Source organism: Emys orbicularis, chromosome 8, assembly GCF_028017835.1.
Source record: "Emys orbicularis isolate rEmyOrb1 chromosome 8, rEmyOrb1.hap1, whole genome shotgun sequence".
Taxonomy (NCBI): Eukaryota; Metazoa; Chordata; order Testudines; family Emydidae; genus Emys; species Emys orbicularis.
Genome location: NC_088690.1, coordinates 113,486,548 through 113,548,150, shown reverse-complemented (window position 1 = coordinate 113,548,150; position 61,603 = coordinate 113,486,548). Strand labels below are relative to the sequence as shown.

The following is a 61,603-nucleotide window of genomic DNA, read 5'->3' as shown; positions in this document are numbered from 1 at the left end:
CTTCCATGCAACAGATGCAAAACCTGCAGACATCTCTCTACAGCTAGGATGAGCAACACCCCTCCCCCCCAACTCAAGATCCAGGGGTCCTACATATGCCTATCACAACATGTGGTGTACCTCAGCCAGTGCCCTACATGACCCAATAGCAACTATGAGGGTGCAACTAGACAATCACTGTGCTGTCTGTGTACCTCACACAGGAAAATCATAAATGACAAACACCCCATCACCTGGGGGTGAACACATTTCACAAAGTGATTACTCCACGTCTGACCTCTCAGTCCTCATCCTCTAAGGAAACCTGCACAATACCTTCAAAAGACAAGCCTGGGAGCTTAAATTGAGAATTTTGCTAGACACTAAAACTCATGGACTGAACAGAGACACTGGATTTATGGCTTATTACAACAGTCTGTGCAGGGCCGGCTCCAGGGTTTTTGGCACCCCAAGTGGTGGGAAAAAAAAAAAAGCCGCGATCGCAATCGGCGGCAATTCGGCGGCAGCTCCACCGCGCCGCTTTCTTCTTCGGCGGCACTTCGGTGGCAGGTCCTTCCCTCCAAGAGGGACCGAGGGACCTGGCGCCGAAAAGCCCAACGTGCCGCCCCTTCCCCTTGGCCGCCCCAAGCTGGTGCCTGGAGCCGGCCCTGAATCTGTGACCCGCTAACAATTCCCCACCTGCTTTCCCCCAGGTGACTAGAGACTGTTAACAGGCCACTTCACCTTGAACGGTCCCTTGAAATGTGTGTTAGCTACTTATGCTAAACTGTCTGTCCCACCTTGTATTCAGGGGGCCCCGAGGGCCTTCCCCGCACCCGGGAAGAGCTCTGTGTGGCTCCGGGTCCCTCTGCCCAACAGACCCGACACCAGCCATTGCCTGCCCCCCTCTGTGCCCCAGAGTGCCTCTGTGCCCTCCCTGCAGCCAGAGTCCGGCCCTGGGCTATTGACAGCCAGGAGGGGGAAGGGAACCGAGGGGCAGCAGGGGAGTCACACACCCCCCACCGGACCCTGCTGTTCCCCCCGCGCTCGGTGCCAGGCCAGTCCCTGCGGGACACGGCTCGGAGATCGCCCCGCCCCCGGGCCCCGCCCCTCACCGGCTCTCTCCCCCGCCCCCCTGGGCAGGCCTCGCCCAGGCTCAGGAGGTCCGTGGGCGGGGCTAATGGCCCGATTTGGCCCCGCCTCCTGGAAGGCTCCGGCCCCAGGATCCTCCCGCCGCTCTGTGACGTTAGCATGGGGCGTGCCGGTGCCACGTGGGCGGGCCAGGGCGCCCCCATGGAGGCGGAGCACGGAGCCCAGAGCCCCCGCCCGGGGTAAAGAGCCCCCCCCAGGGACTAGCCCCTCCCCCCGGGCCGCCCTACCCCCTCCAGGTCAATCTGCCCCCCACCTCCCCTCCTCCAAGCAACTAGCCTCTCCCCCTCAGTGACTAGCCCCCCGCCACCCCTCCAGGGCAGCTTGGCCCACCCCCTCTGCCTAGCCCCACTCTGCCCCCCCATCCCGCACCAGGGTCTTGCCCTCCGCCACCTCCTGACACCAGTCTCCAGTTTGTCTGCATTGGGGGCATGGGCAGGGGCTGTGGGGACAGTCCCCCCACGTCCCTGCTGGTTCATGGGGATTCTCAGCCCGTAGTGGGTGAAGGGCCACCAGGGACTGACATGGGCTCGTGTCTTGCAGGGTGGCCGAGTCGGAGGAGTGGCATCCGACTCACCTCCGCGTGACCGTCCTGAGTGCCCGGTCACTGCGGGCCAAAGGGGGTGCTGGCTCCAGCAGCCCCTACGTGGTCATCCAGCTGCAAAAGCAGAAATACATGACGTCAGTGGTGCCCCACAGCCTGACCCCCGAGTGGAGGGAGGAGTGCACACTCCAGCTGCCCAGCAGGCTGGATGATGCAGAGGAGCACAGTCTCGTCCTCACTGCCATGCACCACCGTCTCCATCGCCCCGACCAATTCCTGGGCCGGCTCTGCCTTCCCCTGGCACAGCTGTGCTGCAACAAGGCAAGGAGAAGGAGTGAGTGAGTGTTGCAGCCACCACCACCCCCCATCCATGGGGCTGAGACCTGGGGCCAGGGAATGGAGGTGTCCCAGGGAACCATTTACCTCCTGCCCTTCTCTGGTTGACCTATGAGCCAGACACATTACCAGGGCTCAGTCACCTCTTCCTCCTGCCCTTTCTCCTGGGGTCTGCGTGGGGTGTAGCAGGGCTTCTCACGGCCCCTTGTGCCCCAGAGCACAGAGCAGCTCTACGGGGAGCTTTACCTGGTGGGGTTGGGCTCTCTGGTGCCAACATACAGCGGAATGGGGGGGTTGGACTCCCCTCTCTGGCAGGGTCCAAGGACTGATCCAGAGGAAGCCGAAGCTCCCCATAAATGCACCTGGCCAGGTGTGCGGTGGGTGTGGGCCTTTCCGACTAGCTGGTAAAAGACCCCTAGAAAGCGCTCTCTCAGCTCAGGTGCGGAAAGCCTGTGACCAGGGGAAGGGAGAAGGGCTGGTGGGAAAGGAGAGGGCAGAAGAAAGTGGCTCAGAGAGCTAGAGACCAGAACTGGGGGTGGGTGAGAGCAGAGCCACTGCACCACACAGGATGGGCTTTCCCGGCCCTATTGCTGAAAAGGGAGGATCCCATGCTGGCTCAGAAGTAAACAGCCCACCAGGCAAGGGACTTGGAAGGCACAAATTCCTCTGCATGTGGCTGGGGAGCCTGTGTGGACAGGGCCGGGGGGCTTTTCCCCAGGGCAGTGAGGTGTAGCCACAAGATATAACTTCTAAGAGCAGGACTCAGCACAACATTTAGCTCCCTTTACCCCCAGCCCCAGTCCTTAGTGGGCTGAGCCCTGTGAGTTAGGGACAAATAGAGCAGTGAAGGCTCGAGCAGCTTCCTCATGGTTCATGGCGTTGTCTGGCGCAGATGGTTCAGGCTGCAATCCAGGAGTGGCAGACCTGACAAGGTGCGAGGGCAGCTGCAGCTCAACCTCCAGTTCATGCAGATCCTGTCTCCTGGCAACGAGAAGGCATTCAGCATCCAAGGACCACGGTCCCTCTTCACTAACCTCCGCAGCAGCATGAAGGGCCGAAGAAACAAGGTTTATCCTGAGTCCCAATCACCTTCCTTGTGTACGGTATGTGGCGTCTCTCTGGCCAGCCAGGCGTTTCACTCCCCTTGGCTTGGGCCTCTGAGCGTGGCTGTTGTTAGCAGCATGTTGCTTACCCTGGAGGTAGCAGGTGGGCTCCTTGGGGTGTTAAATTGCCCAGCTCAGTGTCGGGGGGCAGGATCTCAGCCTGGGGGACAGGAGCAATAGGCATTGTATCCTGGAAAGTGTCCCTGAGACTTTGACCTGTGGAGTCCGGCAAGTGGCTGTGGAGAAGAACAGAACTCCCTGCCTCCCTCTCAACTAAGGGCACATCTTGCAATCCTGGATGCCACAGGGCTCCCAAGGGTGACCCTGGCTGCCCCATGAGCTTCTCAGAGAAAGCAATTTAGCAGCACGATTTGCAGTGGGCACTGAAATGATGGAGCCAGGAGGTGAGAGGGGCCCAGCCTGCCAGGACTGCACACAGCTGTTGGACAAGAGCATGGTGGCCATGAAAGCTTAGGCCAGGGGCACAGCAGTGCTAAGAGCATTCCTCAAGGAACAGGCCTAGGGAGGCAAAGCTCACGGCATCTGACTGCTGTGCTGACCCTGTTTGTTCCCTCTGGGCAGACCAACGATGAGGTCTCCTCCTCCTCCTCCCGCATGCCCATTGAACCGGATCCATCAGCACTGATGGCCAGGGGCACCGCCGCGGGCTCCGCACATGCAACTGGAGGTGAGTAGCTCCACGGGGGCAGGGAGGGGACAAGGGCTCAGTCTGGTCCCAGTGGATGTGGGGTCTCACCCTCCCTTCGGTTCAATAAGCCCCGAGACAGGGATTTGGCTATGCCCCGAGCCAGGCAATGAGAGACCCAGTGGCTGTCTGATCCGGCGATGGGGAGACCCCCGGATGTAGCAGCTGTGGGAGCAGCCCTCAGGATGGGCCTTTAGCACTGCCAGGCAGGGCCTTTTCACTAGAACCAGCCTTGATCCCTCAGCTCCTTGGGGGATCCCAGGATGGGCTGATGAGAGGCCTGCAGACCTTTGTCCTCCCACCACATGTAGCACAGCCAGCACCAGGAGCTCCCCCTCTGCCAAACAACAGCCCCCACAGCAAGACAGAGGGGTTCAGCCCCTGGGAACAAGGGGGGCAGTGGATACCGGCCCGCTGGGAACGCCCCAAGACATTAGTTAATTCTCCACAGGTCCCAAAACCAACAGCAGAGGGTCAGAATTTGGGTCATTGCCCGATTTTTTCACAGGCGAGCGCCTCTCTGGCCTGCCCCCAGCCCCCTCGCACTCAGAGATTAAATTTGGCCTTGGGAACTGCATGGCTGATGGGAACCTCTAGGCCAGACTCCTGCCCCCATGCTGCCTGTGCCCCCCCCTTCTGCCCCGAGTGCTTTGGGAGAGCCTGACGGCTGGAGGAGTGAGCTGGACGACGGTGGGGTCAGGCAGCCTGGGACTTGGCTCCACAGATGACTTGCTCCTGGGATCGTCAGACCTCAGGGGAAAGCTGTAGTAAGTCCCCTCTGCGTTATACTGCCTAGAGGCTCATGCTGAGCACCCATCCAGGGCATGTTCACACCTGTACAGGGATCCGTCCATGCAATGGGTTCCTACCCTTTCTGTCGCACCTCCATGGCTGCTTTCATGGACTGCTGGGCAGCTTTTCCTTCGCTCATTTCCAACCCTTTGTTCCTTGTCTCAGCTCCAGGCACCCACATAACTAATCCCTCTTCTCCCCAGGGGTTCACCCCCTTGTAAGGAGTGTAGATTTATCCTGCATCCCTCCCCCCTTGCTGTGCCAAGATGGGCATCCAGCTCTGTGAATTGGTCTCTCCAGCACCCCCAACTCCCAGTTACTGCTCTTCTTGGCGCTGCCTCTAGTCATGGGTGTCTTTAGTAACGCGGTACCCAGATACCTCGGTGATGGGCACAGTACAATGACACAGAGGGAAAGGAGCGCAGCATTCCAGGTATGGTCACAGCCCTATTGCAGGCTTTCCCTTCCCTCCATCCAGTGCTTCTGCACATGCAGCTCCAAAACCCAATGACCAGCTCGAGTTCCTTCCCCTCTCTCCTCCCAGACACGCCCAATGTAACCCCTGGGTTCTCTCCTCTCCAGCAGCTCCTGCTGTGATGGCTCCCTCCCCGTGCACTGAGCTGTGGCTAAGGACCTACCTCTCCAAAGAGGTAGCCTACGAGGCCCCCTCTGTCGCAGCCAAGTACCCAGCTTCCTCCCCCAGCCAGCCTGACCAGTGGGTTGCCCTGCAGCAGCACCCCAAGAAGAAATCCCCGCTGCTGAAGGAGGGGAACGCAGAGTCATTGGAGGACTCACCTGAGACACCTCAGGCCAGTAGCCCACCCCTACGCAGGACAGAGGAGGGTGGCAGCTCCCCACAGAGGTCACAAACCCTGCACACCTTCAGGATGAGCCTTTCCCACCCTACCCGCACGAAGCCGCTGGGCACCACCTCTGGGCACAGCTGCACCTGGAGGCGCCAGCTACAGTTGCTCAGAGGCTGCCATATCTGCTTGAGATGCTTTGGCTTGAGACTCAAGCCCTGACCCAGGAGCTGTGGCTTCCCTACGTTCCCACTCCTGGGAGCTTTACAAATTCATACCATTTGGAGCAGGAGGTGCTGGCATGACTGGTGATTCCATGGTGCATGAGATTCCCCTGCCCAAAGCTCTACCAATCAGTCCCCCTAGCCCCCAGCACCGATGGCAGGGGCCTAGGCAGGAGGCAGCTGCAGTAGAGAAACTTGGAGGCTTTCTGCCCAGCCAGAGCTAGAGGCGATCCTCTGAGCCCTTAACACCCAGAGCTTTCCCCTCTGTCCAACCCAGACAGGCTTGTCCCATCACCCGCCCCATGATTGGTATTCATTCCTCAGGGTGGAGCTAAGCACTTCGCCCCATGATCTCTCCTCCCCCACCTGCCCCGTCCCAGGGAGGGACCCCCCCCCCCAGCAACTACCCCCGGTGCCAGTTCAGATGTGCAGAAAAAACCTTTTGAGTTTGCCATGAAGCGACAGGGCCGTCCTGTTCCCTGGGGCTGCTCTGCTCTCACCTTCATGCTCCTGCAGGGGATTGCAGGAGGGCAGCAGGTCCCTGCTTTAGGGGGTATTACCAGGGCCCAGTCCAGCTTGTGGGGGCCTGGCCCATGAGCTAAGCCTTGTAGTCCCAGCCCCCCAGCATGTGCAGCCCCCATTCTGAGCAGAACATGGCCTTTCTCTAAGAGCTGATATCAGGCCCTGAGCCGAGTGGACTTTTCCACCAAAGCAGCGCCTGGCAGGAGGGTGGGCAGGCCCCACAGCAGGTCTGGGACCTCCAGCTGCAAGGTTGCTGTTGCATTCAGCATCCTGTGATGCACCCAGCAGGACACTGTCATGCCTGGCCTGATGGCTGCAGGGGGCAGTGAAACCCTCCTGCGGGCTGGAAGAGCTGGATTGCTTCCTCACCCCGTCTCACAACAATGAGAACAGGTTGGGGGTGAGAGGTTTAGACCCAGTAGAAGAAGCCACCTTCTGCAGCACTGAGGCTGCAGGAGCAGAGCCCAGCAGTCCTGGCTCTACCAAGGGCCTGCTCCAGCGCATAAGCTGAGCAGTTATGGGGCAGCAGGTCCTTGGGCTAGCATGACCCAGCCTACAGAGCAGCTGCTGTTGGCCGCAGCTGGAGGGGCTGGCCAGCCTCTCGGTCCAGGAAGGAAGCTCAGTTCAGAGATGCCAAGGTCAGGTGGGCCCTTAGTGATTGTCTAGTCTGAGCTCCTGTACAGCACAGGCAGAGACCTGCCCCCAAACCATTCCTGGAGCAGAGCGGTTAGAAAAACAGCCCGTCGGGATTTAGAAATGGTCAGCGGTGGAGAGTCCCCTGGGGCAGTTGTTCCTGTGGTTAATTACACACAAACAGACACCCCTCTGGTCCTTCTCTAACCAGAAACATTCACAGGCCTGTGCTGTTTCCTGGGGTAGGCAGTCTCAGAACCCTGCCCCCTGCAGTACAGGAAGCTCCATCTCTGGCTGCTGGGGAGGAGCCCGGGGCTGGATTCTTGCACGGACACCATCCATGGCTCCACTGGCTTTAATGCCACCACTGCAGCGAATGAGCAGCCATTACATTCCAGGGAAACATGGTGCAGGATTTCCTAACTAGAGCTGGGAGAGGGCAGGGCCAGGAGAGAAGGGGGCACTAGAGGCCAAGGCACCAGATACTCACTCAAGCCCCATGGAGAAGGCTGGGGTATGGTGTGTACTGTGGGAAGTGGCACTGGCACTGCTGGTGCTCTGGGGGGATGCAGCCGGTGAGCAGTGACATGCTCACGAGCTGGGGTTCAACAGAAACATGACCTTACTCCACAGAAAGCAGGGGTGGGCAGCGGGACCTAGAAGCCACATGAAGGGGAATGGGAAGTTCTGGGCAGTATTGTAGCCAATACGTCCCATTCTCTGCTGAAATCCCAGCCCGTGTTAATGGGGTTCTGGGCCCCAGGGCCCCACTGCATCAACCAAACCTCTCTTGTGAGCCTCCCGAGTGACTGGCCTCCTGCAGACACTCACAGCCTGGCTTCCATCCCTGCTTCCTCTTGGAATCACAGAGCAGTAGGAGAGCAAGGGAGCGAGGAGCAGGAATGGTGCCTGACCGAGGCTGGCAGATGGGCACTGGCATGGAAAGCAGGGCGAGGCTCAGTGCATTGATATCACATGGTCCTGATGGGTCTTTATTGTCCCCTTCGAGCACGGAGGTGGCTCTGCCATGGCCAGCGCAAGGAGGGAGCGGCCTTCCTGCGGTGATGCCAGCATCTGTGCTGGGGGCCACAGCGTCTCGGTCTCAGTTCTGCCCTTCCAGCTGCACCGACTGAGGAGCTGGGCTGGCTCCTCGGCCCTCTTCCAGCCTGTCGCCTCCATGCTCCAGCCCTCGCGCTCAGCTGCCGCAGCGAACCTGCCCTGCTCCGAATGGCCCCGCTGCAGTCCCTGGGCATCTCGCTCAGCTGAATGTGCACCAGGGGGTCTTGCTGGCATCACAGTCCAGCAGGATATTGAGGACAGTGCAGGGAGCTCCAGCCACACTCAGCGCCGTCCGGGACTCAATCCGATACCTCACGTTGTTCAGGCCCCCCTCCCGATCCACCTTGAACTGCTCCTGAGGAAAACAACACGGCATTTAGTTCCCACGCAGCAGAAAGGACAGTGCGTAGAGCTAGCCGAGATGGGACCAGAGCAGGGGAGAGGGCGGAGCCAGCACGGACAGGGCTAGAGCAACAGGCTGGGCTGGCTCAGACCCATGCAGCCGCCTGCAGGTCACAGAGAGACACCATTTCCCTGGGAGCCCCTTCTCTTCTCCCCTCCCCTCCTGTGCAGAGGGCAGCAGGGCCCCTGCCCCGCCCCAAGGGAGCAGCTCACACCTGCTTCTGGGTAGCAATGCGCTTCTGGTCTCGCTTCCTCCAGGCTGGGTCGTGCAGGTGCTGGAAGGTCTTGTATCCAGTCTTTATTCCCGAGGGGCGGAAAAGCTGGGGGGAGAGCGGAGCGTGCATTAGTCACTGGAGTCCCTGCCCTACGCCAGGTGCCCTGGCCCAAAGCTTCCTGCACCCCATCACCCCCTCCCCTGGGCTCAGCAGGACCTTTAGGAGGCTAGGCAGAGGGGCCAGCAGGGAGCTAGGCTGTCCTCTCCCAGGCCTTGGCAAAGATCCTGGTGGCCAGGCCTGGGGAACGGTGTTTTCTCTGGCCAGGAGCCTGGAAAGTATCCCTACCTGGAGGCCAGCTCCTTTGATCCGGCGATAGAACTCATCATCCTCTCGCCCCCAGCCCCAGAAGCGGTTGGACATCCCATTGCACTGAAATGAGAGGGTGTCACAGGAGTAGAAGTTTGTGATGTCCCCCTCCCTCAGCATCTGCCTGATGCATGCACCCAGAGTAACCTCGGCAGCCAGGCAGATGGAGAGCAGCCCCATGGGGGAGAGCCATGGCTAGACCCTGGGACACAAGGCCAGAGCACAGGGAACTACAGCCAGACCCCAACCAGCTCAGCCCATGAGCCCCCATTCCTGATGCACCCTGTAGCTCCCTCCCCATCGTGTCGCCCCTTTCACATTTCCAGGGTGGAGAAAAGTGACCACGAACAAGGAATCCTCCCCCAAACAGACGAGGACCTCACCCCACTCTGTGCTGGGACTTACCATCTCGTAGTGCTGCTTGGTGAGCAGGAGGATGCCGCCCACGTAGGTTTTGTAGTGGTACAGCGGGTGCAGCTCTGGGGATGCCACATGGAAGGGCCCTGCCTCTGGGAAGCCGTAGTCCAGCTCCTCGTTGCGGGGCAGGAGGTCAACGTCGTGCATGGCAATGTAATCGGTGTCATTGCCGCTCTCCAGGAAGCCAACGTTGATCAGAGATGCTCTGTTAAACCTGCTCAAGACACCAGGAAAATCTTGTCCCAGCACCAGGAGCATCAGGCTTCCCGTAGACGCATCAGCAGCAGAAGGCTCAGTCCTCCTCCAGACAGGCTTAGTCACCTTTCCATCATTGCCCAGCCCACCCTATGCACCAGCAGTCTCTCCTGGCTTCACAGCTGGGATCTCAGGCCCCAGGTGCTGCAACTCAACACTGAAACCACACCCATGCAGGGGGAACAGTGGCACCCGGCCACTGTGGCTAGTAAGGGGCTAACATTGACAGTGCCTGTCCTAAGGGAAGCCCTTTGGGAAAGTGGGCTGGAGGCTGGACAGATGTTCGGCAAGGAGATGACCTGTAAGAGACAAAGCATTGGTGGGCTGGCATGTTGGGAGGGCCACCTGGAGGCCAGGCAAGGCCAACATGGTGTGGCCAGCAGGGAGGGGCTAAACACTGGTACCACCATCCAGGTAAAGTGGGCTCTTGGAAGAGGTGACCCAGATGGGTGGGCATACGGGGGAGCATTAAGGCTGTTCTGAGGACACTAGCAAATATTGTGTCTTGCAGCTTTCCCCTGGCTCTCAGAGCTCTAGCCTCACAGCGTTCATAGTCGGGAAGAAAGTCTAGTGGCCTACAGTTAAATTTTCCTCTCCTGCTCAGGTCCGGCCCTGGGAAAGGAGGATGGAGAAGGAAAATAGCCCTTTACCTTTCTACAGACTCTTCCACAGAGACTCTCACAGTCCCTCACCGTCTACAAAACTGAGCCCAACACGACACCTCCAGGCTCAGAGTATCTGAAATTCCAGCTGCTCACAGCCCAGCTCTCCCCAGTCCCCACACGCTCAGCCCAGCAAAGAGAAAAGAAATGGACCTCACTAAGCCCTGGAGGTCAAACTCCCCCATCCCAGGAGAGGAGGAGAGTGTGATTCCCATTTTATAGCTGAGAAAACTGGGGCATTGGGTGCAAAGTGAGTTACTCAGGGTCACAGAGCAAGTCTAGAACCCTCCGTAGCACACAGAATGCCCTGGGGGAAGGGGCTGCTCCAAGCCTGGTACCTTGGGCCCCCAAAGTGCCCTGGCGGCACAGGGATGGCACGTGGGGCAAAGCTTAGCTCTGTGGGTGGCAAAGGACCATACCTGTAATGATCCACCTGGTTGAGCACGAAGATGTGGTGGCGGATCCTCTTCCTGCTGAGGAAGCGATGCATGTGGGGCACGAAAGCCAACAGCTCCTCGAAGCGTTCCCGGAAGGGGATCAGCAGCGCCAGGCGGTGGGGGCCCCACGACGGGTCCTCAGCCCATGAGGCCCGGGACTCCAGGGGGCAGGGCTTCAGGGGATTGGGAGCCGCTGCCCCGCGGCCCTGACGGGCCACATCGCCTGAGCAGCTGAGCTGCAGCCACAGCAGTGAGGCAAAGCCCAGAAGCAGCGCCGCGAAGAAGAGCTGGAAGACGGAGCATTTCCGCGGCAGGAGAGCCAGCAGCCGGCGGGACCTGGGGCCGGGGTGTGGGGGAAGAAAGAAAGAGAGAGTCAGGCCCCGGGCCCAGTGTGCGCTGCCTCCTACCGCTCCCTGTCCCCCAGAGCCGGCCTCATCCTGCTCCTCCGCCCAAAGACCCCGTCCGCTCCCCCAACCCCTCCCTGCCCCCCGTCCCCGATCCCCCCCCCCACAGACCCCATCCTGCCCCCCAGAGCCTGTCCCATCCTGCTCCCCCAACACCCCCCACAGACCCCGTCCTGCCCCGTCCCACTCCCCCAACACCCCCCACAGACCCGTCCCTGCCCCCCAGCGCCTGCCCCCCAGCGCCTGCCCCGTCCCGCTCCCCCAACACACCCCACAGACCCCGTCCTGCCCCCCCCACAGACCCCATCCTGCCCCCCAGAGCCTGTCCCATCCTGCTCCCCTAACACCCCCCACAGACCCCGTCCCACTCCCCCAACACCCGTCCCTGCCCCCCAGCGCCTGCCCCGTCCCGCTCCCCCAACACACCCCACAGACCCGGTCCTGCCCCCCGGCGCCTGCCCCCCAGAGCCTGCCCCGTCCCGCTCCCCCAACACCCCCCCCAGACCCCGTCCCGCTCCCCCAACACACCCCACAGACCCGGCGCCTGCTCCCCCCCCCCAGACCCCATCCTGCCCCCCCCAGAGCCTGTCCCATCCCGCCCCCCCAACACCCCCACAGACCCCTCCCGGCCCCGATATCCCCGGACATACACCGCCGGCTTCCTCCGGGACGGGAACATGCTCCCAGGCGGCGCCGGGGGCGGCTCCTGGCTCCGTCCCCCCGGGCCCGGGGCTGCCCGGACACGCTGGCTCAGACACCAGGTCCGGCGCCGAGCGGGGTCCCCCGGAAACACGGCCCAGTCCCGCCGTTCCGCCTACACGGGGGTTCCGGGGCGAACGGCTCCCGCGAGCACCAGCCGCTCCCCCCATCCTCGGCCCAGGCAGCCGGGGGAGGTGCGGCGGCCTAAAGCCACGTAAGCGGTCCCGGGCCGAGCATTCCCCAAACAGCATCGGTCGGGCCCGGGCAGCCCCGAGCTCTCAGCCGGGAGGGGCACATGGAGTTACAAGGATGCTAGAGGGCTGCCCGCAGTACCCCCGAGTCACCGCTACTTCCCCCTCCAGGGGACGGGTCACCAGCTGCCACCGCATGCACGGGTAGCTTGCCAGCCCCCCAGGCGAAAGACTTCCCTCTCCCACGAAGGGTTTTCATCCGAGTTGCAGTCCCTTTTCCCCTGAGCAGGCTCAGAAAGCAAGAATCCGGGGACACACACACAAGCCCGTCCTCAGAGCACTCTTTATTAGGAATCCACATTACAGAACAAAGTATCCAAAAGTTAGTAACCAAGTGACCCAACACCCCCTTTGCCTCCCCGCTGTACAGGGAAAGGACATCAACCAATCTCCTTCACGGCTGCACATGCACCACGCTGGGGCCAGGGATGCCCTGCAGCCCCGTGGACGGAGAAAGCTGGCTGCAGCACTGTGGAACTGGAAGCTGAGTGTGACCCCTCACCGTGCCCCTATGAGCAGCAGAGAATGGTGTTAAGTGGCATACTATTATACCACCTAGAAAAGGAATGACTGCTGAAGTGGGAGGATGGGACAGCTTTGCCTTGTGCCCAGATCCCTGTTAACACACTAGGAAAACAAATGCTACACTAAAATATGCAGCCATCCCTGCACAGAAACTTGGGGGGTTCTAATCCCACAGTACTCCTATGCCACAGTGATCAGCACCTTGGAAATACCCATGGCAGATACACAAGCCTGTTGCCTCAGCCTCAAGGCAGCTAGTTCCAACCCCTCTGCAGTCTCTTCACATTATGCATTTTACACCAATTAATACACACACTCAATGCTGGGACAGACCAGGAGCCTCAGGGGGGTGTGGTAGTGCAGAGGCCCCTGCGCCATCACAATCAGTTCTGTCCTCTCTGGGGTGATCCAAGGGCAGCACAGAGCAGCCAGTTCAGGACACAGTCATGCAGATTTCAGCACCTGGCTGAAGGTTCTGTGCACAAGGGAGCTGTGTGCGCAAGCTTCCTCCTCCATTTATACCAGCTTCTTGGCATGAAGAAAATACTTGTGGTTCTAGTTGAAGGGATGAGGATTCCAGCCTTCTTGGAAAGGGGAGCACAGCTCATTGTAGGGGGGTGAGCCTTGGGAGAGGAGGAAATCCACAGGCACAGAGACTCCACCCACACTGCCAGAGAGTTCCAATGCAACTCAGAGGAAGGAAGGCCAGTGTACCTCAGAGGAATCCATGCAGGATGACACTCTACCCCTTATTCCCAGGGAAGATAGTCCAGTGGTTAGGGTGCTAGTCTGAAATTTGGATTCAAGTTCCTGCTCTGCCACAGACTTTGTGCAGAACCTAAGCCAAGTCACTTAGTCTCTGGGGCTCAGTTCCCATCTGTAACATGACAAGAATAGCCCTGCCTGCCTTCCAGGGGTGCTGAGGATAAATGTATCAAAGACTGCGAGGCACTCAGATAGTACACTGTTGGGGCCATGTAAGCATCACAGATTGAATGAGTGACTGAAATGCCATAACAAACCAATACATGGAAATCCCACCAGACTGGGAGGGAGGGAGGGAAGTGGTGGAGGCAGCTGGAGGGTTGCGGGAAGGTAGGCATGACCAGTCCAGGCTGCTGAAACTCATGGAGTTGCCTCTGTTAAGAGAGGGCTGTTTGCTCATGCTGTGTGCCCTCTTTATACCAGTTTCTTGGCTTCGAAGAAACGCTTGAGGTGCCTCATCTGCCATACGCCAATGGCAACAAGAATGAGGGTCTGGACAATGGACCACCAGAGAACCCGCTGGTTGGTGCTCTCACTGGTCTGGCGGAACCGCTCCTCTCGCCACTGCAGCAAGGAAACAACAGGTCAGAGAAGCAAATACAGACTGATCCTCCCAGGCCCCAGAGACCAGTGGCTTCCCATGGCCCTCAGAACTCTCTAGTAGTCACTGTCCAGCTGGGTAGGTTCCCCCCACCCCCCTCCCCAGAACCTCCTTCTCAAACCACGAACACAGCCCTGCTGCATCTCCAGTGTAGAGTGCAGGGCTGGCCAGGCTGCTTCAGGTTCCTCACCCGCTGGTAGTTCTGCTCCTTCTGGATTTGCTCCACCTGCTCAATGAGCTGCCGCACCCGGAGCTGCAGCTCACTCAACTTGTCCTTGGCAGCAATCTCAGCATAGTCATTGGCATGTTCCCCCACCTGGATATCCAGATGTACCCTCTGCAGCAAGACAAGAGAACACAATCAGGTGTTCTGCCCCAGCACAATGCTACATGGCCTGGGCCATCCCTCCCCTCTCTGTCCCGCATCGGCCCACCTTACCAGCATACCCCCTGCAAAGAGGGAGAATTTGGTGGAGTTAGAATGCAGGCAGATCTGATGCTCTCCAGGAGTGTGCGAGGTGAAGGTGAATCTGCCCTCAGAGCCATACTGCCTCGACAAGATGACCTGGAAGAGAAGGACAGGGCAGTAATGGCAAGCTCCAGAGCACAGCCAATCCAGAATTTGAATACAGTACATCCGTGGATCTGACAGCAGAGTGCATCAAGGTTTCTGGCAGAACACTTGGTACTATAGCTAAAGGGTCTGTCTGCCCAAAGCAAATTGTTTAGTGGTGAGATCTAGGTAGCAAGGCAGATTTACAGGGGCTAGAGACCCTCTTCAAGTCCCCTGTGCTATCTGCCCAGGTGACAGTTAAAGCATCACATCGGGCCAAGAACATAGGGCCAGATCAGCATTTCAGTTAGTTGCTCTCCTGAGATTCCATTCTGCTGAACCTTAGAATCTGTTCATAAGCAATTTCAAAACAAGCAGTGCTCCAACCAAATGCACTGGGGAGGAGGGGATGGAAACTGCCAGAGAAGGAAGGTTGGGCCTAGATGGAGCTCTAAGTTCAGGACCAGACCATCAATAAGTCTAGAGTCTTAGATCATGGAGTTTAACTAGACTGGGCAGGGATGGTATCCCTAGCCTCTGTTTGCCAGAAGCTGGGAATGGGTGACAGGGGATGGATCACTTCATGATTCCGTTCTGTTCATTCCCTCTGAAGCACCTGGTATTGACCACTGTCGGAAGACAGGATACTGGGCTAGATGGACCGTTGGTCTGACCCAGTATGGCCGTTCTTATGACTGGAAGTGAGTGGGCACCATGTACCACAGGGATCAGCAGTCACTGCACTGATTAAAGTAGCTGATACTGCAGAGAAGCAGCTTAAAAAAAAAAAAAAAAAAGACATTTTTCTAATTTCATAGTTCAAACTGGAATTTATAGAACTAGATTCAACACCATGTTGCTAAGTACCTCTCAGAACCAGGCAGCAATAGAAAAATCAGGCAGATCCACCTAAACCCAGAGCTTGCCCCCATGCCACAAAGACAGCCTGTTCCACAGCAGAACCACCAGTATCTATGGTGATTTAATACCAGGGAAATCTGGTGTCTCACGAGTCAACATGGTGTGTGTGTGGCACCTGCCTAGGGAGGTTATGGAATCTCCATCATTGGAGATTTTTAAGAGCAGGTTAGACAAACACCTGTCAGGGATGGTCTAGATAATACTTAGTCCTGCCAGGAGTGCAGGGAACTGGACTAGATGACCTCTTGACGTCCCTTCCAGTCCTATGATTCTATGAAACAGAGCAACCAAAGTTAGAGCCCAGATAAGACAACTCAGTGGAACTGCAAGCAGATGCTGAAGGGGTGCCCCTCACCATGGGCATTGGCTCTGGGCTGCTCAGTCCCATTACCCGGCTACTGTAGCTTCCGGGCCCCAATGGGATGGGTATGAGGGCAGATTCAGGTTGGGGAACCAGAGCACCTATGCTGACCCGGGGCTGAAATGTGCCAGTATCTTCTCCTCCCAACCCAGGTACCTTATCATCAGGGTCCTTCACCTCCACGAACATGCCAAGCCCAGGTGTGGCAGGCATGTAATCCTCCCGCTGCTTATCGTATAGCTGGGTACGGTAATTCCCTGCAGGGGAGGGCAACACTTTGAGAACCACCCTGGTCATCAAACACAGAACAGCCCCCAGCACCATGCCCGTCTACTGCCCGTCTACCCCCCCCCCCGAGCCACAGACTTTCCTCCTATTCCCCACTACAGGGTCCCCAGTAGTCCCGTCCCCCCCCCAGCACCTACCTCCATAGTCTCCCCGCCCTCCCCCCCCCGGCACCTATCCCCCGCCCCGCCCCTCCCCGCTCGCCCCGGCGGTGCGCCCCCCGCACCTATCACCATGGTCTCGTCCGGGATCTCCTCAATGAAGCAGCGGCGCTCGGTCTCGCCCAGGTGGAAGTAGAGGCCGAAGCCGCGGGAAACGGCGTCAACGAGCAGCAGCAGGACCAGGACCAGCAGTCCGCCGCGAGCCGCCATCTTGCCCGCCGAACGCCACGTAAGGCTGCGCGCAGCCGCAGGCGACAGGACTACAACTCCCAGCAGCCCCTGCGCACTCAGCGCCGCGCGCAGCTCACGGGACGGGACTACAACTCCCGGCAGCCCCTGCGCACTCCGCGCCGCGTGCCACCAAACGCCATATGAGGCCGCGCGCAGCTCACGGGACGGGACTACAACTCCCAGCAGCCCCGCTCGCAGAGGCAGACGGGCGGTGCGAGCCCTTTAACACTCCCCGCGCGGCCCCCTGCCAGGCCCGGCTGGCAACGGATCTTCACCCCCCGCCCGGGTCTGTCTGGGGGCGGCACCGGCCAGCACGGCACAAGCCACGGGGAGAGAGAACACCCTCCCCCCGCCAATCCCTCGGCCCTGCCCCACCCTTGGAGCCAGCGCTAGCGCCACCAGGAGAGCCGGCTGCAGTGCCTGCTCACCACTTCCTGCTTGTTTGACACAAGCTACCCAGGAGGAGCTAAGGCAGAAACAAGATACCAAAATACTCCTGTTATTTCTCCAAAAACAGCTTTTTAGAAACCAAAGTTTTGTACAATCCCCCATAGAAAAGATCACATTTGGGGCCGGGCCCGGGCCCAGGCCAGCTCCTCCACTAGTAAAAACGCTTGTTCCTCTCCTGCCGTCTCTGGAAGACCACAGCCCCCACCACAGCACACACAATGATGCCCAGCAGGGCGCAGAGCAGCAGCAGGAACACCTTCCAGCCAGTCAGGGGCCCACTTCGGAAATTCCCTGTCGGGTCATCCACATTGTCTGTGGGCAGGAAAGAAGGAGGCTTAGAGCAGAGATTTACACACACACCATCTCCTATTCCACCTTGAGCTTAGGATCTCCATGGTTAACAAATGGGCTAATGCTGACCTGCCAAATCCCCCTCCCAAGAGAGTGGCTTTTGGACAAGTCAATGTCACATGTCTATCATTATTGTGTTAAGAGCAGGCAGGGAGATTCCATTGCTCAGGCTGGGGTAGCAAAATCCCCAGGCTGCATGTGAGAAATGCCCTCCCACCAGAGATGCTGTGCAGTGTTGGATCTCACGCAGCATGTGGCTGAGTGCCCAGCATAGGTTTATCTAGGTCCTTGCCAGGCCACCACCCTTCTGGGAGCTGAGCACTCAGCAGGCCTGAAGGGATGACACAGGAACCCTCTATCATGGGTCCCCAGAGCCCAGAAGATTCACCTTTTGGTGACTTAAGGAGGCTGACGCTGGGCTCAATCTTTGTCCAGTCGATGTTCTCTTCCTCTGGTGGATGCTCTACCATCAGCTGAAATAGCTTAATTGAGATGATGTCATGATTGTCTAGGAAACAAGAACCAATTATTAGATGATAGCACAGCCCTTTCCAAGCTGCATGCCCTCAAAGGCACATGAAAAGATTCCTCTTGTGCTCTTCCATGCCCTGGTCTCCCTCAGGCCCACCCTCCCTGACTCAGAAACCTGGCTTCCATGTGGGAGGCTTTCCCCAGCTGCCTAGCCAAAGAGCCTGCTCTCTTTCCCAGGCTGCCTGTCTCCTCTCCTGCATGGTTAAGAATTCCAAGTGCTCAGCCCACTGCAAGGCAGCGCTGGAACGCCACTCCACCCACAGCACCATGCCCCAGCCCCCAGAGCTGGCTTGGGTTGAGAACATATTCCAGTTCCAAAGGCGCTCTCACCAGACAGGTCCCCTGTGCCAGCAGAAGCCCCAAAGAAGTAGCCAGTGGGCAGTCGGACTCCTGCAATGTCAATGCAGTTCTTCCACTCATTCTTGTCCTCCACATCGGTCATCACCTGCCAGGAAAAGGCAATGTCACTTCAGGGCATCAGAGCCTTCTCAAAAGTGGGGGTGCCAGGGCCCCCACCCCCAGCCAAGCTGGAAGCAGGAGTGGGGCCACGAGCCCACCCTACCCCCCACCCAAGGCCAAAAGCAGCCCCCTGCCCAGGCTCCACGTCTGACCCAGGGCAGGCAGAGATGGAGGGTCTGTATTGGCTCCCCACCCCAGCTCTGGCCGGGGCCTTGGAGCTGCAGACCAGCCACAATAAGAGCTGCGCAGGCAGTTGTGGGGAGCCACAGCACAGACCCGCCACTTACCTGTGGTGTGAGGAGTCCGCCGACAGCAGCCCCCGGCCCGTGTCCCCGTCCCCCAGGGCAGGCGGAGGGTCCATGCTGTAGCTCCCACCTTGGCTGGGCTCTGGCTCCGAGGCCTGCCCCGCCCTGCACAGCCAGGTCAGGGAGAGCCACACGAGCAGCTGTGGTGAGCCGGCACAGAGTCGTGGACAATGTACCTCCACCGGGCCGGGAGCCCAGGACACAGGCCAGGGGCTACTGTCAGCCCCCCCCTTCCCATGCAGGCAGGTGGAGAGTCCACGTGCACGGCTCCCACAACTGCCCAGGCTCCCCTCCCCAGGGGGACTCCACGCCAGCCTGGCGGCAGGGGGAGCCTCAGGGGGAAGAGGAGGGGGTCTGCCCCAGCAAAAGTCCACTTTGAAAAAGTGGAAGGGCCCTGGCCCCCTCTGTTCTGGCGCCGAGTTCTGCCCAGCCCACCATCACTCTCTCTAGAGCCACAGTGGCAAGAGGGCAGGTTGGCTGATCCAGGTGTTGGGAGGACAGCTCTTTCTCAGCACATCACCCCTTGGCCTTGGCAGTGCTGCCATTCCCACCACTGTCCTGCCCAGCACAAACCCAACTGCACAGCTCAGAGAGCCTGCAACAGGCATGAAGCTCAGTGCCATCTCCCAAATCCATCTCACCGTCAGCCGGCCCCTGGAGTAACGAACTGCCAGGAAAGTATCATGGTTCTGATTTCGAAGATCAGCTGTGCAGCCCGCTAGCTCTGTCCAGCGCCCATCCTTACTGTGATCATAGGCCAGGGAGCCGTTGTTCACCATGGCAGAAATGTACGGGAACACACGCTGGAGGGGCAGAGAAGGAGAACATTACTCCGAGCCTTCTACAGGCTGGGAAAGATCTGCATTCTGCATGAGGGACAGATATGTCCCACAAGCCTGAGCCTCCACCTGACAGGACCCATGTGCAGACCTACCATCCCCTGTGGCACTGAAGCTATGGAGTGCCAATGAAGAAGAGCAGCAAATAAGTCAAAGGTTCTTTTCTAGGTTGGCCTCAGGATATGTTTTGTGGAGGGAAGCCGACGTAGACAGACCCTGCTATCCAGTCCTTAGGCCACACTCGGGAAACGCATCTCAGCTGGAGCACACAAAACGATCAGATGAGCACGGAATTAGGAAGGCTCCAAGCAAGGGCCAGTCACGCAGATCTCTCTGCCTGCCCATCCCAAGCACAGACAAGGACCAGCTCCATCAGGTTTGTAGTGAGAAATAAACCTCCCTGCTAGCATTTTCTTCCTCCCCGACATGCTTCTGACCCCTTCGATACAGGATGGGCCGCCTCAGATCTCGATTGTTTTTATTATTTGTATTCCAGTAGCACCTAGGAGACCAGGATCACGTTGTGCTAGGCACTGTACAAGCAGAGTTCCAAAGAGCTTACAATTGAAGTATGAAACAAGAGACACCAGACGGACATAGACAGATGTGAAAGTACAAGCAAACAATAAGACAATACTGGTTGGCATGAAAGGCAGCGGTCTCTGCACACCAGTGGCTTAACCATTGTCAATCTTTTTTTGCAGGTATCACAGCAAAGGAGAGCCTTCGGGAGAATGCTGAAGGAGCTTTGCAGATGCTCAGGGAGAGCTCCTCCCAAGTATGACGGGCAGCATGGGAGAAAGCACAAAGGCGTTCATTTGAAAATGTAGACAAACGAGCAGTGGAAGCTGGCATCATGAAACCAATCAGATGCAAGCATCCAAAGATCAATAGCGAGTAAGAGATGACAGGTAGTGGGGAGAGACCACGAAGGGCCTTGAAAGTGAAGACAAGCAGCTTCTGTTTGATAAGACAGAGAAGACGGAGCCAGTGGATCTTGTTAGATGAAAGTTAGCATAGCAGCCAGAAGATTTAACGAGACTTGCACACACATGGGAGAAAGGAGGAGAATCAACAACAAAGATACACCCCCTGGGGAGCACATTTTGGATGGATTTCTGCCAAACTGAGCTGTGGGCTTAAGAGTTAGTACAGGAATGATTAGACCGATAGACTGAAGTTTTTCTTTTCCTACTCTTCTCCATTTCCATCGTGTGTTTGCAACCAAGGGCAGGATGAATCTGGCAGGATTAACCTATGATCTAGCAACGGACCTTTACTAACTCATCGTCATATGGGCTGAAAGCTCCCCGAGAGACCTGGATGAAGTGAGGGGACTCTCAGGGCAGGTTTTCTTTGAGCTGCAATTTTCAGTTTTTCCTTTGTGGCACGAGGGTCATGTTTCTTCCTTGCATCTCTCCCCTAGGTCAGCAGGAATCAGAGACCCTGAAAATAGGTTCTTTCTAGCTAGGAAAACAGGCCTGTGCTAGTGACTCAACATGTCCTAACCCTCCCCTTTTTCCTACTACATCCATCTCTTCCTCTCCCTTCCACTACCCCCCCAGTACAGTCAGGCCAGCCCCAGCCCCTTGCCCACACAACAAGTGATATGCCAAGACCACATAGCACAAAAAGACAGCTCCTTGGTGCTAGTCACAATGAGCCCTGTCCATGCTGCCAGGAGCCTGAACCCACTTACCTCTGTTGCTTCATCATTGGGGTATGTGTCCAGGAAAATGGCCAAGCCATGGAAGTTATCCTTGCTGCCAAAGACAGGGCCTAGAAAAGCAAAGCAGCACGGGGTTAATAGTGCTCTGACAAAGGGGCTACACAGAACTTCAAATCACACCTACCCCCCCACGATACGCAAGGCAGATTCACTTTTCCAACTCAACAGGAGATGGAGGAGAAAGGGCACTAAGGACCCTCCAACTCTGCATTGCAGTGACCAGTCTCTGGTGAACGTCTCATCCCATTGTTAGCCAAAGTGTGTGTTATACATATTACTGTCACCACCTCATTATGTATGACAGGGGTCGGCAACCTTTCAGAAGTGACGTGCCGAGTCTTAATTTATTCACTCTAATTTAAGGTTTCGCGTGCCAGTAATACATTTTAATGTTTTTAGAAGGTCTTTCTATAAGTCTATAATACATAACTAAACTATTGTTGTATGTAAAATAAATAAGGTTTTTAAAATTTTTAAGACGCTTCATTTAAAATTAAATTAAAATGCAGAGCCTCCCCAGACCGGTGGCCAGGACCCGGGCAGTGTGAGTGCCACTGAAAATCAGCTCACGTGCCGCCTTTGGCACGTGTGCCATAGGTTGCCTACCCCTGGTGTATGAAGTGCATGGTATGAATATTGTATGTATAAGTGTTGGCTATTTATGCTAACTGACTTGTGTTGTTTTTCCCCAGGGCTTTGGAGTGGAGCCTGGAGCTGGAGCACAGAGCTGCAGGTTTTTGCCTGGAACTGGAGCGGAACCTGAGCACAGCTCCAAGGCCCTGTAATTTTCCCCACAATGCTGTTCATCCTTGTTCACTGGTATATCGCACAATACCTTTGAACAGAACAACTCAACTTTTGGCCTAAGTGGATAGGAACACTGTCAAAGACAAAATCCATTAATATTCTGCCCTGGTACAAGCTGGGCAGCTAACTTCATGGATCAATAGCTGGAATGTTAATATCCAAAACAAAGATAAAATAAAAAGGTACAGAACAACAAGTTCAGGAACTAGTACAAATTGGTGGGTTGGATCTTAGGTGTCGTATAAAATGCTTTGTAACTTGTCAGCAGCTGTTCTTTATGTAGAAATGGTTTTGGTGGTGTATCCCTGAAGCACACATTCTGTGTAAGGTGAACATGCTGCAAGACAAGAACTGCTTCCCAAAAGGAGGGAAATGTTTACTTTTTGTACTGTAATGCTTTGTCTGTAGACAATAAATTTGGTTAAGTTTGTTATTTGGGCTCTTGAACATTTTTAAGAACAATCAATCAGCAAGTATAGTCAAACATTTGGCTACGCTTTTAATGAACAGACTAAGGCTGCTATCAAATCAGCCAGGGGGTTTTTATGAAATGCTTCCCCACAGAAAAAAATAAAAAAATAAAAAAAATCACACACCTTTCAAGCCGCTTCTACCCAAGCAACATGAATAAGTAGTCTTTAATTCATTGTTACAAGTAACTTCTACAGAGGAAAGCGCTAATGGAGAGCGTAGGTGCTAGAGCAGGGGTCGGCAACCTTTCAGAAGCGGTGTGCCGAGTCTTCATTTATTCACTCTAATTTAAGGTTTCGCGTGCCAGTAATACATTTGAACATTTTTAGAAGATCTCTTTCTATAAGACTATAATATATAACTAAACTATTGTTGTATGTAAAGTAAATAAGGTTTTTAAAAATGTTTAAGAAACTTCATTTAAAATTAAATTAAAATGCAGAGCCCCTGGAGCAGTGGCCAGGACCCAGGCAGTGTGAGTGCCACTGAAAATCAGCTTGCGTGCCACCTTCAGCACGCGTGCCGCCTTTGGCACGCGTGCCATAGGTTGCCTACCCCTGTGCTAGAGACTAGTGAGACACTGATACCAAGAAGAAGCTGTGAGAGTCATGTGTTACACGACAGGGACAAACCAGCTTCTGTCAGGGCAAGTCATGAAGCGAAGCACACTCAAGGCTCAGAACCCTAGCCTGCCATAGACAGCAAATGGAGGCGAATCTCGACACACACTTTGGAGTTAGTTTCCCAGACCTGAAGAAGGGCTGTGTGTAGCCTGAAAGCTTGTCTCTCTCACCAACAGAAGTTGATCCAATACAAGATATTGCCTCACCCACCTTGTCTCTCTGACTTTGGATAGAGATACTCAGCAGAGTGGACTGGCAACCCCCACTCCTGCTCCCTAGAAGCAGACTTAAAAGGGGGCACCCCAGTGCTATGGGGCACACTAGTTACATTTCCCCCTCCTGAGCTGCTGCTGGCAGTTACTGAAAGGATGAAGTGTAGAAGCCATGATGACAGGAACTTTGCCCCCACCTTGCCCCCACAGTGGGAGGGAGATCTCTCCTTCTCTGAGTGCATGCACCATCCCCTACTATGTACCTGGCATGAGGCGCTCCCGGACGTACCACAGGGCAAAGCCATCCCCGTGCAGGTTCTTCTTGCCTGCTCCATGGATCTTGAAGTGGACATGGAGCTCCCAGTCCTTGAGGAAACAGGGCTGAGAGAGAGGGAGTCACACTCAGTACCATGGACAGCATTCCATGGACACCTCCCCCACCCATGGGGACTCCCACAGACAGAACTTCTTAGCCACTGCACCCTCTCTCTTTCCTCTCATGGGACAACAGCTATAGTCCCCACAGAAGCTGCAGTATTCACCCTCATTCAGGGCTTCAGAACCAGGGCTTGGAACTCCGGCTCCCGAGCAAACCAAATGGGATCTCCTCCATCACAAGGCTGCACTCACCACACGGTTCCAGATGGAGCCCTCTTTGCTGCGCTCATCAGGAGTCAGGCGGACATACTGGCTGGTGAGCATCGTGCTCCCCTGGAAGTCCCAGAGGGGCATTGAACTGGAACCAACCCCTAGAGCAGAGAGGACGGGCACAGCTGAGATCACAGGCTAAGCGGACGGGAAGGGCTGCAAGGGTTCTGGGAGCTGCAGAGAATGACCATGCTGGGGGCAGGCTAAGCCGGACAATGCCAGAGAAAGGCCCGTGGGGACCCACTGGGAACGTGGGCCAGCGAGTCTCTGCCCTACTCGCGGAGGGGGAGAAGCGGCCAGAGCGGGGCTGGGCCCGTCTCTGAGGGGTGTCCCCAGCCCCGCTCGCCCCGGGCCCCGCTCCCCGCAGCCCCTCACCCTGGTAGGGTTTGGTCAGCGAGTGCTCCCGCTTCAGGTGCTCGTTGTTCCCGTCGGTGAGCTCGGCGGCCCCGCGCCGCAGCCCGGGCGCCAGCAGCAGCAGCGCCCCGCACAAGAGGCCACGCACGGGGCAGCCCCGACCCCACCACCCGCGGCGCGCGCAGCCGCCTCCTCCCGGACCCGCCGCCATCCCGCTCCCACTGCTTCCGGCCGGAACCTGAACGCACCAGCCACCCCGGAAACCCCTACCTAGGGCCGCGCCAGCCCTCCAATTAGAGCCCGGCCTGACGGGGCTTCCGGAGGAGATCCCGCCCCCCCACAGAGCAGCTAGTGCGAGCGCTACACGTCATTCCTCGTATCCATGGCAGCCGAGAGGCGGGGCTAATGGAGCTCATACCGCTCCCAGCATGCACTGGGGATGGTGGGGCGTGCATAGCTTCTCCTCGCATACACTAGCCCGGAGGACTACGACTCCCAGCATGCACTTGGGCTAGGCCTGTCGGACCGCAGCATAGACTCATAGACTATCAGGGTTGGAAGGGACCTCAGGAGGTTCTAGTCCCCTCCCCCCACCGCTCAAAGCAGGACCAACCCCAACTAAATCCCCAGATCTCTAAATGGCCCCCTCAAGGATTGAACTCATAACCCTGGGTTTAGCAGGACAATGCTCAAACCACTGAGCTATCCCTCCCTCCTTGTCACTCCGCAACCAGCCATTGACATTGCGCCGCCCCCACGGACCCTCAGGCGTGCGTCATCCCGCCCCCAGGAACCCCAAGCCGCATGGCCACAACCCCCGCGCCTCCCTCCGCGCACCAATAACTCAGCCAAAGCAGCAGCCGGAGCCCAGCCAGCTTTATTGGAGATGCCAGACACAGCCTGGGTCCTGAGCAGGCTGGATCACTGGGGCCTGCCCTGTTACTGCTTTTCTGCCAAATGTCCCTGCTCAGCCCCTGGGATGGGGCCAGGGTTGGAGACAGGGACGTGAAAAAGGGCAGGAGGAACCCGCCCGCCCCCCATTAGGCTTGGGGGATTGTCACAGCTGTGGGCAGATTTGGGTGCGTCAGCATGCCTGTGTCTCTGGTGGTTATGAGATTCTCACAGCAGCCACTGCTGGGCTGGCATCGTACAACACTGTCGGGGCATTCCTGCATGGGCACTCTGTGCATGCCAGCTACAGGCTTCGCTGTAGTGAAGCAACAACCTCCAGAGCTGAACATACACATCTCTGCAACTTGAACTAAAGAGTCTGGGGCTGGGGAATGTATCAGACTAACATCCTCTAGCTACAGTGGGGAACATGTAACACACTCACCAGTGGATTCCATGTACAATGCACATGGGTGTAGGCTGCAGGGTCAGCATGCTCATGTACAGCGGGTGTAGTGTCAATGTGCAGGCCCAGTGGGTACAGCATGTGACAGTTCAGTTTCAGGCTGCCATTTGGGGCTCGATTTTCAAAAGCACAGCTCCTTGGGCTGCTCTGAAATTGCCAGTTTTGCAATAACTACTCTCAGGCAGCGTTAATGTGCGGCTCAGACGCTTAGGGGACTGGCTTGCAGTGGTGCTGCAGGGATACGGATAAAGAATGTAGCCTGTGGGTTAAGATACTGCAGTAGTGTGCCATCTATGTGCTGACTCTGACTTCTTGTCTGTGCCCATGGGATGATTCCGGCCGCCCCCCAGAAATGCATGGAGGATGGCATCTTGTTCTACAAAATGACATCCTCTGCCCTGTGTGACTTTGCATGCACCGTATGTGCAAGGTTCCGCTGTGCATGCATGTGTAAAATTGCAGCCTTCCTAACAATTGCACAGCACACCACTGAGAGCCTGGCTGGACTTTAGGTCTAGATCAGCGGTTCTCAAACTTCATTGCACCGCAACCCCCTTCTGACAACAAAAATTACTACATGACCCCAAGAGGGGGGACTGAAGCTTCAGCCCACCCAAGCTCCACTGCCCTAGGTGGGGGGGCCAAAGCCAAAGGACATCAACCCTGGGCAGGGGGGCCTGTAACATGAGCCCTGCCACCCAGGGATGAAGCTGAAGCCTGAGACCCATGGGCTTCAGCTTTGGCCCGAGGCGGTGGGGCTCGGGCTTTGGCTTTGGCCCCAGCAAGCCTAATGCCAGCCCTGGCGACCCCATGAACAGGGTCGCGACCCGCTTTGGGGTCCTGACCCACAATTTGAGAACTGCTGGTCTAGAGCAGTGGTTTTCAAACTTTTTTTCTGGAGACCCAGTTGAAGAAAATTGTTGATGCCTGCGACCCAACGGAGCTGGGGATGAGGGATTTAGGGTGTGGGAGGGGCTCAGGGCTGGGGCCAAGGGTTGGGGTGCAGGCTCTGGGATGGGGCTGGGGATGAGGAGTTTGGGGTGCAGGAGGGGCTCTGGGTTTGGGCGGGATCAGGGCTGGGGTAGGGGGTTGGGGTGCAGGAGCGGGTCAGGGCTCTGAGCTGGGGATGCAGGCTCTGGGGTGGGGCTGGGGATGAGGGGTTTGGGGTGGAGGAGGGGGTTCTGGGTTGGGGGGGGCTCAGGGCTGGGCAGGGGATTGGGGCGCAGGGTTGGGGCACAGGCTTACCTCCGGCGGCTTCCATTCAGTGGCACAGCGGGGGTGCAGAGGCAGGCTTCCCACCTGTCCTGGCTCCGCATACTGTGCTGTGCCTGAAGCGGCCAGCAGCAGGTCTGGCGCGGAGGCGCGCAAGCAGTTCCGTGTGGCTCTCGCCTGCAGGCACTGCTCACCCCAGCTCCCATTGGCCGGCAACTGGCCAATGGGAGTACAGAACCACTGCTCAGGGCAGGGGCAGTGCGCGGCGCTCCATGGCCCCCCGCCTAGAAGCCGGGCCTGCTGCTGGCCGCTTCCGGGGCGCAGTGTGGTTTCGGAACAGGTAGGCACTAGCCTGCCTCGGCTGGGCAGCACCGCCGACAGGACTTTTAACGAAGCAGTCGGCAGTGCTGACCAGAGCAACCCAGTACTGGGTCGCGACCCGAATTTTGAAAAACGCTGGTCTAGAGGCTTGCTCCTGGCTCCACTGGAGCCCTTGCTGCTGCCCTCCCGCCACAATTCAGGAACTGCAGATACACCAGTGACCAAATGAAACCCAGGAGGGTGAGGAATTCCAGAGAAGCTGATGAGCAATGAGAACTTGGCCGGCAAAGGCCCTTTGAGCTCAGCAGCCTGTGGCTGGGGGTCCAGGGAGGGCCAACTGCTGGGAATCTCGGGGAGCTGGTGAGCGTGGCTGTGCGAACTGCAGCTCGATTCAGTCACTTCTTCCGGCTTGTGATCTGGCTGCAAATCCAGTTCATCCCATCCTATTAAAAACAAGAGACCAGTGTGAGCACTGGCCCCTCCCAGTGTCCCCTGGCTTGATTCCTTGCGGGGGTCTCTTTGCCAGATCACTGGCCCCTGGGCTTCTTCGCTGACCTCCCCAACCTCTGCCCCTCCGGGCTTCACCCCCATACCTGGACTCCTTCTCCAGACAGGGCTGAGCAGGCCTGGATTTGCCATTGGCGGTCCCGGTACGTAGGTAGGTTCAGTCCCTCTGCGATCTCTGCAGCTGGTGCTGCACTTGCCAGATCCTGCTTGTTGGCAAACACCAGCAAAGGGACACCGGTGAGACTCTCGTCCTCGATCAGCTCCGCCAGCTCCTGCCGAGAGACAGAGCAAGCAGTAGGCCTTGAGCGCAGACAGCTGCAGGGCTCCGCTGCCAGGGCCTCGTTCCAGGAGCTTGCACCCGCCTTGTCATGCGAGTGGGATCTGGATGATGGGTTGTGGGGACATCCCTCACCAAGTGTCACTGAGCTGGCACTTCTCTGCAAGGGTCCCCGGGACACTGCCAACCCAGCAGGGGGTCAGAGGCCAAACCCCAAAAGGCAGGGAGTTTCACCCTCCCTGAGGCTGTCTGGAATTGGCACAGCCCTTCCTGGCATCAGTCCCCTTCCAAAGGGAAAGCCCAGCATGTGTAACCAGTGGGTAGCCTTGACCCCAGCCTCTGACTATGGCCTGGGATGTGGGTTAATCTCCTGGCTCCGCCCTAGACTCTGTGACCTCAGGTGTGTTCTGCTCTGGGCCTCAGGTCCCATCAGTGTCATGGGGCTCACGAGCTGGGGAGGAAACATTCCTCACCATGAACCCCTTTGCTGCCTGCCGTGCTGTAGCGGGGTGAACACCCGCTCCAGCCCAGAAGGGGTTGGAAAAGCCCTGCAGAGGGCTGGGGCTGTGTAAAGGGGCAAAACCCCGGCTGATTGGGGAAGTGGCTGCAGCTGGGGCCACGCCCCACACTGAGCCACTCAGCCTTATAAGAAGGCCAGGATAGCCAGAGTAGGGAGTCTCACTCTGATAGGAGAGAGAGATAGGCCTGGCTGCAGGGAGCTCACCTGGGGACCTAGAGTGAGGCAGGGCTGGGGAAAGGCCCTGGGGGCTGGGAAGCCCTAGGCCAGCAACTCCCCAGGCTGCAGGGCCTGGTCCTAGGCTCATATAGGTATTGGGGTTGCAGAGGGGCAACCTGAGGGTGGGTAAAGGCAGCCAGTCCAAACCCCTTGTTGCCTGTGATGATTGGCTGATAGACTGCGGTCTGCCCCAGGGCGTGGGGGCTAGATGGGGACTGGCAGTAGCCATGACTGAGGTGATGTGGGGGTTCCCTTGGGTGGGGAGACCAAGAGAGAGAGTGGGGTACTGCCAGGGGGGCAGCACCCAAGCCAAGGGCACCGGGGTCCAGGAGGGACATGGGGGCCAATGACAGACGGGACACCTGGCCTGCAGAGGGCGCTCTGATGACTGGTGAGCTAATTCCCGAGATGACCAGCAGGAGGTGCCACAGGGGTGAGTCTGCACCTGATTACACGTGCCTTCCTTCAGCTCAGGATACAACCGGCTGCCAGGGAACTACATTTCTCACCAATCCCTGGACGGGGGAGGTTCAGCAGGGGCTGGGGGGTCCAGCCCAGCTTACTCACAGAATTGGGTAGCTAACAACCCTGGTTCTCTCTGAATCCCATAGATATGCCCCCCCCTCCCCCCCGAAAAGTCTTAAATGGCCAGTAGACACTGTTATACTGGGGAAAGTAGCTGCTCCAGCAGCACAGCCAAGACTTGGTCCCAAAGACCCCCAGAACCATGCACGTCTGTGACCTGTCCCAGCACATGTAATGTCAAGAGAGCAATCTGCCCACAAGTCAGTGTATTTTCAGGGAGGCCGCATCGTACCTGCCCGGTCTCCTCAAAGCGTTTCTTGTCAGCGCTGTCAATGACATAAATCTGCCACAGGAACAAAAGGGAAAGTCACCCATTCACTTCTTGCTCCCCATGGCACCCTGCCAGTCCCACCTTTATAGGCACCCTGCCCCCCAGGCACCCCTGGGTGGGTACCCACCAGTTCTCCCTTTGCAGGTGGGACAAAGGCTCCTGCTGTGGAACCCCAGTATTAGACCCCAGCCGGTCCAGCTTCCAACACTGCCTCGTCCCTGCCCACCTGGGGGCTGGCCCCATGCTCACCAGCATGTCTGTGTTGCCCAGGTACTTCTTCCAGTAGGGGCGGATGGCACGCTGCCCACCGATGTCCCAGACATTCAGCTTGAAGCCGTGTGAGTGCACACTTTTTATGTTGAACCCCTGCACAGGGAAGCAAACCGGGCTGTAAGTCCAGGCAGGGGAGGAGAGCCCACCTCACCCACTATGCGCTGGATCTGGGGTTCTGCACCTACCTGCGTGGGGGTGATGGTGCTGACCTCCTCCGATGCCAGGCACTTCAGCAGCGTGGTTTTTCCGGCATTGTCCAGCCCCAGCAGGACAATCCGCAGTTCCTGCTCCACGGAGCCCTTGAGCTTTTGGATGACAGCGAGCAACCCCTGCAAGGACAAGGGGATCCTGAGTGGCCGGGGCTGCATCCTGGAGCCCCCCAGGCATGCCTGGGGTGCTGCAGAATCCCTGGCTGGGTGGGTTTGAGCTGGTTCAGAAGACGTGCTGGGGGTGCAGTCAGGGAGTTGACTGATACAACAGACAACCAAGAGCCATTGTTTCTGGGATCTATCACATGTGATGCCACAGAACCTGCCTGGAGAGTGAAACTGAACATTTATGACAATACGGTTGGACTTGAAAATTGACTGAAGAGCTGACATCCGTCATCTCAGAAGTAATTTACGATCACCTTCAATCCCTCCCAGAGCTGAAGTCACCCAACCCACTCTGACTAGCCCTGGAGGTACTCTGAGCTGCATGGGCCAGTTCACCACAGAAATAGCTTTCAAAGACACAAGCTGAGCACTCAGCGTGTATGTGATGAAAGGACCACAGACCAACAGCCTCCTCAGCCACAGCATGACAGCCATGATGGGCCTAGTGAGGAAGGTGGAAGAACTCGATGGAATATTTCATGATATTGGACTTCTGAAAGGAGATCCAGTACAGATAGTCCTAAAACACAATGCTGCACCATAGAGCATACATACCCCTCGCCGGATTCCTACCCACTTACTTCATAGAGTGGAAACTGAGTTAAACAGAATTAAATGGATTGGCATAACCAAGAAAAATCTCCGAGCTGACAGCACGGTGTGCCCCAATGGTACCGGCTATAAAGAAAAATAGGAAAATATTAATCTGTGTGGATCTTAAGACTCAGTGAAGCCATTGTAAGAGAAAAAAATATGTCCTCCCAGCACTGGCTGACTTCCTCCCCAAAGTGAAAGGAAGTACAGGATTTTCCAAGCTGGATGCCTCAAGGAGACTCTGGCAAATTCCGGTAGCCAAAGATAGTGTTAAACTGACTACATTTATCACACCCTTTGGTAGACTTTACTTTCAAAGATTACCTTGGGGATTACCAGTGTGCCTGAAATTTTCCAAAGAAAGATGGCAGAACTGTTAACGAACACAAATGGAGGTGTGTGTGTGTATGTATGTGTGTGTATGTGTGTATGTATGTAGGTCTTTGAGGGAAGAACACACCAAAACTCTCAATGAGGTCCCAAGGCTAATCATTTAGTCTGGACTAAAGCTAAACAAGGAGAAGTTTTTCTGCCTACCCCAAACTGAGACAATAAACAAAGATGGAATCAGTTCTAGACCTGAGAAAGAAAAGTAATTTGAGAATTGAATGTACCAGAACTGAGACGCCTACTGGTGATGGTGAATTACCTTGGTTGGTACCCACATGACCTTTGTGCAGTGACAAAACCACTGAATAAACTATTGAAGTCCAACACACCTTGACTGTGGGGCCAAATCAAGAAATTGTCTTCAAAAAGGTAAAAGAAATGACCTCAATAGAACTTGAGAGGTAGAGCTATGTGAATAAACCCACAATGGGGGTTAGTGGAGACCCAAGCAGCTCTGGCCTAGGTGGTGAATTGTTGCAACATTATGGCTCTGAGTAGAAGCCAGCTGCATTTTGCTCTTGCACATTCACAGAAGTAGAAAAACAATCTGCACAGATTGAAAAGGAGCCTGGCAAGCTTAGGGGCACGGTGAGAACTTTACAGAGATCTGTGTGGATTGGATTCACTTACACTGATAACAGACCATAAACCACTTGTAACTCTCTGTGATGGGGCGACTGCCCCACACTGGCTCATAAGGGGTTAATAGAGCCCTAGGGAGTCTACGCAGGAGGCAGCCAATTAGAGAGGGGCTGCGAGGAGCAGCCAATCAGGGCCTGGCAGGCCATATAAGAACAGCTGCAGGGCAGAGCAGCTTCCGTAGCTGCCTGGAGCTTGAGGAGGGAAGGTCAGGCCAGGCTCCAAGCAGAGGAAGGAGTGCCAGCACCCTGGACAAAGCAGTGCTACTAGCAGTGACGGGGGGGGGGAGCTAAAGATGGCTCGGGGTTGGGCAACCCTGAGGGAAGGGCAAAGCGGGTGCTGGGGGCCGTGGGGAAATGGCCCACGGAAAGGTACTGAGAGGTTGGAGGGGACGCAGCACGTAGCTGCCATCTAGAGGGTCCCTGGTCTGAGACTCGGAGTAGTGGGTGGGCCCGGGTCCCCCCAACTGCAGATTGCCACTGAGGAAGTGGCCAGACAATTGGCTGCAGTAGCCACTGAGGGAACTGACTGGACTTCAGCAGACTGTAGTTCCCCTGGAAGGGGGGAGAACCGAGCGTGACACGGCCAGAGGGCTGTGTCATGAAGAGGATGCCATTCTCCTGGGAGTGATGTGGGTCCTGAAGCAGAAGTGACAGCAGCAAGACACCACCAGAAGAGGATGCACTGGCTAGCAGAGCTAATCCCCAGGATAGCCAGCAGGAGGCGCCGCAGTGGTGAGTGAACTCTGTCTCACCCTCATCAATGGAAAAGACCTGGATCAAGCACTGCTGAGATGCCAACGTCTCTTGCTAAGGTTAATACGATGTAACCCAATTGTTCCTCGGAAAAATCGGTTAGTCGCAGACACTCTGTGACAGAGCCAGCATTGCACTCAACTACCCGAGCTCACAGATCCTGTAAAGGCATATGTGGATGCTGTGTGCACATATAGACCAGCATCAGAAAAGAGGCTACACCTGCTACAAAAAAACAACCTCAGCAGACATGCAATTTCAGGCAGTTCTACGTTCCATTAGGACCAACTGGCCCAAGTATCTAAAGGACACCAAGGAAATGACAAAACACTACTTTGTGGGACATGGACAGTTAAAGTGAGTCAAATGGACTCATGATTAAAAGCAACTGCATTGTAATTCCAACGAAATGAGAGGAGAAATCCTAAACCTCACCCAGGAAGGACATCAAGGACTAACTAAACACCATGAATGGGCCATCCAGTCAGTATGGGCTCCGGGCATCAGCAAAGACATAGAGTATTGGCATGTGAACTCTGCAGAACTAACAGACCAACATAACAACACCCCTGCCAGACAGATCTTGGAAGAGACTAGCTGCAGATTTATGCCAAAGGACAGCATTATCTTATTGTCATGGACAGTTTTTCCAGGTATACAGAAATAAAGTACTTGAAAGACCTAACATGTTGCAGCGTTATCGAGAAACTGAAGTGCACTTTTGCTCATTTCCGTATTCCAGAACAACTAGTGACGGACGATGGACCCCATCTCACTGCAGCAGAATTTAAGTCGTTCTGTAGGAAATATGACTTTGATCTTATTACTAGCAGCCCACATTACTCCCAAACAAATGGAGAGGCTGAGAGAGCTGTACAGGCAGCCAAGAAAATCCTGCAGGAGGAAGATCCATTCCTTGCTCTTCCGAGTTACAGATTGTAGTGGGGTGGTTACCCCGCTCCTGGCTGAGGGGTTTAAAACAGCCCTGGCAGAGGGCTGGGGCAAAGGGAAAAGCTACTGGGCTGATTGGGGAAGTAGCCACAGCTGGGCCACGCCCCAATCAGACCCCAGCTGGCCTGTATAAGAAGGCTGGGAGCCAGGAGCCCAAACAGTCACTCTCTGCCTTCAGAGGGAGAAGGGCCTGGCTGCAGCGAGCTAGACACAGGGTACCTGAGTGGAGCAGGGCTGGGGAAAGGCTGAGGAGCTGGGGAGCTCCAACCTGGAAAGCCCCAGGCTGCGGCCTAGTATTGGGCCAAAGGGTACTGGGGGTTGCAGAGGGCAGCCTAGAGGTAGGCCAAGGCAGCAGGTCCAAACCCCTCTTGCCAGTGACGAGTGGCCTATACTGCAGTCTGCCCCAGGGAGCGGGGGCTAGTTGGTGACTGGCAGTGGCCTTATTCTGAGGCAAGGTAGGGATAGTGGGTGGGGAGACCCTAATACTGAGGGGTGTACTGCCAGGGGGCAGCACCCCAGATAAAGGGGCACCGGGGTCCGGGAGGGACATGGGGGCCAGAGGACAGGTGGATCACTGGCCTGCAGGGGGCGCTCCAGGACGCTGGAAGAGCTAATTCCCGGAGACTACCAGCAGGAGGCGCCGCAGGGGTGAGTCTGCAGCCTGTTTACACAGATCAACACCAATAGCAGCTCCTGGAGACAGGCCCACACAACTCCTGATGGGAAGACAACTCAGAGCAACAGGTTCCTTTCCAAAGTTGGAACAAGCTCCAGCATGGCCAGACGTGAAGAGAGCAGCCCAACTGGATCAAAAAGCTAAAGAGCTTATGGACAGCTTTACCACAGACATCACTCAGAGAACTGCCGGGTCTAGCAGCTGGAGACCACATTCTTGGCAAACTTGATGGAGGAAAAAACATTGACAACTCCAGCTCTTGTAAAGAAAAAGAATTAATCGCCCAGATCACGTGTGATCCAGACTGACTGGGGAGAGTTCAACAGAAACCATCAACATCTACAGTTTGTTCCTTTGAAAGAGCCATCAATGGAGCAAACTCTACAGATGACGGGTGCAGAACAAGAAGACTCAGAAATTCCAAACCTACTACAGCCAGTCGGCGAAACTAACTGACAGGCAGATGACCAAGTTGTTACACATTCAGGTCATGTACTGAGAAAACCAGTACGCTACCCGGACCCTTAACAGAGTGATACAGCACTTCACAGACAGCACCACTGTCAATCCTGGGCATGGTAGGAATGCAGAACTGAAAGGGGGAGAGGTACTGTCCCTTACTGTTCAGCTGTAATGCACCTTTCTCAAGCTGCCCTCAGGCAGACAGGGCAGCGCGTTAGAGGGGCTCAGGACTAGCACAGTAGACGTGTTGTGCTAAGAGGGAAGCTCTGGAGCCAGTCCATAGCTGGCACACAAGCGTGGCAGTAATGGAGGAGGAGGCTTGTAGGGAATTGTGGAGAGAATTGGGGCTGGCCCCAGAACCTCATGGGACCAGGCCAAGGGCTGCTGCTGCTCCCACCTCTTGGTTCACCTGCATTTCAAGCCAGGCCCCATGAGAGCCCTGGGCCGGCCCCCAGCCACCTGGCCCCATCCCAGCTCTCAGCCTCTGGCCCCATGGTGCATTTTGACTCCATCCTGGCCCCCCAGGGCGATCCCAGTTCCTGGCCTCCCCCCACTTGGCTGATCCCTCCCAGAACTGCCCCCCTTGCTGACTGTGAGCCAGGCTCTGCCCCCTTTTGCCTAGGCCCTGCCCTCCAGCTGCTGCTTCGCTCTGGAGAGATTACATTGGTGCAGCTTTCCAGCGCCCCCCACACACTGACAGGTCCCGCTCTTGGGAGGGCCAGGCCCCGGCTCTGCCATCTCAGGGGGGAGGGTTTGGGACTCCCGGTCCCAGTGCTGGGATAGTCACACTGAGCACCCCCATCCTGTGAGGCGGCCCCACTTACCTTCTGTACTTCACCCATGGTCTGGGAGACTCTACATCCTCTGTAGGGTGCAGGGCGCTGGGAGCTCCTCTGGGCTCGGGGCCAGGTCCCGGCCCGCGGCTGCGTGCCTGACACACGTCCCTTCGCCTGTATGGGCAAGAGGATTAAAGCTCCAGAATTAGCTGCGGTTCCTCCATTTACCCCCAGCATTAAATACCTTCCTAGGTAAATCCCCCAGCCAGCTGTCGCCAGCCTGCCAGCCCCTCCCACGGGCCCAGCCCTAAGCCACAGGGGAAGCAAAGCCCCTTTCCCACCCTTGCAGGGTCATGGGGCTCAGAGCCCCACAGCTGATAACACTGTCCCACTTGAGGGGAGGAGCCAGCCCAGACCCATGGCAGGTGAACTCCCCCCAGCATCAAGGAGCCTTGGCTCCCCCAGACCAGCCTTCCAGGCAAGTCACCCAAGCCCATCTGCCCTGCCCTATGGGACAGAGGTGAGAGCAACAGCCCCCAGGCAGGGCCCAGGGCTGGGGTGCCAGAGCCCTGGAAGGCAGTGGGGGCTGGAGGAGGCTGTGTCATGCTGCAAGCAGGAGCCCAGTGTCAGGGGAAGAGTTGGGGGCGGGGGGGGGGGCAGCAGAGAGTTCAGGGGAGGCTGGGGAGGGAGGCTGGGGAGGGACAGCTCCAAGCAGCAGCCCTGGGGGCGGGCGAGGGAAAATGTCTGGCTCCTGTAGCAGCAACGGGAGGGTGAATCATAGACTATCAGGGTTGGAAGGGACTTCAGGAGGTCATCTAGTCCAACCCCCTGCTCAAAGCAGGACCAATCCCCAGACAGATTTTTGCCCCAGATCCCTAAATGGCCCCCTCAAGGATTGAACTCACAACCCTGGGTTTAGCAGGCCAATGCTCAAACCACTGAGCTATCCCTCCCCCCAGTGGGTGGTAGTGGTTACCCTGCGCTGAGAACCTGGTGGGGCAGAACTTTTCCCAACATGGGTAACTGAGAAAAGCCAGCTCCGGCCCCAGCCTCCCTACAAACTCACCCTACCATCCTACCACCGCTGTGGCTCCTGGGCCCAAGTGCAGGCCGGGGCGGCGGCCCCAGCAGCAGAGGGAGATGGATCAGTGGGAGCCCTGCCCCCGCTGGTACATCCCACATCCCCAGCATTGACCCATTACCACTCACCTGCTCCCTGGGGCTGGAGCTGCAGCTCATTCTGATGTGGGTGTTCCCTCTTCCCCTACAGGGCACAGCCCCCCAGGACTTCCAAGCCCTGCTGGCTGCATCGATCCCAAAGGGGTCAAGTCTGTTCCAGGATGTGAACTCATCCAGACTCATCACTGGGTGACAAGGGGGCCCCGCCTCGGAGCAGCACCGCCGCTGGGCTTGTCCTTGCAAAAAGTGGGGGCACCAGACCTGGCCCAGTAAAGGGGTGCTGCCAGACTGCAGAAGGGGGGGCATAGAGCAGCCTGCCAATCCAGGATGGAGCCATAGGGTCAGAAGTGCTGGGGGGGACTAGGGACGGCCCTCGATATTTTGCTGGCCAGGGCAGAAAAGGTTTCAGTGCTCTCCCTGGGGCCAGATCAAACCAGCCACGCAGCACAGCGGTATGGCCGTCCCTGGCGGTCACCCGCCCCTAGAACAGGCCTCAGGAGGGGCAGATACGGCATGCACCTCAGGCCTGCCGACAGCAGTTCCGGGCCCCAGGGCAGAACAGTCAATGGGCCCCAGCCCGCGCGGTCGGGGGGGTGCTGCGCCTGCGCTGGCTGCGCTGCTGGGCGTGCTTTTCCAACATGGCCAGGGCTTCCACATGCCCACCCGGCTGCCTTCGCCCCCACCAGTACCCCCCCACGAGCACCTAGGAGCCCTGCGGCCCGCCCGGGTGATTGCCCCCTGCGGCCCGCCCGGGTGATTTCCCCCCCCTACCCCCCATCTCAGTGCATTCAGGTAGCCTGCAACTTTACTGGAGTGACGTGGGCTGAGCTGGTGCCAGGTCCAGCCAGGGCAGGAACGACCTTCCAGGACAGGCTCACCCAGTGCCACGATTCCCTCTCCCTGCTGTCCCTGAGTGCTGGCTGTCGTGGTCTCCCAGGGCCCGGGCTTTCGGCTCCGTAGGGCCCTTGGGAGGAACCCCCTTCAGTGCGACAGCCCTTCTCGGGGGTCCGCTCTCTCTCGGGGGTTAAGCCGTAGGCTCCTCTACCTCCCAGGCCTGCACCTCTCTGAGTCTCCACCATGCCTGGCTCTGCTGTGGGCCCCGCAGGGAGTCCCCTTGCTCTGGGCCCACAAGGCCTCTACACCCAGAGGGAATAATGCCCTCTTTCCCCCCCCCCCCCCCCCCGATCTCCAGCCTGAAGTGACTCTCAGCCAGCATAAAACAGGAGGTTTTTGAATGGCTGAACCCAGCCCAGGCTGTTCTCAGAGCCCCTGGGCCTGGCCAGTCTCAGCACCATCCATCTGGGCCTGTCCCGCACCCTAGGTGGCTCAGGCTGCCTTTTATCCCCAGTCCAGCAGCCCCCTCCTTCCAGCTGATCATCCTATATCACCTTCCCCACCAGCCCCTCCTCCATCCTTTGTCTTCCGTCCCAGGCAAACAGGTCACCTGGGCCCGCATTCTTCCGTCCTTTGTTCCCACTAGCTGGACCCAACCACTGGCCAGAACCGGCTGACGTCCAAGCTGGGCTGAGCCTCCCGGTCACCTGTTGCTAGGGCACCCAATCTCCAGGCCATTGTCCGGGGTCCTGGCTGGTAGGCGAGGTCACACCTGGTCCTCTGCAACAACAACCCCCCTCCCCCACTGCATTACACACGCAGAACAGGGAACCTGAGGCACACACTGTGTTCACACAAACCATTGAAAAAATCCCCCACTTGTCACAGTGCGCGGGGCCGCACCACTGGCGATCCAGACGGTGCGCACAGTGCATGGGACGGGGACGAGGGCCCAGCCCTGCTGCACGGCGGGTCGGGGGAGCAACGGGGACGAGGGCCCAGCCCTGCTACCGGGCGTTGGGGGAGCGATGGGGATCGACGGCGACGAGGGCCCAGCCCTGCTGCCCGGGGTGTCGGGGGGAGCGACGGGAAGGAGACGAGGGCCCAGCCCTGCTACCAGGCGTCGGGGGAACGACGGGATGGGGACGAGGGCTCAGCCCTGCTACCGGGCGTCGGGGGAGCGACGGGGACGAGGGCCCAGCCCTGCTACCGGGCGTCGGGGGGAGCGACAGGGACGAGGGCCCGGCCCTGCTGCCCGGGGGGTTGGGGGAGCGACGGGGACGAGGGCCCGGCCCTGCTACCGGGCGTTGGGGGAGCGATGGGGATGAGGGCCCGGCCCTGCTGCCTGGGCGTCGGGGGACCGATGCGGTACTGGCTGTGAGGGGCTCGGACGCTGCAGGGAGGGGCTCTGACAGTGACGTACCTTAGAGGGATCTGGTCTCTCCAGGTTCTCATCACTTGAGTAGCCCCCATGCCCATCAGCAGGCTGTTCCCGTGAGCTCCGTGGCTTTGTCCTGCGTTTGTGGCTTTCCTTTCCTCGAGTGCAGGGGCCTCGGCCAGGGCCAGCTGCCACCTCTGAGTGCCCAGGCCCCGTCTGCTGGGGGAGCAGCGGTGCTGGGGTTCAGAGCCGGGCCCCGGGGCATGCGGCCCTAGGGTGGGGGGCTGGCCTCGCTGGGGGGTGGGGGGCTGTGCTGCAGGGAGGGAGGCTCCTCTGCAAACCCCAGTTCTAGCTGCGGTTTGGTTTCCATAGTGACACTTCCTGCGGTAGCGAAAAGAGGTAGTGAGCAGCCCTGTGAGCCTGGCAGTGAATGTGCTGTGCTGCTCCTCCCGCCGGGGCCGCCCGCAGCCTGCTGGCCTGCGCGGGGCCTGCCCGCCGAGCCCCATGCTCCCTGCCTGCACAGCCCCCCGCTGAGGCATGCCTGGGAAAGCAAAGCACCTGGGCGTTCAAAGCGGCCACATGGTGAGTGCCCGGCCTGCTGGGGGCGCGTGGGCGGGAGCGGAGTTTGGCGGCTCTGGAGGTGCGACCGAGCCACACCCAGCCCTTGTGGTTTTCAGCTCGCCCGGCCAGCAAGGCTCCCCCAGTGACACGGGGTCTGCACCCCCTCTACTGGCGGATCTGCTCCTGGCTGGAGGCTGCTGGTGCTGGGTTACTGGGAGGCTCCAGCCCCAGGGTTCTGCCCCCACCCTGGGCCGCTCTGCTCCAGAGGGAGGGACCCTGCCCCATGGGGAGATGCTGTCTCAGGCTCCCCTGCCCCCAGGATGGCTCAGTGCAGCCCATCCTCCCTCCCCCACATCGCTCTGCACTGAGCGATGGGCCCAGAGACAGTCAGGTCCTCGGCCTGCCCGTGGGCTGGTTGGGGAGGCTGCTGAGACCTGTGGGGTCTGTGCCAGGAGATGGGGGCCTTCCAGAGACGCCAGCAGCTCAAGCCGCCCGCTCTGGGCGGACGCAGCATTGTCAGTCTGAGCCAGGTGCCGACCAGCCTGTTGCACAGTTAGGCATGCTGGGTAGGGACTAGGCCAGGAGGGCTGGGGCCATGCCCTGGCAACGCCGGGTTGTGCGGAACCCAGGTCTGAAATTGTGGAGGGGTGGGAGGAGTCTGTGGGTTGGGATTGAGGGGCATTAGCACAGCTGGGGGGCATGGAATAATAGGGGTGGGGTGGCTGGGTTGGGATCACAGTGCACCAGCAGAGTCTGCCCGGGGCAGGGGTAGCAGGCGGGCAGTGGCAGAGCTGGGTGGGGAGCCCGGGGCGGGGGTAGCAGGCGGGCAGTGGCAGAGCTGGGTGGGGAGCCCAGGAGGGGTAGCAGGCGGGCAGTGGCAGAGCTGGGTGGGGAGCCCGGGGCGGGGGTAGCAGGGGGGCAGTGGCAGAGCTGGGGTGGGGAGCCCGGGGCGGGGGTAGCAGGCGGGCAGTGGCAGAGCTGGGTGGGGAGCCCGGGGCGGGGGTAGCAGGCGGGCAGTGGCAGAGCTGGGTGGGGAGCCCGGGGCGGGGGTAGCAGGGGGGCAGTGGCAGAGCTGGGTGGGGAGCCCGGGGCGGGGGTAGCAGGGGGGCAGTGGCAGAGCTGGGTGGGGAGCCCGGGGCGGGGGTAGCAGGCGGGCAGTGGCAGAGCTGGGTGGGGAGCCCGGGGTGGGGGTAGCAGGGGGGCAGTGGCAGAGCTGGGTGGGGAGCCCGGGGTGGGGGTAGCAGGCGGGCAGTGGCAGAGCTGGGTGGGGGTAGCAGGCGGGCAGTGGCAGAGCTGGGTGGGGAGCCCGGGGTGGGGGTAGCAGGCGGGCAGTGGCAGAGCTGGGTGGGGATCCCGGGGCGGGGGGTAGCAGACGGGCAGTGGCAGTGCTGGGGTGGGGTGGGGAGCCCGGGGCGGGGGTAGCAGGTGGGCAGTGGTAGAGCTGGGTGGGGATCCCGGGGCAGGGGTAGCAGGGGGGCAGTAGCAGAGCTGGGTGGGGAGCCCGGGGCGGGGGGTAGCAGGCAGGCATTGGCAGAGCTGGGGTGGGGAGCCTGGGGCAGGGGGGTAGCAGGCAGGCAGTGGCAGAGCTGGGGTGGGGAGCCTGGGGCAGGGGGGTAGCAGATGGGCAGTGGCAGAGCTGGGTGGGGAGCCCGGGGCAGGGGTAGCAGGGGGGCAGTGGCAGAGCTGGGTGGGGAGCCCGGGGCGGGGGTAGCAGGCGGGCAGTGGCAGAGCTGGGTGGGGAGCCCTCGGCGGGGGTAGCAGGCGGGCAGTGGCAGAGCTGGGGTGGGGAGCCCGGGGCGGGGGTAGCAGGCGGGCAGTGGCAGAGCTGGGTGGGGAGCCCGGGGCGGGGGTAGCAGGGGGGCAGTGGCAGAGCTGGGTGGGGATCCTGGGGCAGGGGTAGCAGGTTGGCAGTGGCAGAGCTGGGTGGGGAGCCCGGGGCGGGGGTAGCAGGCGGGCAGTGGCAGAGCTGGGTGGGGTGCCCGGGGTGGGGGTAGCAGGCGGGCAGTGGCAGAGCTGGGGTGGGGAGCCTGGGGTGGGGAGCCCGGGGCGGGGGTAGCAGACGGGCAGTGGCAGAGCTAGGTGAGGAGCCCAGGAGGGGTAGCAGGGGGGCAGTGGCAGAGCTGGGTGGGGTGCCCGGGGCGGGGGTAGCAGACGGGCAGTGGCAGAGCTGGGTGGGGAGCCCGGGGCGGGGGTAGCAGGCGGGCAGTGGCAGAGCTGGGTGGGGAGCCCGGGGCAGGGGTAGCAGGCGGGCAGTGGCAGAGCTGGGTGGGGTGCCCGGGGCGGGGGTAGCAGGGGGGCAGTGGCAGAGCTGGGTGGGGAGCCCGGGGCAGGGGTAGCAGGCGGGCAGTGGCAGAGCTGGGTGGGGAGCCCGGGGCGGGGGTAGCAGGCGGGCAGTGGCAGAGCTGGGTGGGGTGCCCGGGGCGGGGGTAGCAGGCGGGCAGTGGCAGAGCTGGGTGGGGAGCCCAGGGTGGAGGTAGCGGGGGGCAGTGGCAGAGCTGGGTGGGGATCCCGGGGCAGGGGTAGCAGGGGGGCAGTGGCAGAGCTGGGTGGGGAGCCCGGGGCGGGGGTAGCAGGCGGGCAGTGGCAGAGCTGGGTGGGGAGCCCGGGGCAGGGGTAGCAGGCGGGCAGTGGCAGAGCTGGGGTGGGGAGCCCGGGGCAGGGGTAGCAGGCGGGCAGTGGCAGAGCTGGGTGGGGAGCCCGGGGCGGGGGTAGCAGGCGGGCAGTGGCAGAGCTGGGTGGGGATCCCGGGGCAGGGGTAGCAGATGGGCAGTGGCAGAGCTGGGTGGGGAGCCCGGGGCGGGGGTAGCAGGTGGGCAGTGGCAGAGCTGGGTGGGGAGCCCAGGAGGGGTAGCAGGTGGGCAGTGGCAGAGCTGGGTGGGGAGCCCGGGGCGGGGGTAGCAGGGGGGCAGTGGCAGAGCTGGGTGGGGATCCTGGGGCAGGGGTAGCAGGTGGGCAGTGGCAGAGCTGGGTGGGGAGCCCAGGAGGGGTAGCAGGCGGGCAGTGGCAGAGCTGGGTGGGGAGCCCAGGAGGGGTAGCAGGCGGGCAGTGGCAGAGCTGGGTGGGGAGCCCGGGGCGGGGGTAGCAGGGGGGCAGTGGCAGAGCTGGGTGGGGATCCTGGGGCAGGGGTAGCAGGTGGGCAGTGGCAGAGCTGGGTGGGGGTAGCAGGCGGGCAGTGGCAGAGCTGGGTGGGGAGCCCGGGGTGGGGGTAGCAGGCGGGCAGTGGCAGAGCTGGGTGGGGATCCCGGGGCGGGGGTAGCAGACGGGCAGTGGCAGTGCTGGGGTGGGGTGGGGAGCCCGGGGCGGGGGTAGCAGGTGGGCAGTGGTAGAGCTGGGTGGGGATCCCGGGGCAGGGGTAGCAGGGGGGCAGTAGCAGAGCTGGGTGGGGAGCCCGGGGCGGGGGTAGCAGGCAGGCATTGGCAGAGCTGGGGTGGGGAGCCTGGGGCAGGGGGGTAGCAGGCAGGCAGTGGCAGAGCTGGGGTGGGGAGCCTGGGGCAGGGGGGTAGCAGATGGGCAGTGGCAGAGCTGGGTGGGGAGCCCGGGGCAGGGGTAGCAGGGGGGCAGTGGCAGAGCTGGGTGGGGAGCCCGGGGCGGGGGTAGCAGGCGGGCAGTGGCAGAGCTGGGTGGGGAGCCCTCGGCGGGGGTAGCAGGCGGGCAGTGGCAGAGCTGGGGTGGGGAGCCCGGGGCGGGGGGTAGCAGGCGGGCAGTGGCAGAGCTGGGTGGGGAGCCCGGGGCGGGGGTAGCAGGGGGGCAGTGGCAGAGCTGGGTGGGGATCCTGGGGCAGGGGTAGCAGGTTGGCAGTGGCAGAGCTGGGTGGGGAGCCCGGGGCGGGGGTAGCAGGCGGGCAGTGGCAGAGCTGGGTGGGGTGCCCGGGGTGGGGGTAGCAGGCGGGCAGTGGCAGAGCTGGGGTGGGGAGCCTGGGGTGGGGAGCCCGGGGCGGGGGTAGCAGACGGGCAGTGGCAGAGCTAGGTGAGGAGCCCAGGAGGGGTAGCAGGGGGGCAGTGGCAGAGCTGGGTGGGGTGCCCGGGGCGGGGGTAGCAGACGGGCAGTGGCAGAGCTGGGTGGGGAGCCCGGGGCGGGGGTAGCAGGCGGGCAGTGGCAGAGCTGGGTGGGGAGCCCGGGGCAGGGGTAGCAGGCGGGCAGTGGCAGAGCTGGGTGGGGTGCCCGGGGCGGGGGTAGCAGGGGGGCAGTGGCAGAGCTGGGTGGGGAGCCCGGGGCAGGGGTAGCAGGCGGGCAGTGGCAGAGCTGGGTGGGGAGCCCGGGGCGGGGGTAGCAGGCGGGCAGTGGCAGAGCTGGGTGGGGTGCCCGGGGCGGGGGTAGCAGGCGGGCAGTGGCAGAGCTGGGTGGGGAGCCCAGGGTGGAGGTAGCGGGGGGCAGTGGCAGAGCTGGGTGGGGATCCCGGGGCAGGGGTAGCAGGGGGGCAGTGGCAGAGCTGGGTGGGGAGCCCGGGGCGGGGGTAGCAGGCGGGCAGTGGCAGAGCTGGGTGGGGAGCCCGGGGCAGGGGTAGCAGGCGGGCAGTGGCAGAGCTGGGGTGGGGAGCCCGGGGCAGGGGTAGCAGGCGGGCAGTGGCAGAGCTGGGTGGGGAGCCCGGGGCGGGGGTAGCAGGCGGGCAGTGGCAGAGCTGGGTGGGGATCCCGGGGCAGGGGTAGCAGATGGGCAGTGGCAGAGCTGGGTGGGGAGCCCGGGGCGGGGGTAGCAGGTGGGCAGTGGCAGAGCTGGGTGGGGAGCCCAGGAGGGGTAGCAGGTGGGCAGTGGCAGAGCTGGGTGGGGAGCCCGGGGCGGGGGTAGCAGGGGGGCAGTGGCAGAGCTGGGTGGGGATCCTGGGGCAGGGGTAGCAGGTGGGCAGTGGCAGAGCTGGGTGGGGAGCCCAGGAGGGGTAGCAGGCGGGCAGTGGCAGAGCTGGGTGGGGAGCCCAGGAGGGGTAGCAGGCGGGCAGTGGCAGAGCTGGGTGGGGAGCCCGGGGCGGGGGTAGCAGGGGGGCAGTGGCAGAGCTGGGTGGGGATCCTGGGGCAGGGGTAGCAGGTGGGCAGTGGCAGAGCTGGGTGGGGAGCCCGTGGCGGGGGTAGCAGTGGGGCAGTGGCAGAGCTGGGTGGGCAGCCCGGGGTGGCGGTAGCGGGGGGCAGTGGCAGAGCTAGGTGAGGAGCCCAGGAGGGGTAGCAGGGGGGCAGTGGCAGAGCTGGGTGGGGTGCCCGGGGCGGGGGTAGCAGGCGGGCAGTGGCAGAGCTGGGTGGGGTGCCCGGGGCGGGGGTAGCAGGGGGGCAGTGGCAGAGCTGGGGTGGGGAGCCTGGGGCAGGGGGGTAGCAGGCAGGCAGTGGCAGAGCTGGGTGGGGAGCCCGGGGCGGGGGTAGCAGGGGGGCAGTGGCAGAGCTGGGTGGGGAGCCCGGGGCGGGGGTAGCAGGGGGGCAGTGGCAGAGCTGGGTGAGGAGCCCGTGGCGGGGGTAGCAGGGGGGCAGTGGCAGAGCTGGGTGGGCAGCCCGGGGTGGCGGTAGCGGGGGGCAGTGGCAGAGCTGGGTGGTGTCCCTGCTCCTCAGCACCCAGGAGGGGAGCAGTTCTCTGTCGCTGCTGGGACGTGAGCCCTGCTTAGGGGGGGTGCCTGGCAGCCGTTTCCCCAGAGCTGGGAGCCCGGGGTGCCCCGGGGCTGGCAGGACTGGGCCTGGGCCTGGCCTGCTGGGGGCAGCATCCCCAGACATTAGCCAGGAGAGAGCGCACTGCACGCCCCCTGCTCTGTGCCATGAGCCCCCAGCTGGGAGCTCTTTGGCAGGGGGTCTGCCTAGCTAGGTGGCTGGGTGCTGCCCCACAGAAACGCCCACACTAAGGGGTCTGGGGTCTCCCCCAGAGCTGGGAAGTGGGCTGCAGTTGTTGGTGTGCTGGAGGCTGTGGCTTCCTCTCCCTTTTCCTGCCCTCCCTCCCCTTCCTGTGCCCTGGAGGCTGCTACACTTCTCCCCAGGCAGCGGCAGTGCCACAGCTGATCGCATCAGCCCTTTCTCAATCACCTCGCTGAGCTGACGGAGGAGGGCAGGCCAGAGAGTGCCCAGCTGCCCGCTGACTCACGCCCCAGCCCTGGAGGAGCCCAGTCCCATGCGAGCGCTGAACGGCTCCTGCACAGACCAAGCACCCTGGCGGGGAGACACCTGGCAGCTGGTGTCCTTGCACTCTGCTTGGCTGACTCATCCCTCGCCCCAGGGGCTGCCTGGGCTGGCCTCCCTGCTCCCCATAGCTGCAGGGTGCAGGGCCTGGGATCCTGGCTAACCTTTCCTCCTCCTGTCTTTGCAGGGCCTGGCTGTGTCAGATGGAGGTGAGTCAGACGCTGCCTGGGAGATGCGGGGGTGGTGTTGGGAGGAGCCTGAGAGCGGTAACCAGCTTGGCTTAGTGCCCAGCCCCAGTGGGACGGGACCAGGAGCCCTTAGGGCTGCTCAGCTGGACAGTACAGAGCCCCTGCCTGGCCCACACACAGCACCTGGGGCCAAGGGACTCCCGGGGGGGGGGGCAGAGCTCCCTCCTATCCTTCCCCACCCACTAGGGTGACCAGACAGCAAGTGTGAAAAATCGGGAAGGGGAGTGGGGGGTAATTGGCACCTGTATAAGAAAAAGCCCCAAATATCGGGACTGTCCCTATAAAATCGGCACATCTGGTCACCCTACCACCCGCATCCCCCAGGAGAGGGCTGGATGCACAGGCACTAGCCTGGCTGCTGCCCGGCCCCCTGCCCGGTGCCAGCCTGGCTCCTTCTGGACCCCTGGGCTGTTGGCAAAGGCTGGTGCCCCTCTCCTGACAGGGAGACTCGCCCGTTCGTGAGCCCAAGGGCCCAGGCCCACTGCAGGTTGTGCACCCCTCTCTGAGCTGTCCCAGGCTCTCTGCAGCTGCCGTGCTCCTGCTCAGGTCACGTTTGGAAGAGTTCCTCGCCCTGTCTGCCGGTGCCCTGCTGGTTCTGACATGTCAGAGGGGTCCTGTGTGGCCCGTGGGCCCTAGGTCTGGCGGCCCTGCTCTGGAGTGCCTGGCTTTAGGGCTCCCGGCCCTGCCCTGCTTGGACAGCACCTCCCCACACCTTCCCTCCAGCTGGGCGGGGAGCAGGACCTGACCTCTCTTTCTGCATCTCAGAGTTAAACAGCTCCGGGGCCCGGGGCAGTAGCCACAGTGTGCACAGCCTGCCTGGTGCCCAGAACGCAGGCTACACTGCGCAGCTGCCCGTGGCCAGCTGGGCCGAGTCTTTCGAGACACTGCTGCAGGACCGGGTGGCCGTCACCTACTTCACTGTGAGTGCCAGGGTGTGTCAGACCCTGCTGGGCCCAGCCCACCCCACTCACTGCCCTCAGCCCTCAGTTCCCCCCATTCTCCAGCTGCTCGCTCTGCAGAGACTCCAGGCAGCGTGAGGCCGGGGGGCAGAGGGTGGGGGTTGCACTGGCACCCCTGGGCGGAGGCTGGGCAGGCACTCCTGGGCGGGGGTAGGGCTGGCACCCCCGGGCGGAGGCTGGGCTGGTACCCCTGGGCGGAGGTTGGGCTGGCCCCCTGGGCGAGGGCTGGGCTGGCACCACCTGGGTGGGGGCTGGGCTGGCACCCCCTGGGCTAGGGCTGGGCTAGCACCCCCTGGGCGGAGGCTTGGCTGGCACCCCTGGGTGGGGGTAGGGCTGGCACCCCTGGGTGGAGGCTGCGCTGGTACCCCTGGGCGGGGTTGGGCTGGCACCCCTGGGTGGAGGCTGCGCTGGTACCCCTGGGCGGGGTAGGGCTGGCACCCCCGGGCGGGGGTAGGGCTGGCACCCCTGGGCGAGGGTTGTACTGGTACCCCTGGGCGAGGGTTGCACTGGTACCCCTGGGCGAGGGATGGGCTAGCACCCCCTGGGCGGGGGTAGGGCTGGCACCCCCTGGGCGAGGGATGGGCTGGCACCCCTGGGTGGAGGCTGCGCTGGTACCCCTGTGCGAGGGTTGCACTGGTACCCCTGGGCGAGGGATGGGCTAGCACCCCCTGGGCGGGGGTAGGGCTGGCACCCCCGGGCGAGGGTTGGGCTGGCACCCCCGGGCGGGGGTAGGGCTGGCACCCCCGGGCAGGGTAGTGGCATTGGTGAGGCTGATGCCACCGTGCTCCTCTCCTGCTCCCCAGGAGTTCCTGAAGAAGGAGTTCAGCGCTGAGAACGTTTACTTCTGGCAGGCGTGTGAGCGATTCCAGCAGATCCCAGCCAGGAACACACAGCAGGTACCGGGCCCAGGGGAGGGCTAGCGGCTTGGCCCAGCCTCCCCATGCCCCACTCCTGACAGTGGGAGCCTAGCCAGCCAGGCCCATACTGAGGCTCAGACCTGGGCTGCCCCCCGCAGGGAAGCACATGCCAGGGCAGCCAAAGGGACCTGGGCATCAGTAGGAAGCTCAGTGGAGACCCTGCTCAGAGGGGAGCTGCAGCCAATAGCTAACGGGTGAGGGGATGGAGAATAGCATGGAGCTCCCTTGGCCATTGTGTGCTGCACCGGTCACCCCTGGGGGCCGTGCAGAACTGACGGGCTCTAAGAGAAGGACAATGCCAATGATCAGGGGCTGGAGAGAGACAGAGCAGACGGGGATTGTTCCCTTAGCAAGATGAGGAAATGGGGCATGGTCTCGAGATGGAACCTTGGGACCGTCTGTCTGGTACACAAGAACAAGGGGAAGTTCAAACTGATCGAAGGTAATCCTCCGCCCCAGTGGAACTCATTGCCACAGGATGTCAGTGAGGCCAGGACCTAGTGAGAGCCTGAGAGGAGCTGGCCATGTGAATGGAGAACAGGGGGATGCAGAGCTATAACAGTGCAGATGGCATTTGGAAGGGCTAAAACCTCCTGCCTTGGGGCTTCGGCCAGTCTCTGACTGTTAGGGGTCAGGAGCAGGGCTCCTACACCCTCCTCTGAGCATCTGGTGCTGGGCGCTGCAGGCAAGGGCTGCTGGGCTGGAGGGCCCACGGGACTGGCCCAGCCTGGCCGTTCCTGGGTTCCCAAGGTGTCGGCGCAAGGTGGTGCCGCACTTGGAGACTGGCTGGTAACCCTGCTCTGCGTGTGCTCCCATGCACACTGGCAAGGGGGCTTGGCCTCCCCTGTGATAACTCTGTCTCCCCAGCTGGCCCAGGAGGCCCGGCGGATCTATGACGAGTTCCTGTCCAGCCACGCGGTCAGCCCCGTTAACATCGACCGGCAGGCCTGGATCGGGGAGGAAATGCTGGCCATGCCCACCCCCGACATGTTCCGAGTCCAACAGCTCCAGGTGAGCATTGCCCCTGCCCAGCCCCCCGGCCAGGGGAGAGGGGCCATGGAGCCATCCCCCAAGGCTCAGGACGGAGGAGCTGGGGACATATCCCCTCCCCCAACTCTCAGCTGGGAGTAGGGGGCAGGAATCCAGAGCTCCTGATTCTGGGACTTGTCCCTCTGCCTCTGAGTCAGGTCTGTGTCCGGGGGCCGTGTCAGTCTCTGGGCGGGGGGAGGCGCTACCCAGGTGTGTGTCCAGGGGCCGTGCCGGGCTCTGGTCACGGGTCAGGCACGGCACTAACTGGGTCCCTCTCCTGGCTCAGATCTTTAACCTGATGAAGTTCGACAGCTACGCGCGCTTCGTGAAGTCCCCGCTGTTCCAGGCGTGTGTGAGGGCTGAGAATGAGGGGCAGCCGCTCCCTGACCTGCGGGCTCACTCCCGGAACAGCAGCCCCCCATCCGACCTCGGCAAGGTACCAGGCCCAGCTCCCCAGCCCAGGGGGTGGGGTCCAGGGGTGGGGCTGCTGGAAGGACTGCAATCGTGGGCACCACTCAAACCAAATTTGAGTGGCAGTGTGACCCGGCGCCTGGGGTCATGACCCGGCGCCTGGGGTCATGACCCGGCGCCTGGGGTCATGACCCGGCGCCTGGGGTCATGACCCCTGGCTGCTCCTCCAGCATGCCAGCAGGGAAGGGCTCCACCATTCCCCACCCAGCTCTGCTCAGGAGCCCGGGGGGGGGCTGAAAAGTGGGGAAGCAATGCCCTTTCCTCAGGAGGGATTCCCTTTCTCGGGAGGGGGCCGCCCCAGAAGCTCCCTGAGCCGAGATCTGCCTCTCTTGTCCCCTAGAAGGCGAAGCTGAAGCTGGGGAAGTCCCTGCCACTGGGGGTGGAGGTGGCCGGCAGCAGTGCTGGCAGGAGCCCCCAGAGGTCCTTCAGGAGAGAGGAGCGGAGAGAGCCCTCGTGGACAGGTAAGTCCCACGCCAGGCTCCACCTGGCTGCCATTTCACTAGCCCCGCAGGCCTGTGGCCGTCCCTTCGCAAAGGGCCCGGAGCCCCAGAGCCGGCCTCTTGTCCTGACGTCCATCCGTCTGTCTGTCCTAGAGGTGGAAGATGGCAATGGGGGCTCGTCCCTGTGGCGTGAGTCCCAGGGCTCCTTGAATTCTTCTGCGAGCCTGGACCTGGGCTTCCTCTCATCGTCCTGCAGCAGCAGCAGCATGGGCAGCAGCTCCCGGGCAGAGGTAAGTGCCCTACCGCGGGGCCTGCTGCGTAGCCACACCGCCCGCCGGGTGACACTGCCTCTTCCCCTACAGGGCCACAGGAAGAGCCTGGGAGGCACAGAGCCCGACTCACAGGCCAGGCCCAGCAAGTACTGCTGTGTGTACCTGCCGGACGGCACGGCCTCGCTGGCCTCGGTGCGGGCTGGCGTCTCCATCCGCAACATGCTGGCAGGCCTCTGTGAGAAGCGCGGCTTCAGCCTCCCTGACATCAAGGTCTACCTGGTTGGCAATGAACAGGTAGGGACGGTCCAGGGGTGGGGAGGAGAGAGCTGGGCAGGCCAGGGATGGCCTGGGGGCTCCATCAGAAGCCGGCCCTGGAGCCACCTTGCCCGAGGGACCCCAGGGCCTCGCACTGACAGGCGCTGCCCACCTGAGGCACCTGCCTGCAGACAGGAATTCCATGAGACAGGGTTTTGGGGGCTGTGCCAGGGCCGTGGGAGGGGCTGTGTCTCGGGTGGAGCCGTGTTCCTGGTTCTGACGTGTCTCCTCTTGGCTGACTCTTCCCAGAAGGCGCTGGTGCTGGACCAGGACAGCGTGGTTCTGATGGACCAGGAGGTGAAGCTGGAGAACAGAGTCAGCTTCGAGTGAGTGGGAGCTGCTGCTGCACCCTGTGAGCGTGGGGCCAGCGCCTGCAGGACTGGCTCTGCAATGTCCCTGCCTCTCCCAAGCCTTCCCCTGTGCTCCACGCCCCGGCTCCCCATGGCAGCAGCACCGTGCCCGTGGGAAGGAGACAGTGGCTCTGGTGCTAAGTGCAATGGGGCTCAGGCCGCAAGCCAGCTGGGGTGGGCCCTCAGAAGAGCAGATGGGAGCATGGCTCTGTCCCGCCCCTGCACACACTGGCCTGGGCGCCGCAGGGTGCTGGCAGCACTTGCCCTGACTGGCCAGCGAAGCCGGCTTCGCCCCAGGATGAACACCCCTGGAGTGGATATCTGGCAGCCTGGGCTCATGAGTGCCCAGTGCAGCCCCACCCTGCTCGGCTCTGCCCCGCACAGCCCCACCTCCTCAGCTCCTGCCTGCCCCACCCCGCCTTGCCAGGCTCGGACCTGCCCCATCGTTCCAGCTGCTGTCTCACCCCACCAGGTCTTGCCACATCCTACCCTGCTGCATGGCCCATCCTGCCCCATGTGTTTCCTTCATCTCTGTCTTCCTAGGTTGGAAATTTCCCCCCTCAGTAAAACAGTGCGAATCACCGCAAAGTCGACCAAGTGCCTGCGGGAGGCGCTGCAGCCTGTGCTGGGGAAGTACGGCGTGGATGTGGAGCGGGCACTGCTGCGGCGGGTGAGAGCTGGCCCGCAGCCTGGGCAGGGGGCTGCCTTGCCCCCTCTGGCGGAGTCCTAGGAACCTGCACAAAGGGGGCTGCTGTCTTTCAATGCTGGGCATAAGCACCCGCCTGGCGCTGCAGGGGCAGATCTTAGGGAGTCCTTTGCCCCCATGCAGCACTCAGCCCTGCTCAGGTAGGAGAGGCCAGACTGTGGCTTGTCCTGCAGGCAGTGCCCCCCCATGGAGCCTGGGCCTAGGGCTGGCTCCATGGCTTTCCCCAGAGGCTGCCCACCCATGGGCAGAGCTCCTACCCTGGGGACTGGGCTGCCCGCCCGCCCGTGGGCAGAGCTCCTACCCCGGGGACTGGGCTGCCCGCCCGCCCGTGGGCAGAGCTCCTACCCTGGGGACTGGGCTGCCCGCCCACCCGTGGGCAGAGCTCCTACCCCGGGGACGGGGCTGCCCGCCCGCCCGTGGGCAGAGCTCCTACCCCGGGGACGGGGCTGCCCGCCCGCCCGTGGGCAGAGCTCTTACCCTGGGGACTGGGCTGCCCGCCCGCCCGTGGGCAGAGCTCCTACCCCGGGGACTGGGCTGCCCGCCCGCCCGTGGGCAGAGCTCCTACCCTGGGGACTGGGCTGCCCGCCCGCCCGTGGGCAGAGCTCCTACCCTGGGGACTGGGCTGCCCGCCCGCCCGTGGGCAGAGCTCCTACCCCGGGGACGGGGCTGCCCGCCCGCCTGTGGGCAGAGCTCCTACCCCGGGGGACCGCACTTCCAGCCAGTGTGTGGCCTGTACCCTCATTGCCCCTCACACCGTGGCCAGAGCCTGCTCTTGCTCCCCACGATGCACCATCCCATGCAACCCCCCAACTCTGTTCTGCTGCAGCACGGGGAGCCGGGAGCCCTGGACCTGGAGAAGCTGGTCAGCACCGTGGCTGCGCAGAAGCTCATCCTGGAAGCTGCGACAGGTATGGTCCGCAGGGTGGAGTGGCCAGGCTGGAGCACCCCCGTGGTCCCGCCGCCTGCCCAGGCCAGCACTAAGTCTGTGTCCAGCCCAGGGCCCCGTGGGCCCCACACAGCACTGTGTGGGCCCGGCCAGTCGGGTATCTTCCTCCTCCTCAGTCGGCCCCAGACTCTGCACCTGTAAGGTGCCATGTGCCTCAGCTGTTGGCCACCATGAAATCCCACAGCAGTGAGTTCCACAGTTATCGTGGTGCTGAGTCCTTCCCTGGTGGGCCCGGGCTCCTGTGATGGCAGGTGGTCTGCCCCGCCCCGTCCCACGGCAGGAGGCTGGAGCCTGACTCGCTGCGGTGCTTGTGTTGCAGAAGTGAAAGCGACAGGCGCTGGTGACACTGTTGTGGCCGCTTCCCCCCTTCAGTGCAAGGTGAGTCCTGGGCACCAAGAGGGGCCCAGGCAGGGGGGCTGAGGGGGTGCCCCAGCGAAGGGGGGCAGCACTAGGGTAGGCCTGGGCTGTCGCTGGGGCTGGGCTGAACTGGGAGTCCCCGAGAGTGCAGCTCGCTGGCTCACTTGGGGGCGGGGGGGAGGGCGGTGAGCCCTGTGGCCAGAGCAGGGTGCAGCTCTGGGCGCGTTGGGGGAGCTCTGCAGCACGGAGCATGGTCGGGGCACAGTGGGTACAGCGGGTCTGAGCCAGGCCAGCTTTGGGGCATCTCTGTGCCCTGAAGGGGAGGCAGGTCTCCCTGCTGGGGTGGGCTGGGGCTGCCGGCTCATCTTCCTGCTCCTCACATGCTGTCTCCCCCATTCCCAGGAGGCCACCCCCACAGGCACAGAGGTGGAAGCAGACATGCTGTCAGAGGTGCCCCCCTCCTTCACCAGGTCCAGGCCAGCAGCCCTGAGGGGCATGAACCGGTGCACGTATGACCTGGAAGGTGGGCAGCCCTGGCATCTGGCATGCTCTTAAACCAGCCCCATGTGTGGGGGACAGGGGCACAGGAGGCATATCTGGGGTGCTGGGGGCAGAGGGCGTCTGTGGTATATTCAGTGTCAGAAGGAAACATGGGGGGTGGGGAAGCGCAGGGGCAAATGGGGACTGGGAGGGGGCGTCTGAGTGCGGGATGGGGGCTCTGGGGTAGGGGGGCGTCTGAGTGCGGGATGGGGGCTCTGGGGCAGGGGAGGGGGAGTCTGAGTGTGGGATGGGGGCTCTGGGGTGGGGGAGGGGAGTCTGAGCACAGGATGGGGGTTTGGGGGGAGGGGTCTGGGGGTGTTCTGCGGAAGTCTAGCTCTGCCCAATGACTCCACTCTCCCCTCGTTGCCCCAGGGCTGGTGGAGCTGCTGAACCGGGCCCAGAGCTGCAGGGCCAACGACCAGCGTGGGCTGCTCTCTAAAGAGGTCCTGGTCCTGCCCGACTTCCTGCAGCTGCCAGGGCAGGATGCTGGCCCCAGCGAGAGCTCTGAGCGGCAGCATGGCCCCTGCGATACCAGCCTCACCCCAAAGGGGGCTGGTGCCCCTTGCCCCCTGGATCCCGCACTGGCACAGCCACCTGTCCACTCTGAACTGCCCTGAGGCCCATGCTGCACTTTCTTCAGAGCCAGCGTTGAGGAGTGCCCTGGCCAAATCCTGCCTCCTTAAACTGCCCCGGCGGTTTCAGGAAACTACAGTATTCTCCACTTCCTGTCCTAAACTGTTGTATAGTGTTGCTGTGAGTTGTTAAACAGCTGCCTCATTCCACCCTAGAGGTGGCTGCATCTCAGTAGCAAGTGAAGTGAGCCTGTATATAGTTTGTATGTCAGTTATTTGTAAAGCACTTTGGGATGTAAGATATGCCTGATTAACAACCTGCGTGGCCCAGCGCCTCTGCTTCTGTCACCAGTCCTCGCCATGGGGACAACGGGGGGATGGGAGCCTGCACCCCCAGACCAGCACTGCCTATGTCTGCGCACAGGGGGCCGTGGAGAGTTGGCAGCTGCCTGCGGGAGGAGGCTCCCTGGGGTAACCTGCCAGTGGGGAGGGGGATGGTGGCTGGTGGCGCGTCAGGACGCGGAGGATGGGGAGGGTTAGGGCAGGAGCAGCATCCCTGGGGTGGCCCTTAGATGCACCTCACTGGGGTCTCTGCCAGACAGCTGCCCCCGTTTAGCTCCAGAAGTGCGGGTAAGCAAACCCCAAACCCTCAGCTGCTCCAGGGCTGGAGCAGGGCCTGGCTGCTCCCAGCAAGTGAGAGCCCGTGCGCTAGCCCCAGGCTCCAGGAGTCCCCAGTGCCCGGTCTGACTGGACGGGCGGCATCTCCTGGGAGCTGGACCCCGTGCCCAATGGGGGGCTGGGGGCAGATATGGGGCTGCGAGGGGAGCCCAGAGTCCCCCAGGCCACGCCAGCTTGCTGGCTGTGGTGCTGCTTTGCATGCTAAGGACGGCTGAGGAGGTGGCTGCTCCGCATTGGCTGCCCTCGTCTGCATGTGACAGCACCTCATCGGGCTGCGTGTGAATGGGGAGTGGGAGAGGGAACCAGCCGCCTGCAACCCGCTGCACAGCCCAGGGATTACGGCCGGTCTGGTAGGCAGGGGTGGGGGCGTGACTGGCCATGCAGAGGGGCAAGGGGCAGCAGAGAACACGCAGGTGATACTGCAAAGAGCTGGGCTGTTGGGGGTTTCACGAGAGGGCACGTTCCCCTCATCAGAGCATCTCCAGTGACCCAGGGCGGTGCAAGGGGGTGCTGTGGTGCAGGGAGTGGGGCGGGGTCTGTCCCAGGGCCCCAGGGCAGCGCTAGGGGGCGCTGTGCTGCAGGGAGCGGGGCCAGGGAGCGCGGTGGGGTCTGTCCCTGTTCCCCAAGGCGGTGCTAGGGGGCGCTGCGGTGCAGGGAGTGGGGTGGGGTCTGTCCCTGTTCCCCAGGGCGGTGCTAGGGGGCGCTGCGGTGCAGGGAGTGGGGCGGGGTCTGTCCCAGGGCCCCAGGGCAGCGCTAGGGGGCGCTGTGCTGCAGGGAGCGGGCTGGGGTCTGTCCCTGTTCCCCAGGGCGGTGCTAGGGGACGCTGTGTCACAGGGAGCGGGGCGGGGTCTGTCCCAGGGCCCCAGGGCAGCGCTAGGGGGCGCTGTGCTGCAGGGAGCGGGGCGGGGTCTGTCCCAGGGCCCCAGGGCAGCGCTAGGGGGCGCAGTGCTGCAGGGAGCGGGGCCAGGGAGCGGGGTGGGGTCTGTCCCTGTTCCCCAGGGCGGGGCTAGGGGACGCTGTGTCACAGGGAGCGGGGCGGGGTCTGTCCCTGTTCCCCAGGGCGGGGCTAGGGGGCGCTGTGCTGCAGGGAGCGGGGCGGGGTCTGTCCCTGTTCCCCAGGGCGGTGCTAGGGGGCGCTGTGCTGCAGGGAGCGGGGCCAGGGAGCGGGGCGGGGTCTGTCCCTGTTCCCCAGGGCGATGCTAGGGGGCGCTGTGCTGCAGGGAGCGGGGCGGGGTCTGTCCCTGTTCCCCAGGGCGGTGCTAGGGGGCGCTGCGGTGCAGGGAGTGGGGCGGGGTCTGTCCCAGGGCCCCAGGGCAGCGCTAGGGGGCGCTGTGCTGCAGGGAGCGGGGCCAGGGAGCGGGGTGGGGTCTGTCCCTGTTCCCCAGGGCGGTGCTAGGGGACGCTGTGTCACAGGGAGCGGGGCGGGGTCTGTCCCAGGGCCCCAGGGCAGCGCTAGGGGGCGCTGTGCTGCAGGGAGCGGGGCGGGGTCTGTCCCAGGGCCCCAGGGCAGCGCTAGGGGGCGCTGTGCTGCAGGGAGCGGGGCCAGGGAGCGGGGTGGGGTCTGTCCCTGTTCCCCAGGGCGGGGCTAGGGGACGCTGTGTCACAGGGAGCGGGGCGGGGTCTGTCCCTGTTCCCCAGGGCGGGGCTAGGGGGCGCTGTGCTGCAGGGAGCGGGGCGGGGTCTGTCCCTGTTCCCCAGGGCGGTGCTAGGGGGCGCTGTGCTGCAGGGAGCGGGGCGGGGTCTGTCCCTGTTCCCCAGGGCGATGCTAGGGGGCGCTGTGCTGCAGGGAGCGGGGCGGGGTCTGTCCCTGTTCCCCAGGGCGGTGCTAGGGGGCGCTGTGCTGCAGGGTGCGTGGCGGGGTCTGTCCCTGTTCCCCAGGGCGGTGCTAGGGGGCGCTGTGCTGCAGGGAGCGGGGCCAGGGAGCGGGGCGGGGTCTGTCCCTGTTCCCCAGGGCGATGCTAGGGGGCGCTGTGCTGCAGGGAGCGGGGCGGGGTCTGTCCCTGTTCCCCAGGGCGGTGCTAGGGGGCGCTGTGCTGCAGGGAGCGGGGCGGGGTCTGTCCCTGTTCCCCAAGGCGGTGCTAGGGGGCGCTGTGCTGCAGGGAGCGGGGCCAGGGAGCGGGGCGGGGTCTGTCCCTGTTCCCCAAGGCGGTGCTAGGGGGCGCTGTGCTGCAGGGAGCGGGGCCAGGGAGCGCGGTGGGGTCTGTCCCTGTTCCCCAAGGCGGTGCTAGGGGGCGCTGTGCTGCAGGGAGCGGTGCGGGGTCTGTCCCTGTTCCCCAGGGCGATGCTAGGGGGCGCTGTGCTGCAGGGAGCGGGGCGGGGTCTGTCCCAGGGCCCCAGGGCGGTGCTAGGGGGCGCTGTGCTGCAGGGAGCGGGGCGGGGTCTGTCCCTGTTCCCCAGGGCGATGCTAGGGGGCGCTGTGCTGCAGGGAGCGGGGCGGGGTCTGTCCCTGTTCCTCAGGGCGATGCTAGGGGGCGCTGTGCTGCAGGGAGCGGGGCGGGGTCTGTCCCTGTTCCCCAGGGCGATGCTAGGGGGCGCTGTGCTGCAGGGAGCGGGGCGGGGTCTGTCCCTGTTCCCCAGGGCGGTGCTAGGGGGCGCTGTGGTGCAGGGAGCGGGGCGGGGTCTGTCCCTGTTCCCCAGGACGGTGCTAGGGGGCGCTGTGCTGCAGGGAGCGGGGCGGGGTCTGTCCCTGTTCCCCAGGGCGGTGCTAGGGGGCGCTGTGCTGCAGGGAGCGGGGCGGGGTCTGTCCCTGTTCCCCAGGGCGGTGCTAGGGGGCGCTGTGGTGCAGGGAGCGGGGCGGGGTCTGTCCCTGTTCCCCAGGGCGGTGCTAGGGGGCGCTGTGCTGCAGGGAGCGGGGCGGGGTCTGACGCAGGGCCTCAGGGTGGTGCTAGGGGGTGCTGTGGTGCCTGGCCGGGGTGGGGAAGGAGTTTGCAGGAGGTGGGGCCTTATTCTACCGTCCATTCTCCCTGTAGATTTCAACTTCACTTCCGGCCTAAGCGGCTGAGCACAGTCCCATGTGCTGACCAGTAACCGCTGTGTTCCAGCCCAGAGGCAGCTGCAGCCTCATTCCTGGGGCAGGGACTGCATATTGACCCTTTGCTCTGCCCCCGAGAAGCAGGAGAGAGAGTCTGGGTGGGTCCTATATTCACTGAGCAATGGCGCTACTCTGTGCTGAGCCCCCCAGCCAACGTGCCCCATGCCGCGCAGCGGGCACCAGGCTGCACCGGAGCATTGGAGAGGCTGGCTCTGCTGGCCGGTGGGGTGTGCAGGCAGGGGGGACAGGGCTGCCCTGCCAGCCTGGAGCAGCTTGGAACAGGCACCCAGCAGGGGTGAGTGAGTGGGGAGGACGCCCATGGCTGGGACATGGGCGAGGAACCTGTTTTCTCACTGACCAGGCGCCCTGGTCCCGAGGCTGCCTCCCCCTTGCTCTGTGCAAGGGCCCCTCAGCCTGGCACCCGCCTGGACTGGGCAGGTCCTGGGGCAGCTCGGTTCTCCCCGTGGAGCTGGCGGGAGGGGGGGCACTTTGGGGGGTGCTGCTGCCAATCTGCATTGTGACTTTCCTTGGATCCTGGGGGGCATCTGATCCGCCCACCTCCCCAGGGCACTTGTGGGGCAGGTCCACGAGCCAGTGAGGGTAGCGCGGCAGTGCCCCGGGCATGCCATGCCCTAGTGCCAAAGGTTGGGGAAATGGGGGAGGGAGGGATTAACTCGCCCTGGGTATCCCACTAGCTCTGCAGGCTGCCGGGCCTGACGGGGTCTGGTTCCCCCACGGTGGGATCTGGGCTCGCCCCATCCTGCTGTGCCCCCCTGGGCCTAGGTACCAGGCAGAGTTGCCCTGGCAAGCTCTCCTTATCCCCATGGCGATGGCCTCCACGGTACCATGCGGCAGCTGTCCCTGGGCCAGGCTCACCCGCAGCGAACAACCTTGGCCGGGAGCCAGGGACATGGGGGCCGGGTAGGACCAAGGACAGTGCAGGTTATTCCCGGCGGCACTGCTCGCCAGATTGCTGTGCGCTGGGAGCGCCAGGCCATCCTGTCAGGTGGGTGGAACTGGGGGCAGGGCTGGCTGGGAGTTCCTGCCCCCCCCCCGAGGCAGGGGGGCCCACTTGCTGATCAGAAACAGCCTGTCCCCGCCCTGTGGTCCGAGCAGCTCTGTCCGGCCCCACAGCTGGGCTCCCTCTGTGCTGCTGGCCTCCAGGCCAGGTGCATTCACTGGAACCCTTCAGCGGCTGGGCTGTCCTTGCTTGGATTGTGGCGGTGCCTGGGTGCAGGGAGGCAGGCCCGGCCCTGGCAGCATCGCCCTGCAGTTGAGACACATGAGCTGGTTATCATCTCGCTGTCACAGGACAGGAGCTGAGCCCAGACACGTCCAGGGACTGGCCCAAGGTCGCACAATCTGTGGTGGAGCTGGGAACTGAACTGAGTCCCTGAGCCCGACCCGGTCCCTCGCCCACAAGGCCAGACGGGCAGACAGCTGGGAGCAGGGAGAGCTGGCAGTCTCTGCTAGTCCCATGACAGGCCTTTCTCCTGCAGGACCCCGGGACAGCGCCTTCTGCTGCGCCAGAGTGAGTCCTCAGTGCAACTGGGGAGCAGGGAGCCATGGAGCCCGGCACAAAGGTACCACAGGCTGGGGGGAGACTGGCAGAGGTCGCCGCAGCACCCGTCAGGCCCTGGACCCAGGCTGGGCTTTTGCGGGGGAAGGAGCATGGGGTTCTGGCAGCAGCGCAGCCCAGCTGCAGTGTGTGTGGGGGGGTGACGGGTTGGACCCTGTGTCTGGGATGCCACCTGATGAGCTGGGGTCCCACTGCGTCCACCTGTTCCACCAGCCTGGGTTTCCTCACCCTGTCCTTGCTGTGCCAAGACCTCGAGCCTTCTCCAGGACACACACCGGTAAGGCCACGGCCAGCTGCAGACACAGACTGAAATCAACTCTGTGTGGGAAGATTCAGCTCAGGGATTTATCCAGCACTCACGTGCACACCTCCTTTGGGGTGTAAACCCAGAATAATATTGTCTTGTGCTGTACAGAGAGATCTGCACAACGCAAGCTCATAAAAATCTCCCCCTCGCTTTTTCCCTCCTCAGGTATGAATGGCACAAACTGGGTTTTGAAATGCACAAGAAATAAGTTTATTAACTACAAAAGGTACATTTTAAGTGATTATAAGGGAAGGCAAACAGAACAAAGCAGATTACTAAGCAAATAAAACAAAACACACAAACTAAGCTTAATACGCTACAGAAACAGGTCACACATAGTAACTTCTCACTCTAAGTGTTGTTTAGGAAGGTTGTAGAGTTTCTGCAGCTCAGAATTCCAGTTATGTCTCTTTACGGGCTAGAGATCCCTGGTCTCAGCCTGGACTCATCCCTTGCCTTCCCATAGCATAGCTTAGTCCCTTGGTTTCTGCAGGAGCTTTCAGCAATCTTTCTTCTCGGGAGGGGAGGCAAATGGAGAGCCCTGAATGCCTTGCTTCCCAGCTTTAAATAGAATGTACATAAGGCGGGAAGCCTTTGTTTCCAATGGAAAAGTACCAGCAGTGGCCAAGGTGTCAGAGCAACCATGAGACAAGGTTTATTTGCAGGGAAGGAACTCCTGGGAAGATGGGGGATCCACATCTTCGAAGACTCATTGTCTTTTCCTAATGGTCCATTAAGGCTGATTGCTTACTGTCTGGTGGGCGTTTCCCGAGCACACCGTTTTAATTGTTACATAGACAATATTCCTAACTTTAGATACAGAAATTAGACACGCAGACACACTGGATAAACGTATACAGTCAATCATAACTTTCCAATGATACCTCACATGACCCATCTAGTATAAAACATATCTTAGTTATGCCATATTCGTATCATGACAATATTTCTATGAAGAATATGGGGTGTAACGTCACAGAGGGCTCCAGTGGAGGGAGCAGGGCCCCCCAAGGTCAGCGCTGACCCCAGTGCCCTAAGGTGCACACTGCTTGTCCCTGGTGCTGCCAGCTGCTGCGGGCGCATTATGGGATGGCTGCTGAGTGCTCCGCAATGCTCTGTACAAGGCACCCAGCCCAGTGTGACTGCAGGAGCAGCAGTGCTGGCTGAAAGGGGCCCTGACAGCCGGTGCCCGCCCGAGCCACCTGCACCTGGAGCCAGTTGCTGATTCCGCCATGTGGCCAGGCCTCCCTGTGCAGCGACGCTTGGGCCAGGCCAGCCAGGGCCGGCTGAGGGTCTTGTGGGGTGAGTGTTCCCCCCTGTAAGACACGGGCCCTTCCTGTGTCCCCAGCAGCCGCCCAGCTCCCCCCAGAAGCAGGGCGGGAAAGGCCGGTCCAAGTCCACGGAGGAGATCCAGGCCGCCAAGAAGGTAACCAGCCCTGATGGGATGCTCAGTGCTGGGAGGGGTGGGAGGGGTTCTGAGCAGGGACCCCATGCCCAGGCAGGGCTTGTTCTCGGAGGGGGAGGGGGGGCTCTGAGTGAGGATCCACACTGGGTTGGGCTGGTTCTCCATGGGGGGGGGGGGGCTCTGAGTGAGGATCCACACTGGGTTGGGCTGGTTCTCCATGGGGGGGGGGGCTCTGAGGACCCACACCGGGACGGGCTGGTTCTCCATGGGGGGGAGGGGGGGCTCTGAGGACCCACACCAGGACGGGCTCGTTCTCCATGGGGGGGGGGTCTGAGGACCCACACCGGGATGGGCTGGTTCTCCATGGGGGGGGAGGGGGGGCTCTGAGGACTCACACCAGGACGGGCTCGTTCTCCATGGGGGGGGGGCTCTGAGGACCCACACCGGGTCAGGCTGGTTCTCCATGGGGGGGGGGCTCTGAGGACCCACACTGGGTCGGGATGGTTCTCCATGGGGGGGGGGAGGGGGGCTCTGAGGACCCACACCAGGACGGGCTCGTTCTCCATGGGGGGGGGGGGGGGCTCTGAGGACCCACACCGGGTCAGGCTGGTTCTCCATGGGGGGGGGGGGGGGCTCTGAGGACCCACACCGGGTCAGGCTGGTTCACCCTGCCCGCGGGCTGGCGCTGGCTCTGAGGCCTGTGCTGTGTGCTCTGTGCTCTCTTCCCAGGCATTCCACACACCCCAGAAGTCTCTCCCCAGCCAGGAGGACACCAGCGGCTCCCAGGTACCTGCCGTCTCCTTTGCTGCCTGTTAGCCTTGAGGAGCCTGCCCTGGCCAGGAACCAGGCGGGCCCAGCTCAGGCCCTGCTCCCGGGCCATGTGCCTGGCAAACCTCATATGGGTCTGGATGAAGTATCACTAGAGGAGGTTTTGGAATTAATTGATAAACTCAACATTAACAAGTCACCGGGACCAGATGGCATTCACCCAAGAGTTCTGAAAGAACTCAAATGTGAAGTTGCAGAACTATTAACTAAGGTTTGTAACCTGTCCTTTAAATCGGCTTCGGTACCCAATGACTGGAAGTTAGCTAATGTAACGCCAATATTTAAAAAGGGCTCTAGGGGTGATCCCGGCAATTACAGA

The 61,603-nt window shown here is 61.3% G+C and overlaps 5 protein-coding genes across 6 annotated transcripts; 1 reads left to right on the top strand and 4 right to left on the bottom strand.

Annotated features, from left to right (window-relative positions):
* Window positions 1–7,130: 7,130 nt before the first annotated feature.
* B4GALT7 (beta-1,4-galactosyltransferase 7) lies at window positions 7,131–10,726 on the bottom strand. The gene is made up of 5 exons (XM_065409455.1): window positions 10,587–10,726; window positions 9,239–9,464; window positions 8,813–8,896; window positions 8,468–8,572; window positions 7,131–8,205 (listed from the first exon to the last, which is right to left on the bottom strand). The coding sequence occupies exons 1-5, from the start codon at window positions 10,655–10,657 to the stop codon at window positions 8,050–8,052; spliced, it is 642 nt and encodes a 213-aa protein (XP_065265527.1). The 5' UTR covers window positions 10,658–10,726; the 3' UTR covers window positions 7,131–8,049.
* A 1,498-nt stretch (window positions 10,727–12,224) lies between these two features.
* On the bottom strand, window positions 12,225–16,351 carry TMED9 (transmembrane p24 trafficking protein 9). The gene is made up of 5 exons (XM_065408925.1): window positions 16,196–16,351; window positions 15,841–15,941; window positions 14,289–14,414; window positions 14,040–14,186; window positions 12,225–13,812 (listed from the first exon to the last, which is right to left on the bottom strand). The coding sequence occupies exons 1-5, from the start codon at window positions 16,338–16,340 to the stop codon at window positions 13,663–13,665; spliced, it is 669 nt and encodes a 222-aa protein (XP_065264997.1). The 5' UTR covers window positions 16,341–16,351; the 3' UTR covers window positions 12,225–13,662.
* Window positions 16,352–16,840: 489 nt separating this feature from the next.
* Window positions 16,841–24,434, bottom strand: LMAN2 (lectin, mannose binding 2). 2 transcript variants are annotated; one of them, XM_065408924.1, is made up of 8 exons: window positions 24,411–24,434; window positions 23,769–23,887; window positions 23,402–23,519; window positions 20,996–21,075; window positions 19,099–19,260; window positions 18,024–18,138; window positions 17,551–17,670; window positions 16,841–17,123 (listed from the first exon to the last, which is right to left on the bottom strand). In XM_065408924.1, exons 2-8 carry the CDS (start codon window positions 23,868–23,870, stop codon window positions 16,963–16,965), a joined length of 858 nt encoding a protein of 285 aa, XP_065264996.1. In that variant the 5' UTR covers window positions 23,871–23,887; window positions 24,411–24,434; the 3' UTR covers window positions 16,841–16,962. The 2 variants fall into 2 exon arrangements, with proteins under 2 accessions (XP_065264996.1, XP_065264995.1); XM_065408923.1 differs by lacking the exon at window positions 24,411–24,434 and adding an exon at window positions 24,162–24,351.
* A 2,991-nt stretch (window positions 24,435–27,425) lies between these two features.
* LOC135882861 (ADP-ribosylation factor-like protein 3) lies at window positions 27,426–38,050 on the bottom strand. The gene is made up of 8 exons (XM_065409891.1): window positions 37,973–38,050; window positions 37,367–37,387; window positions 35,348–35,467; window positions 29,865–30,008; window positions 29,656–29,772; window positions 29,368–29,418; window positions 27,624–27,809; window positions 27,426–27,473 (listed from the first exon to the last, which is right to left on the bottom strand). Exons 1-8 carry the CDS (start codon window positions 38,048–38,050, stop codon window positions 27,426–27,428), a joined length of 765 nt encoding a protein of 254 aa, XP_065265963.1.
* Window positions 38,051–39,227: 1,177 nt separating this feature from the next.
* On the top strand, window positions 39,228–53,789 carry RGS14 (regulator of G protein signaling 14). The gene is made up of 15 exons (XM_065409574.1): window positions 39,228–39,272; window positions 45,522–45,543; window positions 46,348–46,502; window positions 47,345–47,437; window positions 48,326–48,469; window positions 48,774–48,923; window positions 49,299–49,419; window positions 49,552–49,688; window positions 49,761–49,964; window positions 50,235–50,311; window positions 50,879–51,005; window positions 51,868–51,949; window positions 52,307–52,365; window positions 52,747–52,867; window positions 53,257–53,789. Exons 1-15 carry the CDS (start codon window positions 39,228–39,230, stop codon window positions 53,499–53,501), a joined length of 1,782 nt encoding a protein of 593 aa, XP_065265646.1. The 3' UTR covers window positions 53,502–53,789.
* The last annotated feature ends 7,814 nt before the right edge of the window (window positions 53,790–61,603 follow it).

Bases quoted from the DNA above. Each gene is read 5' to 3' on its own strand.
- B4GALT7 (XM_065409455.1), bottom strand. From the start codon at position 10,657: ATGCATCGCTTCCTCAGCAGGAAGAGGATCCGCCACCACATCTTCGTG. The intron at 8,897-9,238 runs GTAAGTCCCAGC...CTCTCATTTCAG, and splicing joins CCAAGCAGCACTACGAGATG to TGCAATGGGATGTCCAACCG. The intron at 8,206-8,467 runs GTGTGAGCTGCT...TGTTTTCCTCAG, and splicing joins GCATTGCTACCCAGAAGCAG to GAGCAGTTCAAGGTGGATCG.
- TMED9 (XM_065408925.1), bottom strand. From the start codon at position 16,340: ATGGCGGCTCGCGGCGGACTGCTGGTCCTGGTCCTGCTGCTGCTCGTT. The intron at 14,187-14,288 runs GTAAGGTGGGCC...GTCTTGCTGCAG, and splicing joins TCTTTGCAGGGGGTATGCTG to AGGGTACATCTGGATATCCA. The intron at 13,813-14,039 runs GTGAGGAACCTG...TCCTTGCTGCAG, and splicing joins AGGAGCAGAACTACCAGCGG to TGGCGAGAGGAGCGGTTCCG.
- LMAN2 (XM_065408923.1), bottom strand. From the start codon at position 24,351: ATGGCGGCGGGTCCGGGAGGAGGCGGCTGCGCGCGCCGCGGGTGGTGG. The intron at 23,888-24,161 runs GTGAGGGGCTGC...TCTCTGCTCTAG, and splicing joins GCTGACCAAACCCTACCAGG to GGGTTGGTTCCAGTTCAATG. The intron at 18,139-19,098 runs GTGAGATGGATT...TTTTCCTGGCAG, and splicing joins ACTCCAGGGGCCGGCTGACG to GTGATGACCGATGTGGAGGA.
- LOC135882861 (XM_065409891.1), bottom strand. From the start codon at position 38,050: ATGGCCTGGAGATTGGGTGCCCTAGCAACAGGTGACCGGGAGGCTCAG. The intron at 29,419-29,655 runs GTGAGCATGGGG...TTCCTGTGGCAG, and splicing joins TGGGCAACACAGACATGCTG to ATTTATGTCATTGACAGCGC. The intron at 27,810-29,367 runs GTACGATGCGGC...GTCTCTCGGCAG, and splicing joins GCTTTGAGGAGACCGGGCAG to GAGCTGGCGGAGCTGATCGA.
- RGS14 (XM_065409574.1), top strand. From the start codon at position 39,228: ATGCCTGGGAAAGCAAAGCACCTGGGCGTTCAAAGCGGCCACATG. The intron at 48,470-48,773 runs GTGAGCATTGCC...CTCCTGGCTCAG, and splicing joins TCCGAGTCCAACAGCTCCAG to ATCTTTAACCTGATGAAGTT. The intron at 51,006-51,867 runs GTGAGAGCTGGC...GTTCTGCTGCAG, and splicing joins AGCGGGCACTGCTGCGGCGG to CACGGGGAGCCGGGAGCCCT.